Here is a 72,089-nt window from a genome sequence, read left to right on the forward strand (position 1 = left end):
GCCAGGACCACATCCAAGTCTCAAAGAAAAAACCTGAAACATCTTTTGCTCTGACTGGACTGGTGACTGTACCCCCAGCCTGGCGTATGTGGCTCTGTCTAGCGTCCGCAAAAAGTCTGACCTATCCATACTTCAACCCATGGTTGCTGCCCAAGTGCTGCCCGTCAGGACTTAAATGAACACTATCTCTTCTGCTGCAGTCTGGTCATAGCCAGTTGAAAAGTCTGTTGTCCGCGATTCTTCCATGTAACGTGTTTAATCTTTGCAGATGTCAAAGACCTCTGAATCCGTCAATAGTTCCTTCTCCTTGTTTGGGAAGAACACCAACTACAACAAGAATTTTCCCAGGAACCTCAGAGGAAGGCATCCTGCAACGCCTGCATGACTGGACTTGTGAGTGGCTAAAACGGTCCAACATATCCATCTCAGAAATGGCTAGGACTCTCACGGACAATTTTCCGTTGATAAAACAGTACAGTGTCACCCTGTTTAACAGCCACTTAATGTGTGATCTCCTGGAACCCTTCCGGGGACTTCGCAAAGCTCTGGTAAAACTCAACGAAAAAGACAAGTTCAACAACGAGCCCGCCAGCAAAGATGTCATATCTCTATACTCTGGTTCATTGACAAGAATCCCGGATTGGACCAGGCCATACGTGACGCCTTTAACACGGCTAGAAAAATGATGATGGTCAGCATTCATCTCATGGTCACATAGACCCTCTTGCGGAATCTGGCAGATTTTGCTGCAAAGACTGCCAGGACGCCTGCCAATGAAAACTTCAAACAAGAACCCACACCCAAAACAATTCGGGAGTATCTCCTAGACTCTGTCATCAAGGTGTCGCCCAGTACCTAGAAACGTCTCCATCTAGGACAATGAGACAACGACGAGACAGCGGCCACTGCTGTGCCAAGACGCCGATTCCAGAGAACAGGAAGTAGTCGTCAAAGAGGCTCCTTCGGCTGGGAAGACTTGCCCCCTGGACCATTTAGACCAGAGTCCTTTGACCTGGAGTCCAGCTAATTGGTCGGCTGGCTCGCCCTAAGAAACTCCCTGCCGCAACAAAACAGCCAGGAAACAACGGAAACAGCCAGTGCCTGTCCAGTCTGAGGACAAATCCTCTGATGGTCTTCACGCAGAGGAATCCAGTGTCGAGGCTGGAAAAAATGGCTCAATTTCCTCTATGCCAAGATCTAGCCCCATCCAGTCCTAATCATCATTCTCCTCTTCCTCTGATTCCTCAGAGGATGACACAACAGTAAGCAAAAACAAGCCTAAGGCGCTGATAAGAAATACGCCACATCCTGGGCTAATGTCTCCTTGTTGTCCAAAGGAAAGCAGCCTACAAAGGTGCCTGCCACAACAACTGCAAAACCCAAGGGCAAGGAGGCTGCAGCCAAACCCTCTGAAAAGGATGCAAAAAACCAGAACTCGTTCTTGTAATTAAAAGGATCAAAGAAAGAACAACAGCTTAAAAAAACAACAGTAACACCTGAACTCCAAGTAAATTGCTTTTAATTGGCGGTTTTAATTAACAAAATTTCTAAAGCGATCCCTTTCAAAATATTAATGTTAAAAATGGTCCATTATGTTTTTCTTTTTTCACCCAGATGTTCTAACATAGCCATCTGCGGTTGTTGGAAACCAATTATGTATTCAGGGTGACCAACTGCATCACGCAATTGTTTACATTTCCATGGCAGTTCAGGAAAAAATTTATGAGAAACACAGGCCAAGGCAGACAACTTTTAAAAAACCATTTGCCCAGAGATGCTTTTTTGATTTTCAAACAGGTGGGTGTATACATTATTGTGCAAAAGTAATGCAAATGTATTTCACCAAAATTCATGGCCTTTCTTGGCTTTGCGACGATAAAATATTGAATTTTCGATGGAAGCGAATTTCTGATAAAAAGTCACAATTGGCAACGCCTATTGTTTCCAACTACACAAATTTTCGAATGACAATTCGCTTGGTACGAAAAATGGCTTTGAATTTCTAAGCAAAAAATCGCTCTGTTCAATAACTGACTTTGAACATTTGAGCAAAATTTCGTTCTTTATTAGCTCTGCTCGAACATTCCAAAGCATTTTGTAGACAACAATTTGCCAAGTTCAAATTCTGAATTCTGAGAACCCTTCTGCAAAGAAGGATAAAGCTGTAGTGCAACACTGCCAAGATTTGCCACTTAGGGTCGACAATGTTGCATGTTTGGGGTTAACTTTATTAAACTTCCCTAGAGAGAATTGATTCCAATGAAAATATCTTCTTGAGAGATGAAACGTGAGACTATTTATTTGTTTCCTTTTTTCTTTTTTATCGTTGTTAAGAATATATATGTTGCTTTTACAATACTTACATATAATACAATACAATGATCAGTAGCACGCTTGTCACGCGCTAATGGAAAAATCACAGATTTGCTCGAATCATATAAAAATTTCTCGGCAAACAATGATCGGATCTGCTTGAGACTTTCCAAAATTGTTACACATGTGTTAAAGATGGTTTTCGACTAAACAGAAGTAGAATAAAGGATTTTTGAAAAACTATAATTGGAGTCGAATTGTTAAGTTAGTGACAAAACATGGCATCACGCGTAACTTGCGTGGGCTTCACTATTCACTGTTTTCTTGTTTTTGCCAACTTAAGTTTCCTTTACAACCGTAAGACTTCACAGATGATGTAAAAGGTTCCTTTTTACGCAAAATGGCAAACAAAATCCTAAAAAATGGTGCTAAATCTTCCTTAAAATCAACAAAAGTGTTCACCATATGATGCATCACGCTTTAAGCTTGGAGAGACAGGTAGTTTTCAATTCATTGTGCGAGCTATAATTCCTGAGTTACAGAACAATTTAACCTCAAAATGTAATGCTCATAAGTTGCTTTTCACTTTCCTTCCGATTTTGTGTTTTTATCGAAACATTGCCAAGATTTGAATTTTTTTCTGCGTTCTAAACAGTTGGCAAGCGGTGTGATCTGGCACACGATAATTCTGATCATTGAATTTCCCAGTCGTATTGTTTACGACAAGTGCACTGGAGCGTGTTAATGTTGACATAATCAAAATGCTCAAATGACAAGCTAAATTTTGGTACCAAAATCAATTGAATCTGTTAGAAGCCGACGAAAATATTGGCTATAAAGTTTGTTCAAAACATAAGGTCGAAAAATTTTGATCCTGGGGAAGGTAAAGGATTGAATTTCAAGCAAAGACAAGCGCAACGCCCTGGCTATTTTGGCGGCTTCCATTCCTTCCAAATCATCCCAAAGTCTACAGAATCGATACGCATTGTTTTAGATTTCCTTATTAGGAAGTAAAATATTTCAACAGGTGAGGAAATGAGCAGGAAACTTCCTGAGCACATGCCGCTTGTTTCAAGCACATAGTCAAGTACTGTGTTGTTCGCAAGCACAAGGCCGTAAAATTGAATGCAAAGATTATGGATTCTGGAGTATCTAGGATTCAGATGTGGCAAGAACAAAAGAAGGAAAGACAAGAGAAAAGAAGAGCACATTATGAGAAAAACTGAGAGGAAATTATTGAAAAGGTCGTGGAAGCCAGAAAGAAAAGTCAAGAAGCCAGAAAGAAAAGTCGAGAAGCCAAGAGCAGACAACTACGGTACGTTCCAATCAAAGACGCCAAACAGAAACGTCGTTGCGAACGAAACCAGAAGGTAGCTTCAGAAAACAAAGGAAAACTTGAGAGAGAGAAAGATGGCTAGAGAACAAAGTAAGCAATCCCATCAAAAAAAGAAAGACCAAAATGTACAGGTTCAAGCAGCGGAAGCCACAGGGATTGAAGTTATTGGTACACCGTTCCCGAACAGGATGGCCAAGAAACGTGCCATTGGATGAGCTAAGAAGGGCCTCCCAGATACCCTGGAGAAGAAAGCAGAAATAATGGCAGCTATATCAAAAGTCCATGGACAAGGAAAGTGCTTGAGGAACACGGATTAATAAAAACGCCAGAAGAGGAGAAAGAAGTGATTGCACTAAAAGCGCTTGCTGGTGATCTCACTCAAGGCCTTAAAGCCGTCAAAAATGACATGTCAAACAAAGGAAGAGCTGCACTTGGAGCGGCAAAATCACTTTCTTTTGGTCAAAATGTTAAAGAGTAGCAGCCAGAAGACACTTTCAAAGCTCATAACCTTAGATAGAAGAAGCATCAAGTCAGGAATTGAGAAACGCGAAATGATCTTAAAAGGTGAAGAGCCAAGCTGGCTTGAAACCAAACGAAAAACCAGGCAGGATGCAGTCACTGAAGAAACCAAAGAGGTTGTTTATGATTATTGGAAAATGGTGGCAAGTAGACCAACAGGAAACAAGAAAGACTTGATTAGAAAACGAGTTGGAGTGAAAACGTGGGTTGAACATCAAAAACACGTGCTTGAAAAAACCCAAACGGAAGCCTACGTTGAGTTTGTGTCAATGCACCCAGAGATAAAGATATCTCAGCCAAAAATTTTAAAACCCGAAGCCTTATTTTGTTAGGGGAGCAAGGGAACAAGATAGACAGACCTGCATGTGTCGCCATCACGTTGAACTTCAAATTGTCTTCAAAGACTGCATGAAGTTTAGGAAGAGAGTGATTGATGAAAGCAGAGAAGCCAATCAAGCAGTTACAAAAGTGTATACCTCTGTTGGAAATATTGAACAAACACTTTGCCCCAAACCTGAAGACCAAGACTATCATTAATTGAAATGCTTGAAAAGGGAGTGCAAAGACTGTGGTGTTCACAACTTGGTTTTGCTGCCAGAGGAGAAAGGTGTTGGCAATCATGAAGTGAAATGGAAGCGGTACGACCATGTGTCAACTGGAAAACTTACCACTGATGGAAAAGACATGAAAAAAATAGCCCTCATTGAGAAGTGCACAGGACCAAAGGAACTGTTCAATTATTTCATTCAGCTGTAAGGACAGTTTCCTTACCATTCCTTCCTTGCTAAATGGCAAAGGGAACAGCTAGATTCTCTTCTTGAAAACCTTCCTCTTCATCAAGCCGTGTACATCCATGACTATTCTGAGGGTTATGCCTGTCGGTTTCAAGATGAAATCCAGTCCCAATACTTTGATGTAAACAAAGCAAGTCTTCATGTAACAATTCTTTACAGGCATTCAAATGCTGAGGTGGATGGTGTCCAGAGCACAGAGGAGGAACCAGCAATTTGTAAGGAGCATTTGTTTGTGATCTCTGATGACGTCACCCAGGATCATGACTCTGTCCTTCACATCCAGAAGTTAATTTCAAAGCATTTAGAAGAATCCAACTGCACCATCAAGAAAATGCATGAATTCACAGATAGATGTGCAGGACAGTACAAGAGCCATCACTGTTATGGTGACCTATCTTGTTCCCTGGCAACTCTTGGATACAGTCCAGCGAAACTACTTTGCCACCTCCCATGCAAAGGGAGAACAAGATGCAACTGGCTCCCATGTCAAACAGAAGGGGACCTCAGCAGTTCTCTCCAGGAAAGTCACACTATCAAACGCAAAAGATCTTTGCAACTCTCTGAAAGAGAACTTCTCTGAACCAGCTGTTTCCTCATTTCCCGCTAGGCAGAAGTCAGTGCAGTTAAAGCGGCGTGTCTTCTTCTATTTGCCTTCTAGTGGAGAACTGAGTGTTGCACATAACAGGGACGGTGGAAGATTCTGCACTGTCAAAGGCATCCCACAACTACACTCTGTAAGGACTTGCAGTGAACAGCTAAAAGTCTTCACGAGAGAAAGATCTTGTTACTGCCATGGTTGCATTGTCAAGAATTTTGACAGCTGTGAAAATATGGAATGGGTGGGCAACTGGAAGGAGATTTTTCTGTCAAGAAAGCCCTCAGGTGTCATGAGCAGAACAATGGAAGATGCAAGCACCATTGAACATTCAGTTCAAGTTGCTGACCTGGCAACAAAAGACTATTGTGGCTGTGGCAGCTGAAGAGGACAGCCACTATGATTACTACCTCCTTAAAGTTACTAGCAGTGGAGTCATTTCCCTTCAAGAAGACTTTGAGGATCCTTATAGTGGAAGCATTTATTCCAAAGGACAGGCTGTTCTTCTCGGAAATTTCTTTCTACGGGAGAACATTATTGATCGCACATACAAACTAGATGATAAGGTGGCAGGAGTATTCCCAGGAACTGTGCGGTACATTTGTGGACCACTTGTGTCAAAGTGAAGGAGGGGAAGGCCAATTTATCCATTGGATGAACATGAACAAATTCTGGCATCCCTTTAACTTTTTGTCTTTAGTAGCTTGCAATTAACATTTTTTGCCAAAATTTTCCTTAAATACGGTATTTATGTATTTTTTACAAAAAAGGGCATGGCTGCATTGCATCATGGGTAATAGAAAATTAGCTTAAAATGCATCTGAATTGATGGAAATGACATAATTTCAAGATAGGAACCAATTTCCTTCACTTTCTGCCTTATTTCTAACAAAAAATTATTCTTAAATAAATTTTTCAATTTTACCCCAATTATGCCTTTGTACATCAGAACTGTGCTACTGATGAATGGAGTACAAGAAAAGAAAAATACATAGTTACATTAATTACTATAACTCGCAAAATGTTGTGTTAAATCCAGCAACATACAAAGAAAAGTAAAATACAGCTCGAAGTTAGACACTTCTTGTCCATTAAAGGTTTCCATTTATTGTAGTAACATTCAAGTGAATTAGTCCTTGTTGATATTTGTTTTTCAATTTCAGCTTTCTTTATCACTATTGTTAGATAACTACTAAATGACAATGGTTCTTCGTTAATACTTCAACAGTATATATAGTACTTTGCAAGTAGTAAGAGGTGATTGGTTACCTTCCTGAAGTGGTCATTGTCAATGATACCATATAAGTTCTTAACAGTTGACAATTCTAGTTTTATTGCTGTAGAGTCTCACACCAATCCAGAAAGATTTTCCAGAACTCTAATACCACCAGATTTATGAAACTAGCATATGCTCTAGATCTTGATTTTTTTTGAGCATAAATAGCAAAGCTTGCTGCTTGCAAGTCTAGTTTTAAATAATTTGGTTTTTGCTTTCTATATCATTTAAGTTTTGTACTGGAACATAGCTCACTTTGTTCCTATAGTGATGGAGAACGCTAAGTTGAATTATTTGCTTATTTTGTCCAGTGTTAACCCATTGGCAATAAGGCATTGTCCTGTGGTGGGTTCTTCAAATATGTGCTTCATGCAGCTTTTATGTATGGCTTTTGTAACGAATACTGTTTATTGTTGTGATTGCGTGACCGTCAATATCTCTTTGTTTTGTGCGACATATCGATTAGTTGTCGGCATGACCTTTCATTCGGACACGTGTAAGTTACAAGCACATGTAGAAGAACATTGATTGAAGGATCGTCGAAGATACCATTGTAATAGGACGGAGAAAGAGGTATGTTATGTAGTTTGTCCTTTAATTTAGACCCCGAAATGTATACCACTTAATTGAAGGCAGATTTGTTACGCTTAAGGATATTTGTGTTTAGATTTATGTATATGCACGCCCCGCGTGCTCGAGTTAAGAACATTTAGATTAGCATAGATTTATAGTAATAGCTTTATTCTGCTCGTTGTATTTCAGTTTTTACGAGCTTTCAAGTCCAATAAACCAATTGAGAACGATAGATGCTTGGAGGTTCCGTTATTTATAAAACATTTCTCAGATGCGGCGCTGGTAATAAATTCAAAGATCGATTGATGTCAGCGTCCGCCCCGTTACAGCTTTGGTTGTTAAAACTTTCAAGTTCTGCTATGGTAGCAGAGTTTAAATTCTTCATAAGTGAGAAAAGCTAGATTCAGGTCAAGGTCTTTTAAGGTGTAAACTCCTATATCAAACCAAGTACAGAAAAAACTGTCTCGTTTACAATTTTAATTTCTTTTTTGCTCCAGATAATCGTTTTCTAAGTGCATGGCATTTTATTATTCTGCACATCCTTAAACTCAAACCAGTATTGTAACATTTGCTCATAAAAGAGTGGTAGCTTTTTGATGTTAAGATCGTCACTGTTAAAGTTACAGGTTGAGAGAAAGGTTAAACCTCCCAAATGTGGGGTAGCTTCATTGGGAATAACTGCCCATGCTGAATTCTTGCTCAGATGAAATCACTTTGTCTAAATGGACTTACGGGCTTTATTCATTAAAGTAAAATCAATCATATTCAGACCCCTGTTTTGGCATTTGCCAATAATATTATTGTAAAATGAAGGGTAAGTAATTGTGTTGATCAATGAGCAACTGCAATGTTCGTCAATGTTCTCTTCACCCAAAACTCTTTCAACACAGTAGTTAAAAGTATTGCGTTTTAAGTATGTTGTGCTGTTTTGCACACTAAAGCATGTTGTGGCATGCTATCTTTTGTTTTTGAAGTTTAACACACTTCTTTGTTTGACTGCATTGTTAGTGTGTGCACGCTCTATTGTTCTTAGTGTGTCCAACCAAACAGAAGAGTTTACTACTGAAGTGTGCTCCTGAACACCTTCAAGCGTCCTCAAGTCAAATTCTTTTATTTCCAAGTGGAGGCATGTTGTGAGGTATCACTTTAGCCCTGCTTTCCCATGGAGGGTCACATACGTCCAATCTGAACAGCCAGGAAGAAGGTCCTTCTGGGCCTCAGGGCCCAACTTCACATGGTTCTAGCCATAACTTCCAGTCTGGAGGCTATGAAAAAGAATTACATACACAACATTCAACTATTGCTGGTGGTGGAGGCTTAGTGCCATTGAGCCAAGAAAGCAATGAGTCACATAAAAATACATTACAAAATACGCATTTGAAATACAAAATAGAATATAACACTTTCCACATTTTTTCACCTATTTGAATTAGCTCATTTTTATGTTATTTTAGCGCAATTCATTTAAATTGTCAGACTTGAAACAAAAGGATAACTCGGCAAAATATTTACACCTGGCAAACTGTGAAACTCTCAAAACACTGCAGGTTAATCCTGAAATCTGGGATAAACTGAAGCACTCAGTAAAAAACAACAGGACCTCAGGTTCACCCTTAACCCAAAAGACGCTTAACACCGCTGATGCTCTGATGTGCAAATCCCTCAATATGTTGCTAAAAACAAAGAATTCAAAGCAGTCACTGTCAATCCCTGACAGTCAAAAAGTTATAAAAATGAACACAGATGTGGTCACTCTGCTAGGGCATGCACAAATTGACCTGTCCCACCATCGCAGGGAGTCACTCAAACCACATCTGAACAGAGATTATGCAGGTCTGCATGCCTCACATGTGCCAGTAACAGCTCTGCTGTTTGGCAAGGACCTGCAAACCCAGCTTAACAATATACAGGCATCCAAAAGGGTAAGCACCACCGCATTTGGGAATTGCCACAAAAACAAAAAGGGACACCCTTGCTGAAACAAACAAAACTTTTATTGGTGAAGCAAGCCTTTTTTAGCAAAAGGCTGTCAGTGGAACTCGAAGCCACCCTAAAAATCCTTCTTTTGATAGCAGGACCAGAGGAAGAAGTAGCAATTATTTCTTCTGACACACTTGATAATTTAGAGGCAAATAAATCTTATGTTGTTTGAGCCCAAATATCAAACACTATTTTGCTAATAAGGTCCAAAGCTTCAAGGGTGGCCATCTGGTACATTTCTTTGATAAATAGAAGGAAGAAGCTGCTGACTCAAAAGTCCTGAATTGTGCTGAGGGTCAGTATATTGAATTTTCAACACAGCCTATGTAGAACTTGGGCCCCAAAAGGAAAACATTCAACACCAGTGACTCACTGATTATAGACGCTGAAATTCAAAGGTTTCATATAACCCACCCAACATGAAAGTGGGGAGTGTATTTCACCAAGTTTAGTGACACAAAAAAGATGGCCTATATCAAATGATGTTAAATTTGAAAAGCTTAAATCAGCACATTGACCATCAACATTTCAAAATGGACTTAGTCTGGACAGCAATTAGGCTTACGACCCCAAATTGCTACATGGTGTCCATTTTTTTGAAGAACAGTTACTATTCGGTTTCTATTGCCAAGCCACATCAAAATTACCTCAAATTGAAATGGAACATGTTATTTAAATTAACATGTTTTCCCAATGGGTTGAACATGATTATCTGCCCTTTGGCTTTCTCCAACTCTGAGGGTGCCAGCAGTTCCACACTAGAGGCCTTGGCACTAATCGTGACGTTTTGCTTCAATTCTCTTCTCCTCATCACAAATCTCATCTGGCAGTGAAGGCACAAGGCCATAAACTTCAGCAGTTTGAACCAGGATGAGAATCGTTGGATGATAGAAATGAAACTTGAATACAGTATTGTGCAAAAGTAATGAGTGAAATGCATGAATTTTGTTCGTTGTCTCCTCAAACTTTAAAAGAAAGTTTGCCCGAAAATTTGTGCATCTTTTCGCAATGTCTTGAGTGTTGTTTCTTTAAAACAAAGGACAAAAATTCGCGGCATTTTCAAGACCAGAACAAAAATTCCTTACCCGAGGGATAATTCCGCTTGCAGTATGCAAAATATCGCAGTGCAATGGTGCTGACCAGTATCGAGCAATCAACATATCGTTCTCATGAACAATCGCGGTCACGTTGACGCTTGACTCCTCTATAAAATTCACTGTTGTTAATGTGTTAATCCGTCTTTCATGGCGAAGAACGTAGAGAATTTGGATCCTTTAATCATTTTCAATGACACGAACTTGCTGACTTAAGCTTTGTCACGTCCAGGTACAAAAGTTGGACCGCTATCAGTCCAGAAGTTGATGGTATCAACTAGCATCTCCAACTCCTTGTTCAACATTTTGTTTGTAACTTGTTTTAAAGGAGCGAGACAGGACTTGCCTAACAGGAAGGAACAGTGAATTTGGCCACCAGAGTCAACCAAGCAAAGATAATAAACAGCTTGATAAGCAGGCTGGGAGGCATTGCAGAAGTGGTTGATCTCACTTGAAACAATTCTTCCGACTTAATGCATTGTTCAACTGAGACAAGGGTAAGTTTTGGCAATTTGCTAAGCCACACCCTCCACCAAGATAAGTAGTTGCTGGAATTCTTGTCATCCCAACCAAGGCCATTTCTGCAAAAATCTTTGAGGAGTAACTTTGCGGGAAGGACAAGAAGGCACTGTCATACCGAGCGGATAAACTTACCACAGACAGAATTCCACGCCCGGCACAAGGTTTCTCCTTTATGTTCACTTTGAAACCGAACATATTCATCTCGACAAACCATATGCCTAGAGCTCTCTCTGTAGGAAGCACATCATTATCAAGATCAATTTCTTTGAGGTCCTTTGCTGTAGCTTCCACTGGAATCAATTCCAGGACTTCCCAAAAATTGAAGCCCCCTTTCAGCATGCAAAGATGTAATTCTTTCACATGTTTTACTGTGACACCAGTTGAGGGTATGGACTTCAGGCCACTGCATCGCATAATCAGCACAGCTGGGTGATGGTACTGCACGAAAAGATATACGGTCATTTAGTACTCTTCTAATTTCTTGGAAAAGTCATAGTGGGGCCACCAAAGGAACCACAAGAGGTCTTGATCTGCTTCTGGAGCACATACCTGATGGAATATTGATTGGACATCACCCATTACCGCGACTGGCTCTTGGCAAAAACGAATCAGTACACCCACTAGATTGTTGGTCAAATCAGGTCCTTGGAACAGTACATCATTCAGTGATGTTCCTTGAAACTGGGCAGAGCAGTCAAAAACATATTTTATCCAGCTTGTTATGATGGTAAATGCCATGGTGCAGAATAAACCACACCTTACCATCCTCCTTACAGTCCTCACGAAACTTTGCATCTTTGAAGAATTTACGTTTAAGATAGAGAGTCCTACATGTAGCCTTACTCCTATTCGCTGGCATCTGTAAGTTGAGGTTTCTCAAAGGCAGTGAAACCTCACCATCTTCACACTTAATGACTGAATCCTCCATGATGCTCATAAACTTTAAGTCATCCCTTGACATGCTTAAACCATCGAAAGGGGCACATCTGCAAAGTCAGCACATGCTACACACATATTATGAGTTTCCTTACACTTAATGAAGAAACTGGTGGACGTGACAAACTTCTGTTTCCTTCCAGTTGCGCCATTGATGACCTAGCCAAGGTCAACTCTAGTCGCATATGGACCCCCATCAAAGGCAGGGATAACTTCTCTGGGCTGCAGGGCTTCAGGAACAGTTGCTCCAATTAACAAATCTACTTCAGAACTCAATTCTGGCTAGTACACATAACCTTGAAGGTGTGGCCATCCTTCCGCATCCTCTTATTGAGGGATTTTGTCCTTCGCTATGGGCATATTTGGTCTGGAAAGTACTTCTGGCAAGGTAATGACAACATCCTTGTCTAGATCTGCCACCACCAGGTCCATTAACAATAAGACTATCTACACTTTTGCTGCTGTGCATGGTGGTCAGCTTGAGTCTTGTTTTTTTTCCATTTATCCCGATGTTCCAAAAAGTTAGCCAAACAAATGGTAGAGTTACATCCATTATCCAACAGTGAATAGGTCTTGATACAGAGAGGACTTCCTAACTTTAATCTTTACAGCAACAACAGGCAATGCAGTGACAGAGCCCTCCATCGTAGTCAGGCCACAATAGTGATCAGAGTTACACTGCTCAGTGTTGGACTGGTTATCATTGCCCTGTTGCCCTGTCTTGTCCACTCTCAACTTCAATGATGACTTCCGGTGTACGAACATTGTATGACAATCTACTTTGAAACTAGTAAAAACTATTATACCTCTAAGTCAACTTCCACATTTTCTTCAGAAATGTTTCCTTTGCCTGTCTGCCCTTAATTTATGAAAAACGAAAGCTAATGAAGTGAACAACAAGGGTGGCAAATGGTTTTCCAGAGGGTTATACAGCAACTTGCTGTTGGGGAAAATATCCATACTTCTCTCCCTTTACCCCCTTATTAACATTGTACCCCACCTTACTCCCATTCGTTTGGTAAACTTCTAAGTAGCTTTATAGAAGTATTTTGTCAGTAACACTTCATGATGTTCATGCTCTTGGGATTTCTAATGACCTTTCACAGAGGATATGGATATTTCCTTAGTGTAACCACAAATTTTGTTGGCATAGATTAAGACAAAAATATAATAACAATAGTAATAAATGATATTCAAACAGGCTAACCTTGTTGGAGTAGATTAAGAAACAAAACTAATTCTCACCAAATGTCTTCATGGAATCATCTCCACCAGGAATCCCAGTAAAAGTCTGTGGCCTTAAAATTCTTGCAGTTTCCTACTCAGAAGGAGTGAGGCTCTCTGTACAGGGCGCAGAGAGTTTTGCTGCATTTCCATCATCCTTTAAAAAGCAATTTCATTCATGATTAAATGGCTCTGTGACATGGGAAATGATTCAAGTGTAGCCCACATTTAAAAGCTAGCCTACCTCATCTTCTAAATGCCCGTTTCCTGTCACCCTTAACCTTTTCAGTTCTTCATTTCTGGCCTGCCCCTCCTTCTTCTTCACATTCCCTGTCACGTCTTCCCAACTCCTTTTTATCTCACAATATTTGAAAGTTTAAAGAAACAATTTGATTGAAAACAGAAATTAAGTGATTCACTTTTATAAACGGAAACCTTTCCTCACTGATAACAACTTTGAGTTACACAATCTTGATGATGCATATCCTATTTTCTACCTGTTCAACATTTTTTCTCCCCACTGTTCACTGCATTTATGGCATCAGCAACCTAGCCCCAAGCCTCTTTTTCCTTTTCCAATGACACTACCTCTGAAATAGGGCATTATGGAGCATTACGAATGACTACGACTGCTAACCACTGATCGCACGATGGACATTGCAGACTCATTTTCCCACACTCTTTGACATAACATTTGGATAATCACTGATGTTGGTGAGTGGCAGCAATGTTTTCTCAGTTTTCCATCTTTCTTTCTCATATAAACAGGCATAGCTTTCATTAAATGTGCCAAAGTATTTTTCTCAAACAATCTTGCAGGATTTTGAGTAGGTTGTGAAAGGTTTTGATTGGAAATACAATTGTTACATGCCTTGAAAGCATACATTGAGCAAATAAATGCACACTCTCAAATTGATCTTTATTTCATTTTCTCACACTACCCGGAATTAGATGTAATGTTTGTTTCATTATAGATACTTGTTTCGAATACAAATGGAAATTGAACTATTCACCTAAGTCGGGATTCCTCAACAGGATTATGAAATGCTCTGCTGCCAAAAAGCCATCTTAACCAAGTCGATAAGATCCCTTCGTAGAGTAATTCTGGATCCTTTATTACTAAAACACTGACAGATCAGGAATGTTTGCTTCAAATAAGCTTATAAAACGATAATTTCAGCATCATCCGTTGACCATCCTTTAAGCTCAATAAAACAAGATTTCTACAATCTCTAAAGGATGTCATTAGTCTTGTGAAAAACTTTTATGTAGCTTGAGTAATTGACGTCGCTGTCCTACACGAAAAAGCAATTTGTCTTTGGCGACACGATGGTACTAGCAAAAGTTTCCTGCGTCCACTGCCTTTCCCGTCTTGGCTTTCCCATCCTTGCATCGAAAACGTGTCAAGCATTTAAATTTCAAACCAAATATTTTGCAATAAAACTAAAACTCCGCAACTCTTTTTTGTACCATTGTGGTTATTTACTATCCAGTAACCACTTGTCCTCTGCGAGGGCTTTTTTCAGGTTATTATAAAAGGGGTTGCTTCTTACAAGTGTATTTGGAAAGGCTGTAAAGGAGTTTAGCAACAGTGAGGGGCCCTTAAAGCAAGCCGTTGCAATGAAATATATCAAGCCATTTTTTTCCAGAAGAAAATTTGACCTAATTTGCCAGACACAAAGCTGTGTTCAATGCAGAACAGGATGTGTGGTTGTCTAGGAATATAAGTCTACAGGTGCATATATTCCTGTTCCACACAATGTATCAGATGAAAAAAGCAGAAAAGTGTCTGAAGAACCAAGATATAGGTCATGTTTCTGAAATTCCAATTGCTCAGGGGTATCACTAACCTGGTTTTTATGATTCTTGACTTGCACTTATGCTTACCTTATTTAAAGAACTGCTTTATCTGGTTTAATGGTAATACATATCATTTTATTGTTCAGTTTTCTGATGAGGGTGACCCAGAAACAAGTGACCTCAGCATGTCAATTGGGCCACTTACTCTTTGGAATTTTGGGGATAAGGTGTGAAGTTGAGATTATCAGTATCTACTAAACTGTTTATGTGTCAGTGAGAAAGATAATACAAAGCAAGACCTGTGGAAGCAACACACAGAGGAAGTGCTAATTCTAGAAGGCAATACTTTGAATGTCTGTGGTCACCAATTCACTTTGGAATTTCAACCAAGTGCTGATCAGTCATGGTTAAGTTGGGCAAACGGTGAGCTAAAATAACGCCTCTCATATGAAACTGAATGTGTCATCTCATCTACAGCATGTTAAACCCTAAAAGCGGTTAAGGGGGTTCGAAAAAGGGTTCATGAATTCCTGAAACCCTTCCCTAGGTATGCCACTGTGTACATTTTAAGATTTCTTAGTTACTACCTTAAATAGTTGCAGATCATTCTTCAGGTAAAAGTATTAAATCATGTTGATAACAAGAACATTTCTGTGCATTACACTAGTAGTTTCAACAAAAATATCTGTAAAATGTAACACATGAACAATAACATTTGAAGAACAGCGAGAATTTTTAACAGCATGTTAAGTATTTGACGACTGGTGTGTTTGCCAGCTTTTTGTTCCTTGAATAAAAATTATTGTTGTTGTTGCTGTTGTTGGGGTACCTGGTAAATAACCTTCAACTGATCAAAATAACAAATAACTCCTCTGGACGGTTCATTAGAGCTTAAGGGCTTGTTAATCAAGAAGGAAGTCATCTGTAGTATAGCGCTGAACACAAAGTGTAAATGTTAACCTCTGCCTTCATGTCGTAGTCCATCTTATTCCTTGTCACAACCATAAGTGATCTCCCATTGAACACTGATAGCAATTTGTTTCCAGATTTTGAGGGAACTTTCTTGAAGTGCCTGTGGGCAATAAAGTTCTCCCCTGAGAATCCTAAATAATGGTAATTGAACTGAGTGGAGTGCAATTTGGTCTGAAATCATACGAGTGATTTCAAAATCGAACGAGCGCGCAGCGCGAGTTCGATTTGAAATCACAAGTATGATTTCAGACCAAAATTGCACGACATGAAGTTCAATTGCCACTTTATTAGATCCATTTTTAAATCGCACAATTTTATCGCCTTAATTTTTAGACTTTTGGTGTATTGTTCCAGTAGCCGGTTTGTTTAAAAAAAGCGGAACCGGAAACGCCTTTACGTCTCATTTAGTATGCAAAACGATGTCATGTGATGAAAACTCATCCGAGCATGACAAAGAAACAAGCTGTTTTGAAGTCAGAACGAAAATAGTCTGCTTCAGGTATAAAAGTTCAATTCTCGTCGCTTGAATCAATGATGGAAGGTCTTTCTTTCTTCTGTGGTTGAGGCTGAGACTTTTCATCGTCTTTGGAGAAGGAATTTGAAGGTGCATCCTGCGTAATTCTGCGATGGATTTCTTTTGAGTTGTGAAACTCCCTCGAGTGCACGATGCCCGGTGGATGGTACGTTTTTTTCCTTTCATACCGTTTAATGGCATGATTTTAAGGGAGTCCAGCTCGTTATCATCTCCGTTTCTTTTTGTGACCTCGGCGAAGGACTCAATACTCAGGACCTTGTCAAGTTCTTGCGGCGCCATTTGTTTCAAGATATTTCCAAGATGGCGGGACTAACACCAGCTTCGTAAGACGTTCATTCATTCACTGTTTTGTGGAGCAGGGCGTATTTTGACTATGTTTATTCACAGCGACAGAGTTGAGCTTTTGTTGCTTTGTTTGAAACTACCAGAAACCTGGAAACATCTACCTTCTTGAGATGGCCCTGAATTTGTTGTTGTGTGGTTTTCGTTTGTTTATGTTTTACTGGACTCGGTATCATACGGATTTTGAGCAGATGTTGAAGAAAAATTGCCAAAATATTCGTCAAAATGGACACTGAAAGTTGGAAACTTCCATTAAAGTTGGTGTTCAGCCTGAAGGAGCTGATAATCGTCATTTAGAAACTGAAATTAATTACATTCATCAAGTCTTTTGGAAAAAAAAACACAATAACAACAGAGTTTTGGCAATACTAGTTGCTAAATTCTCCACACAATGGCTTTTTGCCTTTCATTTTCTTGAAATTTTATTGTTTACTTTAAACTAATATTGAAATCTGATTTGTTGTTGTTTTACTGTCCCATTCTCAATGGCTGAGAAAAAGATGCGATTTAGAGCAAAAAATAGTGCGAGTTGTGAATAAATCGCACCATTGAGAGCCAATCAGATTGCAAGGATAGCCAGTGATTTCAAAATGGATTTAATAAAGGTGAGAATAGCTTCACAAGAGAACACCTCTCCATTATTGTGACAGAAAGTCTTGAATGTGTGAGTGATGTGTCTCCTGAGTATCCCTTGGCAAGGGTAACTACATGGCAAAACACAGCCCCTGGAAAAAACAGAACAACAGGATTCACTAACCCCATGGCTTTGGATCTGTTAAGCTTTAGAGCTATATATTTGCCGATTTCTTTTAAATATGTGTCAATTAAAGGCCCAGCTAGCTCTCATTTATTGCCAATGACTTCCTCCAACTGGCAATCCATTTCTGCCATACATTATTGAGCTTGCTTTCGGCACTCCTAACAAACTTTATCCACCTTTTTTCAACTGAAAATTTTATTTCAAAAACAGAAGAATTTTAAAACCCAGATCCATGTTCCCTTTTCTGTGGTGAAACATCATAAATCTAATCTTCAAACTTCATTTTTGTTACCCACTCTATCCACCATCTTTGTTTGTTGTTCTAATACGACTGGTACATTCCGTTGACCTTTGCAAGCCTGCACAAGCAGAAGAAAACTGCCTAGCAACCAACCATCGTATACCTTTTTCTCCTTGTCTTATCTTTTTACTGCAATGATTGACCTTCTATTGGGTTTGAATCCAGTTTAAAAGTTTCTGAGAAAGCATCGAGACACAATTTTTACTGCAGAGTAGCCAAGAGTAGTCACAGAAAATTTTGCTGCGAGTTTTTCACTCAAATTTCTCAGTGTTTTCATGCGCATTTCAGGCTTTACTGAGCCGATCACTCTGATCTGGGTATCACTGGAAAGATCTTTTTCTCCTGCAGAACTTAAGTATAGATGACGCCAATTTTGGTCAAAGGTAATGACATCAGGGCCCAGTTGTTCAAAAGACAGGTTAAACCAACCTCTGGTTAGGCCTAACCAGAGGTTAAATTTCTTAACCGTGAGTTTGTTAACACGCTGTTAAAATTGCGTAGTTCGAAGTGCGGTTAGAGGACAGGTTAGCAAACCTTGGGTTAAGTACGTTTAACCCGCAGTTAGCATCCCATAATAAACTATTCGTACAATGTTGCCATGGTGAGCAAGTTGCGAGCGCTGCAAAATGGCTTCCTCTGCTATCTCACGCAAAGCTTGAAAACAAAATTTTAGCACTTCAGAAATTGCCATTTTGACAGAAAGTCGAAAAAAACCTTTTGCTGATACAAAGCAAGTTTACCAACAGCCTCACCAATCAGAAAAAAATGAAATGTGGAAAAAAATCGCCGATGCTGTAAACGCTGTTGGTGTGGCAATGCAGACAACAGTCAAAGTTCGCGAGAAGTGGCGAAACTTGCATTCACAGGCAAAGAAAGAGTTCAGTGAACTGACAAAGGAGCAGAAGAAAACTGGTGAGGGCCAGCTCCGAAGATGCCGTCGGCATTAACAGCCAAAGTTATCGACATTTTTAAGCAAACACCTTCTTTCACCGGCCTCGAGGGTTTCGAGTCCACAGGTAAGGATTAATATCCTTTTATCACTTTAAACCTTAAAGTAACTACTTATTACTTTAAAGTGCCTATGAAGTAAAAAATAATTGCTGCTGATTTGAAAGGCTTTTCAAAGTAAAGAAGAATGGCGTTTTCCTTTTTGGAATATCTTTTTTCGTTTTAGAGATATTCACGTTTTTGTATTATAAGTAATGACGTCATAGGTGGTTCCACTAAAACAGTTCAACACTCAATCAAGAATATCTCTAGAAATATTAAAGCAGTGTTCTTTAAACTTGGCACCAGAAATGTACATCACAAAAGAAACAAAATGACACCTGTCGTGCTGTCGTCATGACAACAGGTATGCTGCTGATCCTGTTTTAATTAAAACTAACATCACCAGATTTTATCTTAAACAAGGATCATCCACTCCCAACAATCCAACGGGGAGAGTTAAGACAATATGGGAATCATGTGTGTTCCAAGCAAGACCCTCTGTCCCTTTTCGAAGGGTTACAAATTGGCATATTTGGTTTTTCAGAGAAAGAGACTGGAGCCAAAACTGTTGCCATGGCAACAACACAGAAGGTGTCCTTCTGTTTCTTTTGTGATGCACATTTGTGGTGCCAAGTTTGAAGAACACCGCTCCAATATTTCTAGAGATATTCTTGATTCAGTGTTTTACTGTTCAAGTGGAACCACCTATGATGTCATCACTTTCCTGATTTGCATAATACAAAAATGTAAATATCTCTAGAACGAAAAAAGATATTCCAAAAAGGGAAATGCCATTCTTCTTTACTTTGAAAAGCCTTTCAAATAAGCAGCAATTATTTTTTACTTCATAGGCACTTTAAGGATGAATTAGTTTAAGTATTGTTTACAAACAACAAGATAAATGTTCGAGATGTTCGGTTTTGAATGTTTTAAAAAAACATAATTTACGCTAAATGAACAACAGCTACAGTAGCAGCTAGTGTTGTTTATATAATAGCTACAATGTAGTTGTTTATACACAATGTCACGCAGCCCACGACGCCGTAATATTCCGAAACCTGCTAAAGCTTTGTACCAAGACATTTTATTTTGTTAAGCTTGCTATTTTTCGTGTCTCCCAAAGCTTCCCAGAAAAAGACTGCTCTTGAAATAAACCAGCAATTCCTTTAACAAAATTTGTTATTTTTTTAAACATGCTAAAGGTAAGAACAAACTGTGTCAACTATGTCAATGGTAAACAGTTTGTTCATAACATTTGCTAGAATTTTAAAATGACTAATATTTACAAGGCTAAAAAGATTTTAAAAAAGGAAACCTAAGCCATCTTCAGGGTCATCTGAAGATGGCTTATTGCCGAAAACATTTGGTTTTTTACTTTTTTAAAAATCTTTTTAGCCTTGTAAATATTGGGTAAACAGTTGCTGCACGTTGAATCTTGTAATGATATAAAGTTAATTAGTTGAAACAAAAGGTTACTTTTTATCACTGTAATATTTGGGGATGGAATTTTTATTTTTTAGGCCCTGAAACAAACCTACCCACTGAGGCAGCTGAACAAGTACCAACTACAGTGGAGGTTAGCAACAGTTCGTTTGAACAACTGCAGGAAGCTGTACAGAATGGACCAAAACCTCAAGAAGTCAAAGTGGTTAATGTTCAAAAAGCAGAAAATCAAAGCAAAAAAAATAAGAAAAAGCTTACCCAAGAAGACATTCTCGAGGAGCAATACAAAGCTGTAATTGTAAAGCAAGAAAATTTAAAGTTAAAAAAAAGGAAACTTGAATTAGAAGTCTCCCTTTTGAAACAAAAAGTATGTTCAGTCCCTGGTTACCAAGTTTCCATGAATTTAAGTCCATAAGCCCTTAAAAGTGTACCTATCCCCAAAATATCTTTTTCATAAAACAAATCTTTGTACCTGTTCGAAACACATTGTGCCTTTTTGCGCCTTTCTTAAACATATCTTGACTTTTTATAGGCTGAAAAAGTTTTGAAATGCTGCCATCATCTGTCACATGACTGAGCTAGTGAAATAATCAAGAAATATTAATATGTAAATACTGAAAAAATAAATGTCATATAAATAAAGAATCCACAATTTATCTGTCATAAAAGAAAACACTAAGCATACTGAAAATCCAATTAAACCACGAGAAAGCGTTTGGCAGCCTTCCTGCAGTTGTTCTTCAGGACGTTGTTGCTTGCCTGGTGCAACATTTCTTTCCAACCAATCAATTTACCCCATCTAAACTCTGGAAATAAGATTGTGGGAAAGACAAACAAATGGGTGAAGTTTTCTTTATTTCATTAACTTTGATGCCCTAATAGAGTGTTTTAATGGCTGCTTGGAATTTTAGGCAAATAACAGCAAACAGTTTTTAAACATTACTATAAGAAAATTAACTCTATCCTCCTAAAAACCAATTTACACCATGCAACTTTCTTGTATCACTTGCATCAAGCAAGTGACACAACAGCTTTGACTGTCAAAGCCACAACATGTTGCAGCATTTTACAACATGTTTCAAAATGCTATGGTATATTTTGTGTTGCACATATTTGTGACAAGGCTGTGTAGCTATGATAAAGACTACACAATAAGTTGTGGTGTAAGAAAAAAATTACCATTTAAATCAGTCCCTAGCATAATCACAATTGATAATTTTTTAGGTAGCTGTCAATTTTAGTATTTTTTGGTGTCGATATCTTTGCCTACAGTCTTTTGTTTGTTATGCAAAGCAGCCTTTGCAGGAACTGTTCCATAAGGAGAATTAGAGCAATATCTAAAGACCCAGTATAGCCCATTAAGCACTGCATGCTGCCATCCCTTGGCGACCATTTTTGTGATGTTGAAAATCCTGAGGGTTCTTTTGTTTGCTGCCAGAATAGAACTTGAAAACATTAGACGCCTCACACCTATGAAAACCAAACAGAGGGATGTGAAGCTTAATGGCCAATAGTGAGCCTTTCACTAGGCAAGGGCAAAAATATATCCAAATAAAAATCAAAAGTACAGTTGAGCAATATGAAATGATTGCTTGTTTTTAGAAGTGTCAAAACTTAAGTAAGAATTCCAAGGAAAGTAAAAAAAACTGTTTCCCTCGATCAGACATGAAACTGTGTGTTTATTTACTTTCTTTTCAAATTGAAAGCTCTTTTTAATTTTAGCTTCCGCTGCTTCCCAAGAAATGAAAAGCAAGGAGTTGGAGCACATTTTTATCACTGAATCAAGACAGACTGTTTTTGTTTATACTGCACCAGACAAGATGCTTTTACTTTGAATTGTATTCATCATAAGAGGCTGCACTACAAATTTACTTTGTTTTACATTAGAAAGAAAGATAGATACACAGGAGCCTTTTTTAAAAGTTGGAATACCTGAGCATCTTAAATACTTCTTATTGAGTGATTGAGACAGACTATTTTGCTATCTCTTGGAATTCTTGTGGTTTCTTCCTGCATCTGAGTGGCAGAGTACACAACTTCGACAAGTTAAAATAGAATAAAACTGCTTGTGGTATTTTGACCCTCACAGTAGATCCTCTAGTTAGACAAAACATAAGCAAATAATCCTGATCAATAAAATCCAAGTACTACAAAACACAGCTGCGAGGATTGCTCTCGACAAGCCAATGCATTCATCTGCTACAGAGGCACTCGTACAGCTTGGCTGGGAGAACATGAAGAGAAGAAGTTTTCATCGCATGATTTTAATTTTTAAGGCCTTAAATGGTTTAGTTGACTGGGATTTTAATTTTTGTAGTCTTAAAGATATTCATGGGTATAATACGAGAAGTAAAGACAACATTTGTAAGCCTCCATCCCATCGCTCCTGGGGGCAAAAGTGTTTTATTTACAATGCCGTTAATGAATGGAACACTTTACCCGATGAAGTTAGGAACAGTATCAGTATTTTTAATTTTAAAAGTTGAATTAGGGGCATTTCTTAATTTTTAATTATCATTTCTTTTTACTGTTTTCTATATTTCTATTAGTACAATGGTTAAACGTTATTATTATTTTTAATCCACTGTTTCTGTAGCTTTTGCAATTTTATTTTTGCAGGGCCCCACTGAAAACCACATGTATATGAAGTGGGCTCCCTGCTGAAAGATCTTTATTATTACTATTATTATTATTATTATTATTGTTATTATTGTTATTATTGTTATTGTTATTATTGTTATTATTGTTATTGTTGTTATTGTTATTGTTGTTGTTGTTGTTATTGTTATTGTTATTGTTATTGTTATTATTATTATTATTATTGTGCCACAGATGAACAAATGGTCCTGGGATGAAAAAATGTTGTTCTTGTTTCAACTTGATTTCAAATAAATGTTCCATTTGCCAATTCATCGAGCCTTAGTTTAAAACTAAACTTGTCTGATTTTTTTAAACAACTTCTCGTTTGAACTGTCTGCCATTACCACATTATGTTCCAGCCGAGGTGCATGGAGAGGGCCAGATTGAATGACAGTGATGTCAAAGACTCACAAGCGTAATCTTGCATGTGTGAACCAAACTAATTAAATATGCAGCACCAGATTTTGTGCTTATAGAAGTTAGTTGTCATTCTGTATAATTTATGTGTGAACACAGCTAATTAAATAGCTGTGTTCCACATAAATTAAAAACATTAAACTCATAAGTCTTTGGCATCATTTTCTCCAGTGTATGACATTTGTAGATTGTAGACTGAGACTGTAGACTTTTTAACTAAATATCACATTTCCATTTCCATTACTGATAACTAACCGTAAACAGGCTAACCTGAGTGCTATTCAGGCTAACCTGACGGATATCAAGGCTAACCAGAGTGCTCTTTACAATGTAGGCCTAAATGTAGTCCGCAGTCTGCAAATGTCATACACCACATTTTCTCCCTCGGTCTGGCTCTCTCAGTGTAACTTGACTGCAACACAATATCAGCTTGACTTTTAAAACTGAGGCCCACTCAATGGCTTGATCCATTTTTGCCATAATAAAAATTGGAATCAATCAAGTGAGAACAAGAACAGCAGAAATATCACAGGGACACTTTAAAGAGTTGCACCAATAATTATAAACCGAAGAACTGAGTTCAGCACAGCATGTGAAAATCTCAACCAAAAAATGTTTGACAGATATGGTCCCTTAATGACAGACCTTGTTGAAGTCCATGGTAGGGATCCACATCTGCCAGCTCATCTACCTCCTCATCCGCCATTGGCTCGTGTAGCAGTAAAGCAATGTTGTGCAACATTGCAAAAGTGCCTACAAACATACAAACTTTTTTGGGTGCCATTCTTATTTCCGAATGCAACACATGAAAACGCCTTTTCCATCAGCCAAACGTTTGCTCAATCACCACTTGTTTTGGCGTGAGCATCATTGTAGGCTACTTGCGCTGCTCTTTGTGTTGTTGTGTACAGCGTCATCAAGAATAGGCTGCAACCGTATCCACTGTCCCCAAGAAGGATGCCATCATCGAGGGAACGATTGTTTGGCAAATAAATGCAAATGTTACTTGTACGGAACACGTGACTATCATGAGTACTTCCCGGCCAGCAGGCAACAACATTGGGGAACATTCCTTCAAATTAAACAAGATTTTTGTGGAGGTTAGAGCTCGCTCCGAACATACATGTATTTGGTTCGTCTCTGAATTTTCTTGTAAGACTGTTGAGCGTTTTGCATTAGCAGAAAGTCTACTCACCTTCATGGCTGCAGACACCTTGCACATTGATGGAATGAAAACCTTTCCTGTTGACATAATTATTTTCGTGCTGTGAGGGCGCTTGTAATCTGACACAGGTTCTGTCAACACTTTTGATTACACAAGGAAATCTGCTGCAAAGGTAAAATTCGTTTTAATTGTGGCACATTCGTTATTCGTCGAACGCCACTTAATAAAGCGAGGCTGTTTCACGATTAAAGCCCGAGACACATCGGTAATTACTCTGGAAATGGTGGACTTATCCACACCGAAGGTGCTGTCTATAACTTGTAGGAAACTTCCACTGGTGTAAAACCTGAGGGAAATGAAAACTTGATGGAGCGGCCGTAAGGCATGATTTCGTCGAGTGTTGCGACTTATATCACTGCCAACAAGATTGGTAATAAATAAAATAGACTCTCGTAGAAAGCGGTAACGAGCACGATTTCACACTGAGTTCTGGTTCTAAATCTCCTTTCTCGTTGCCTTCTGCGTAAATCGCAAAACAACAAGTCCGCCATCTTTATTCCTAATTTAACCGGAGTTTAACAATTTAACCCTGCTCGCTCAGTGGGTTAAATTTAACCCACTGTTTAACCGCAGGCTAGCGTTAACCTTCCGTTGAACAACACAACTAACCTGGACTTAAAATTTAACCGAAGGTTAGGCCGATTTTAACCTTGGGTTTAGACTTAACTCTCTTTTCAACAACCGGGCCCTTAAGTGGAACAAAGGCCAACGTTCGTCACGGCCAGTTACGGGCAGCACAGGAGTCAATGGGTTAAGGGAGTTTTTCTTTTAGGATCTGTCAGGAGCCCGTAAGGTGTGAAACAACAGAGGGTTCTTCTGAATTTATCAGGTATCAGATGCTGCAATACAGCAAAATGGCTGCACAGTCTTCTTTGCAAGGCCTCAATCAACAAAAGTGTGTCAGGTTTTTCAATATTCTGATTGATTGTCTAGATATCCGAATCTAAAGTTGGAGTAGTTAAAAAGAGGCGAGATATGTTGCATAAGTGGATGCCATGGGAAAAATACATTACATATCAAAATTTCCCAACATACTTTGGTTTGTCATTATCCCTGGAATGTTCTGCCAAAATTTCACAAATATCCGTCAAATCTGCACACCTTGTACAGAGTTGTTGTGGAGTTTTCACCTCAGAGCGCCATTTGTGACCGTGAATGGGAAAACGTACCTTAACGTTTATCCGTTAAACGGTCGCTAATGGATGGATAGCTAACGGATAGTTAACGGCCTTTACAGCATTCTAATGTTTTGTCCTAAAGTTCTAACAGTTATCTAATTATGCCTAATGGATGATCAAAGCGTTCTAATGCTCTCTCCTAACATTCTAACGGCTAACTATGTATACCTAACGGATGAAGAACACGTTCTAACGGTTGCACAATTTGTTCTAATGGATGACTGAAGCCGTTTAACAGTTGTCTAACGGTCTACAACTAAGGATGTTTAACGGTTGTCTAACGGTTTACATCTAAGAGCTTTTAACGAACGAACAGTGTAGCTTTCAGTCCAATGTTATAAAACACATAATCGTGCCAATCCATTATCAGTCTTACACTCACGATTTCTAAAAAAATGTATCACAAAGTGCCGATTTCATCAGTTGTCAATGAGACACATTAAAAGAACTATTTCTATGGTGAGCATTGAAAGCAAAACTCAGTGATATAAACTATCACTTCCTCATCGAGACAGAAACTCAGAATTTGAGTCCTTTATTATCGTGTGGGACGCGAAACGTCACTAAACCCGCATGTAAACAATTTTAAAACTCGCCATTCAAGCAGGGTGAACATTTTTTATTGTTTTGCTCAAATGGATTTGTCACTTGAACTTATTTTTACACAATGATTTTGTATAGAATTTTTTAAAAGTAACTGTTTCATCTTATCTAGCTGTGGATTCGTGAAAGATTACGCTTTCTTGACAGAACATGTGAAAAGTGGTACCTTTCAAAGTCCGAAGCTAGTCTTGAAGCGACAGGTGTTTTGTTGGCACTGGTTTCATCAGATAAAGTTGTTTTTGTCACATACATGTAGTTAAATTGGTTTCATCTGATTCAGAGTCAGACAACAGTCTATTAAAATATTTATCAAGCTTTCCGCCAGAATATGGCCATTTCTCACACCTTGGAAGATGTAAACAACTTTATGCAAATTTTTGAACCAGCACTTTGTGAATTGGCACACAAGCACAAGTTTTTGACACGTGATCAGTGTTCACAAAAAATCTTTATTCATCGCATGGCCATTTTGGTTGAGTTTTCTCCGTGTTTGTTTCGTCCGTTTATGGCATTTGCAAGGTATTTTTAAACTTTCCTTTGCTCACCAATTACAGTAACAAATTACAAGCTCTCAAACCAACCGGACTTTGCGGAATAAATAAAACAATCCATATAATGACAAGCATTGTTATGATTTTACATGTCGTTTCTGTTCTCGAAAGTGGCAAATGTATTTTGTTTTGGATCATGTATAATAATTATAGTATGAAGGCTTTATTGAACTTCATTCAAGTTGTATTTATCAATCATCAAAAAATAATAATTGCAAAACTTCTTGTCAAGAGATAGCTATCTCTCATGATTGTTTTGAACTAAATGGAAGCCAAGAGCTGCTCTTGTTTCACACTACGTACCACTTTCTACTTCAACGCGTGTCATGCCATTCTAATGGAACCGTTACCTATTTTACGTATGCTAGTTTATTCTAACGGCTCCTAACGATTTCACTAGCCGTGCTAACAGATACAGAGTTTTTGCTAACGGTTATGCTGTCCAATCTAACAGTCTAATGTTAACGGCTAATGGATACATGTCTCTTGCTAACAGTTGCACTCTCCGTTCTAACGGCTTGATGCTAACATCTAACGGTTGGGCTCACGCCTGTAACGTTTTTAAGAGAACTTTCTAACGGATGACTAACGGATGCTTAACGCTTTTGCCCATCTAACGGATAAGCGTTAAGCTATGTTTTCCCGTGCACTGTCACATTTTGCGAGCGGCATGCACTTGTCCGGCTGGACTTGGTTTATCCAGAAAAGGTAAATGTAACCACGTTGGAGGAGTGTTGTTTGCAATTGAAGATTTTATGAGAAGGGGATTACAGAAACATGCCAAGCCTTTATCATGTACATTGCGGCTGTCTGTGTGGGTTGTACCCCGCAACCAAAGTGTTGCAGCTAAACCTCTCGACCAAGTGCTAATCAGAAAGATACGATTTGGTAAGAAAAATATTTGTCTTCAGTCAAAGGTTATAAAATTTGATCCAAGATCACCAAATCAGCGAACAAGAGAGAAAAACAGTTTCAAGATTTTCAGTGAAAGTCTTGAAAATTGTCTCCCTGCCACTTCATTTTTTTTGTTCCCTGACATCAAGTCAACCTGTCTACAGGAGTGAGACTCTGAAGAGACAAACAAGGCACCAGAGTCTGTGCCTTTTACAGACAGTTACGGTATTGCTACGGAGCACTTTAAATCTATGATTGATTCCTATGTTTCCGGCTTAACAATCACCAAAGAAGAGATAGATGAAATGGAGAGAACAACTCGAGGACAAAACAAAAACAACCTTTCGTTTGTAAAGAGGAAATCTCTTTTGACAGCTTCAAACTTTGGAAAAGCATCTAAGAACAAAGTGGAACCTTCAAATAAGTTGAAATCAATCCTTTACTCGAATTTTACAACAGATGCTACTCAATATGGCATCGAAAGTGAAGCAAAGGCAGTGAACCTTTATATGAGGGAAATGAAAAAGGATGGCATTGATGTTACTGTTGAGGAAATTGGGCTACTGGTGTCCAAGGACAAGCCATGCCTGGGGGCAAGCATAAACAGGATTGTAACCATCAAGGATACACACGAAAAAATGGGGAATGGAAATTAAATCTCCTTTAAGCAAAGCAGGCATGACTATTGAAGAAGCCTACCAAAACAAAACTTTCTTTCTGGAGAAACTTGCCGATGGAACTGTAAGGTTAAAACGAAATCATAATTATTATGTACAAATTCAAGGGCAGCTCTACTGTTCTAACCTGGATCTTAAAGGGATCATTCTTATAGTATACTTTGGAGAGAGTAGACCACTATTTGTGGAGAAAATTTACTTGGACAACTCTTGGATCAGTGACTCCCTGCCAAAGATAGATTTCTTTTACAGATGTGCTCTTTTCCCTGAGCTCATTACCAGACGAGTGCAGCGGGGTAAGATCCTATACCTGCACAGAGGTTGGTTGCCATATGGCCAATATTGCTGCACAAGTGTTGGTTTGAAAATGCGATTTCAAAGGCAATTGTAAACAATTGGTGTGTAGTAAATTTACATTATTAATTACTACAGCCATTATTTTTCCTTTCATGTAACAGTGCTAAGAATGTATCCATAAGAACCTTGAAGACACAAGCAAATCACCTTGCAGGATGAATTTGCACTTCTATTGAGTGAAGTTTGAACTGACAATACTTGAAATGTCAGCTGGGTGTTACGTTAGTTACAGTCAAAAACTTTATAAAACAGACTTATTTTGCCATGGGTATATAGTGTTGGGAGAGTACCAATACTCCTTTCCACTTGAAATAACAGAACCCCAAGTTAAGCAACAATAGCTAAGAGCCCAAACCACAAAACTTCAAGATGCCACACTAGCAATTATCTTGTTTCTTGAAATTTGTGTTTCTTGCTTTATCTCCCATCTGATTGTCTAGGGGTTGCAAAATGATAAACATGCCAGAAATCATTTCAGGCATGTAAACAAACTAAAGTTAATAAAAAAGGAATTCAGGGTTTTGGTTTTGCAGGAGGTAGCAATGGAGGAAGAGAATTTGTCAATAGTCCACATACTGTGGCTATTTGTGTTGCATAGGGGCTTAAAGTGTTGGGTAAGTTACCATCCAAAATATGGTAAGTCTTTATCCTACCAATTGCCCTCTCCACATGTATTCACACAGAGGCGATAGTCATAGTTTCCTCTGTCTCTGATGCAGTCAGTTGATCTCGTCCGGCTAAAAAGGGGGCATATTAACCATGACACCATCAGGCACAATGTCCTGTATCTCGAAGCCACGGTCAACCATAACATTGTCACCACAACTCAATAAATCTAGAACTCCACTTTCTCTTGTTATCTGTTTATCTGACACCCGCCCCCATCCCAGAGGTCTGAAAGGACTTGGCCATTTGGAGTTACTCCCACCAGTTGCTTCAAAGTATTGTGGTGCTTGAAGTCTGACCAAGTTTCAGACTGCGCAAGCATGGCTGAGGGACGCTGAATAAATATCTCTGTACAGTCCAAAATTATTCTAGTTGTTGCAAACTTGGCAAACTCATCTGACATGTTTTTGTGTGCCAACTCTTGTGATGGAAAAGGGAAAAGGTCTTTGAGTTCAAATTACAACAAATTGATCCAGGTTATACATATTCTGAACACAAGACTTGTACTAACACCAAACCTGTCTGCAAGGTCCTGCACAAATAATCCAGCCTTCAGTCGCATCAACACTAAAACAAATTCATCAAGAAATGTTAATTTCCTGGAGGGTCCAGGCTTATTTTCATTTTCATCCTCTTGACAAGGCTGCCTCTCTCAATAAGTGTTCTCCTTTCCAGTACTGCATTTTCGCTCATTTTCGCTCAAGATACTTGAAAAAACTTATCAGTGCTTCATAGCAAGGAAACCCAGTGTAAAATAGGATGGCTGAATTATCACCCTTGATTTTGTCTAAGGAAAATTGACACCCCAGCATAATTTCACCCTCTTTTTCCATCTCCGCCAACTTTTCTTCACAATCAGCTAACTTTAGTTCCAGTAATGTAATCTGCCTCTGTAGTTGTTCAACAACATTAGCTTTAGAGGCTTTGGTTGGATCCAGATCATTAGCTAATGAATTTGAACATTGACTGCTGCTGACTGTGGAAACTGTTATAGGTGGTGCTGGTATGATTATTGAGTCCACAGTGAATTCCATGGAGTTGCAACATCCATTTCCTGAGCTAAAACTAATTTATTCTTGGTTCGCCTTAGAGGAGCTTTTCCAGACTTTTTTGGCACGCTCCATGAAAACTGGGATGGCTCAGCACCTTAAAAAAACAAGGCAATAAAAATCAAAATAACTACATGACCATAATAAATGAACATGTTGTGGTGCTAATGGTTGTTTTGATAAAGTTATGAAAAATACCAAACTCTAATGTCAGTTAAACTGTTTTTGATCTCAGTACATTTATATGACACTGATGAATAAGGTACAATGACGCACAACAGTAATCCACTGGTATCCAAATATTGTATTGGGGTAACAACTATGATATTTTCCTTCCATGTGAAAAGCCAGCCAACAGTCAAAAGCTATATAATGTTACAATTTTAAATGCTTTATGTACAAAGGAACAAATAAAAATTTAGCATAATGCAGCTGTCATGAAATATTTGCCATGACGTTTTTGTATTTTTGCATTTCACATACCTTTCTTTAAGTCCCAGCGGCCTGACAATTTTCTTATAATATCTTCTTGTCTAAACTGTTCACTACAAACAACAGTTGCAGCAGTTACATTGAAGTCATCCTTTCCATGTTGCCACTTTTTTAGGTTACACAAGCGATTTCTGGTCTTGGGGTCAGTTGGAAAACTGAAAAAATGGTAACCAGCAGTAAGCCCTTTGTCATTGTAATAGCAGTTGTGACAGCCGTAAACGGCACAGTTTCCCTCTTTTCTTCAAAGGCGACGGAGGAGTATCTTGGTGGGCATTACTGCTGCTCATTATCGAAAAGTATCGAGAAAAAAACAGGACAAAAGCGAAGAAAAAGCAAAGATGAGTGCACATTGTCTGTTGAACACACACCAGATACGAAATGCGACTCAACACGAGCCTCGACATAATGTTTGCGTGATTATTATTCCAAGATGGCGCCGGGAACTGTAAAAAGCTATCATGAAAGCGGGATGGAGATGGATTTTCTCTTTAAACCTTGGGTCGAAGTATCAGAACAGATGAAACAAAACTGGACATTTTGCAATCTAAGAATTAAAGAGAACAAAAAAGCACATCCAAGTGACATGTATGTAGAAGTTATTTCTTGTTTCCATTCTACTTTATGCCTGAAAACCTAAGTTAAGGGAACTTTTGCGTTGAATCTTCTTCTGCCACATTTTTTCGATTTTGGGAGAAAGCGATAAATTGTAGCTCGGAAAATATATGAAAGAAATGTCTCAAGTGCTTCTTTTCACCACATTTATACTGAATATTGATAAGAAAATACTTAGGTATATATTTCATGTTGATTTCAGGTTAGTTTGACAGAAAAATGACTTTTGTGTTTTAGTAGATGTTCATGAAATGGCCAATAGTATGCCAGCACATATGTAAATAGTACAGCACATACTATGTAAATAGTATGCCAGCACACAGAAAACATTAAGGTCTCCAAACATTTTATGGCTGTTTTGAGAGCTTTAGTGATTGCTCTCACTATCCATGTTAGAATGTGTATTTGCTGTTTCCCAGTGCAGATATTTGCCATCAATTAAAGAATATTCACAACACTATGGAACATGCACCTTACTTAAGATAAAAAAATTGCAATTCTACCCACTGGCAATATTGAAATGGACAAAAAAAGACATTTTTTTCCATTTCTGTATATGATAGTCGCCATTGGATTTTAGTAATTGTGGGGATTGTTCCAAACATCACATTGATGATACTCTATTCTCTGCACAAGCAACAAAAAACTGTTGAATGTAGCACAATAAGGTACCTCAGAGATGTGTGGTCAGTTACAACACCACAAGGTGGAAAGAAGACCTTGGAAGTAGAATAGGTCAGGTATCCTACAGCCCTGCAACAACCAAATGACAATGACTGTTGTTTGTGTGTCATGAAATTCTTTGAACAGTTCCTTGACTGTTAACACAGACTCACAGTGGTCTTCATTGGATCCAAACTTCTCCCACCAAGACATTCACTTCCTTTGTCAGAAAGTTTAAAATACAATAACAGATGATTTTGAATTATGAATTTGTATTTTAATAGGAAAGATTTAAAAGTGAAATTACGGGATGAGCATGTTCCTGAGAATAACACTGGTGAAATGGAGACTATTTATTGAAATAATAACTGAAAAATCAGAGAGCGTTGAGAAATTGCAACAGATGTTAGCACAATCAAAAATTTACAATATAATGACTGGCTGGACAGACAAACCAGAGCTGTGATTGCAGAATTATGTGTTCAACCCTTCAGTAAACACTTGGGCACTGGAACATATTTCTGAAAAGTTGAGGCATCAGGATACAGGGCAACGTTCAAGACAACTGATACATCTCTTTGCACTCCACTGAACCTGCTGTTCAGCAGTTTCAATTGATCTGTGTTGTTATTTATCATGATTGTATTGTTGTATCTTGGACGAGGGGGTAACAAGCTTACACAAATTGCATTCTCGATATTTAAATCCTCCTTGTCTCAGTGGTACCCGTGGTTATGTATATGGTACAATTGAGATTGGCAATCAGGAAATTACAAGAAATCATGTACAGGAATGCAAGTTTCCAAGAAGCTATCCTTCAGTCTTATCCATAGTCAGCTCTTTAAATTTCATGCATTCAGTAATGATCGCAAAAAATTGTAGTAAAAATTTGCATTAACAACCAGAATCTGGAACTAACTCACTGGCAGAATGTAGCTCACTAATGTTTTAACGCCTTTTAACCAGCCACCCTTGCGGTTTTGGGCACTCGTTTTTTGCATGTTTATAAACAGTCATTTGGTGTAACAGCTCAAATAGAAATGGACCTTTATGGATTAGAGACTAATAAATGCTTACCCCTATAATTAATACAAGCTTTCCACCATACTTTCCATCAGGCAATCTGTATGCAAATAGTTATTTAACACGTCAAATATAAATCCCTTCTAAACTAAATGTTTGTTCTCTCTACATTTAATCAACAGAGCTGTTTTGTTTGTTTGTAGGCACCATTATGCTATGATTATGTCTGCCACTCACAAAAAATTCACCGGTAATCTGCAAAGATGTGACTAGACTCTCACAGCCAAACGGGTGAAAGGATTGGAAATGGTGTGTGACACCATTTTAACAGCCATGTGGACAGTTGTTCAAGGAGCACTGCAATCCATATATATCATCTCTCCATGAGGTATAATGAATTTTTGTCCCCTTTTAAAAACTTTGGTTAATAGTTGCACAATAGTGTGTATATAATTTTGTGGTCTGTTTAAAAAAATGGCTATTGTAATTCCAGTTTTCTGTGTAAAAAAGAAAGACAATAAAAACAATATGAATAAAAATTCACTTGTTACTCCAATAGAAAAAGCTACAGGAGTATGATGCTTCAACAAATCAATTTGCTACATTTTTATGTTTCTTCCACATGAATAAAGGAACCCCATATTCATCCATTTGGATATCGAATGCAATACAGATTACCAACTACTCTTCAGGTTTTCTACGTTCTTTTTACTGGGCCAGTCTCACCGTCGGATATTTATGTACTCGTCCTCTACCGCTTATGCTGCTAACAACAAGAGCAAAAAAGAAAACACTATTCACGGGTATTCGCATGGAATTGCGGGCTTTACTGAACAGCGGACTGCCTTCACGCATGCACAAAGTGCCAACTTGCAAAGTCAAAATTTTGATTTACGTGTAGAATGCACGCTACAAGTTCCTTATCCACGAACCTAAAAACCGATCTGGTGAGCCTTCTTTTTTAGTGCAAAAAATTATTCAACAGCAAAAGCGGAATGCATGTGCAAAATTGTTTAAAAAAACTGGAGTGGAATTTTCCAACTTGGAAATTTTCAATTTTTTTGTCATTTAAGCAAAATCTAGTACACAGAATCCCTGTTTCTTCCTCTGTGTGTAATAAAAAGGTTTTTGTAAAAAAGTATGGGGTCACTGACTTAGTTTTCAAGATAGATGCAATTCATGGTAAAAAGTGGGTAAGTTTGTTGCTATGCAACAGAACAGTACACCCTTAATTTATGACTTAAACACAATGGTTGGGGTCACATTAGGAACTTAACTATAGCATAGGGATTTTACCATGGTAAAAGTAAGTGAACAAAAGTTGACTATAGTAAACTGTGCTTGTTGACTTAAACATTTCCCCAATGGCTTGTTGTCCAAAGTGTGTCAATCAAATTGCAACTTGATGAGAAAAAGAAATAACCTCAGACATTCCATTTTTTACTTGCGTGACATTCGTCTGGGTAAAGAAATCTTCTGTATCCACCTCATGCCAAGGATCCTGAATGCACGGTCCTTATGACTGTTATTCTTCTTGTAATCATTGCTATCCAGAAAGTTCAGAGGTTCAGATTTATCGCCCTGAACATGTATTTTCTTCAGAAGAGAAGGCAGCATGACTTAATCACTGCTCTCTTCGCAAGAAGAATTAGAAGACTAAGACATGCTTCTTTGCTGCGATAATGAGTGGCATTGGTATATCCCAGACCATAGGGTTGGTTTGAAGAGATATACTAGAATCCAGTCTTCTCTGCCTTGTGGAAAAATGACATCTGTGTTACAAAGGAGACATTTGATTACATTTGCCAGCTGATAGGACCAGACCCTTCAAGGCAAAATACTCGCTTCCAAAAGGCTGTTGCTTTGAACAAACTGGACAAGTTCACAGATGGATCTACTGCTCAATGCAAGTCACGGCATTGTATTGGAGATCTTTCAGACAAGATACTTAAAAACCTCTCATGCCAAAGGAGAGCAGGATCCTGGAGTTAATGTCAAGCAAAAGGTGAGCCAGACAGTAAAAAACAGCAGTAATCAAGAATGCCAAGGACAACCAAATTTCTTACTGACAACTTTACCACTCCATCAGCTTCTTCAATTGCTTTACAAACTAAAAAAGTGACTATAGCTTGAATACTATCTTTTTGAAAGTTACAAGCAACAGCTTGGAAAAACTTGAAGAGGAAACCACAAAAGACTATGGCTGCACCTTTCCAAGAGGAACAGCTTGGCTGAGAGGCAACTTTTTTCAAAACAGGAAAATGAGGAAGAGAAATAGCATTTAGTCCCTATGGATGTCAATGAAGAAATAACTGGCACTTCGTAGATCCAGATACCCTTTAACCCATCGACTCCAGGAGCTTTTTGCCTGAATCGCATTTTTTGGACATTTTGGAGATTTTCAGCTTAGATATGATCCAAATTAGCTCCAATCTACCCAAAAAGGCATTAGCAAATATGACAGCATGCCTTTCTTTTCACCAGCATCGCATGTTACAAGAATTTGGCTCGGGTGTGCACAGTAATCAAAATTTCGAGATAGCTTTTGGTCGTGAAAGTAATTTACGTCTTCAGGCTTTTCATTTTTTTAAATTTTTTTTTGCCTTTCATTTTTCTCCTTTTCTTATCTTTTTGCTGCAGTGATTGACCTTCTAGCAGTTCTAGCAGTTCAAAAATGTCTGAAAAAGCATCATTGAGACAGGGAATTTTTACCATGGGGTAGCCAAGTGTAGTCACCCAAAATTTTGCTCCTCCAAGTTTTTCACTCAAATTTCTGAGCATTTTCGTGCATATTCCAGGTTCCATTGAGCTGATCACTTTGATCTGGGTATCATCGGAAAGATCTTTTTGTCCTGCAGAACTTGAGCATAGATATGCCAATTTTGGTCAAAGGTGATGACATCAGAAGTGGAACAAAGGCCACTGCTCGTCACTGCCGGTTACGGGCAGCATGGGAGTCAATGGGTTAAAGAAGGTTAAAATACAGTCCGACCTCTATTAAGCGGCCACCTATTAAGCGGCCACCCTATATTAAGCGGCCACTTTCCAAAGTCCCTATTTATTTGTCAGTAAACTGCTGTATTTGATACCCCTATTTAACGGCCACCTCTATTAAGCGGCCATGGCCACCTTTTTGCTGTCACAAGTATTATTTATATGTATTATTTAGGTGGTTGAAGATCAAAAACCTCTTAGGTGAGATTACCATATAAACAGGTAAGAACATTTTGTAACAAAGCACACACTACGTAAAGTTTCCCAATGTTACTTAGCCCAATCCTCAGGTTTTTCTTAAAATCAATATTTTTAAAGTAATTAACTATATCACCAAAGAGCCACTCCACACAACTCCTTACTGAGCTCATTGAAGAATTAAATGCCTGCATCTGTGGAGTGAGAACCACATTTCTGAAAGAGGCTTGAAGCTGTACCCTTAAGGGGTATGCAGGGTCCCCATATATGCACATAGGATATCCTACTGGAGAATGTGCATACCGCTGTAGCTGCTGAAGCAGTCTAGAATCACCCAACATGCTTGCATCATGCTTCTTACCTTCTGATATTCACAACAGTGAAGTTTTGATTTTTAACAAGAAATTTAAAGAACATGAAGATCAAAACAACCACACCAGCACTGATAAACAAAAAAACAAATTTTATGATGAACTATCTGAATGCATTGGTCAGGTCAGGTCCAAAAGTAACTCTTGTTGTTGAGTAGCACAATCACCACACCACTACGGCCAAAATGTCAATTCTTTGTCTTCTAACCTAAATATCGTGCTTAATATTTAGTATTTTTTACTGAAGATTTCCATATTTGTAGCTTAAGAGCTACTCTTTAAGATAGGCCAGAAAAATTGCTGCCTTGGTACGTTTAAGAATCAAAAATAGTTTTAAGATTTTATTGAACACGGTACAATTCGAATGTAACGCGTAACAATTATGGCGGCATAAATCACCACTAACTTTGACAAAAGTTCGAATTTCTTGCTTCTGGTTATAGGTACAATTTAAGTTCTCTCATATACAGCTAAGGACACAATAAAAACACTGGCTAAGTTTCAGTGGAAGTGCTTTATTCTTTGTCAAATATACAGTTGGTTGAAAGTGGCTGGTATGGTTTGTTTGAAATTGTAACACTTGTAAGGTTTGAAGTAATGTTTGAACAAAAAACTAAAATTTAAAGTTTGACATTTCCATCTACCCAGAAAGTAATTACAAGGAAGGTATGGGCAATATTTGAGGCTTTTCAAAGTCAAAGTTTGAAGTTGAGTCGTGGCATAAATATAGACAACAAACAGAAAACAAAAATCAAAAACAGTTTGTGTAACGCTTAAGAGGAGGTGAGATCAACAACAACTCCAGGCCGAATTCAGAAAATTAAATTCTCAAATCAGAACAAGCAAGTACTCACTCCAAACCACCACTTTGGGCATATGTTTATCCTGCATTTCCGAAGTTTTCAGGCCTTTCTGATTCATCTCTAGTGAGATATTCCAGTTTGAATGACTCGGAAACACTTTCCGCCATCAAGACCGTGTTCACAGAGCGTAATGAAGGATTTCTGAAAAGAAAACACGAACAAAATCAGCTTGCTGGCTTGAACCTTCTCTCAAAATTTGCCTCTTGTTTGAGCGGAAAACATGATACTCAAACAAACGACATGTTTCTGTTCACTTCGGGGGGCTCTGAGAGGCAAATCAGGGCCAATGATAGCGTGACAAAACGTTTCAGGTTCGTCGAAATACATGTAGTCACTTGCTTGAAAATACAAAAGGTCAAGAGTTGGAATGGAGAAAACAAAAGATATTATTTTTCTGCCGCTTTCACGTAAAAAAGCAGCTCAAGAAAGAAAAGCAGAAAGGAAGAGAGAGATAGAGCATCTTATCAAAAGAACTGTGAAAAGAAGATTGCTCAAGTCAAGGAACATAGACAAGCAATCTGAGAGTTGTCAAAGCAGGCAGCACGAACAAGGACAGATGTAAAGAAAACAGAGCGGAAATCAAACGTGAAAAAAGAGAGAAAACACTCGAGCAGAACTGCAGAACAAAAGGAAGAAAATAAGAGAACAAACAAAGGAAAGAGTTTGAAAATACCGTAAAAGAAAACAACAAGAAAATGTTGCACAAGAACTTGAAACAGAAGAGGCGGCATTGACTGCAAGCGGGGCGAATCTGGATATTCAAACAGGTCATCCAAAAAATGTGCAACTGATAAGGTTAAACAGAAGCTCCTGTTGAGTCCCAAGAAAAAAGCTGAAGTCATAGAAACACTAGCAAACAACCCAGGAACTAGGAAGATACTTGCAAACCACAGAGTGGTAAAAACTCCCGAGGAACAGAAAGAAATGAACGCCCTGAGAGCTCTGGCATCAGATATCTCTGAAGGTTTGAAGCAAGTGACGCACTTGGGATCGAATGAAAAAAGAGTGGCACTTAAGGCCTTCACATCTCTTGCATTTGGAGAAAACAAAAAAAAGACGAGGGCAGGAAAGTCCTTGGGGAAAATAGTTGATTTTAATGCCAAGAGCATAAGTAAAGCAATAAGAACCCGGGAAAGCATCCTCGAGGGCGACACTGAAAGCTGGCTGTATACCAAAAGGAAAGTTTGCCAAGACGCTATTTCAGAGGAACATGACCAAACCATTTTTAATTACTGGACAAATACGGCCAGTAGACCTACTGGAGACGAGGGATATCGTCAAGAAACGTATCGGGAAGCAGCAATATGTCCACCATGCCAAGCACGTTTTGGAAAAGACACAGACTGAAGCATTTCTGGAATTTCAGCAGCTTTATCCCGACGTCAAAGTTAAGCAAAGGAAGTTTGAAAGCCTAAAGCCTTTTTTTGTTAAACAAGCCAAAGAAAAGAGATAGAAGATCGTGCCTCTGCCGAAAACATGTGGAGACTAAAATTTTGCATGAAGTTTCGCCAGGGAATTACCAAGGAAGCTGACAACAATAATGGATACCCTGTCTTGAACACTATAACAGAAGCTGAAGACTCTTTGCCCAAAACAAGAGGATCAGTTATTTCACAAAATCAAGTGCTTGGAAAGACAATGTGATTTATGCGGAATCAATGCCTTACCACTGCTACCAGAGGAGACGGCTATTGAGGGTTCTGTGCGTTGGTCACGCTTTGAGTATGACGATAACCCAATGTACGATTTTTATCTTGTAAAGGTTACATCAGCAGCAATTTCACAGATGACTACCACTGCACTGTCTTGAGGGGTGAGCAGGTCATAAAAGGAAACTTCTACCTCAGGGACAACATACACGATATGACTTTCACCCTTAATGAGAAGCGCACGGCCATTGTGTATGCAGCCACTGTCCGCCACATTTGTGGGGAACTGCCAGCCAAGAAAAAAGGGAGAAAAACTATATACAAACTGCCATTAAAGGAAAATGAAGAGATAATTGCCTCTCTCTGAACAGTCTACAGTTCCAAACTTGTTTCATTGTTATTTTCTGCATTTTTACATCATTAGCTCACAAATTCCTGAACTTGCCATGCCCACAAAGCATTATGGGTAATATAAAAAATTGCTAATACTACAGAGAAAATGTAAATAATCAAAAAAAAATAACTGAATTGTACAAGACATAAAAAGCGACCAGTATATCCACTGAAAATAGCAAAATTAAATACTTCATTATTTTGACCTGTGTTACAGGAAATGTATAGGTGACTGCTACTTATCTGTTATAATCATGGAAAGTGATCATAGAAGTGCAGATATTGGCAGTCAATGCAGTGATCGCGAGGGATTAAGTGGCTTATAACGCATCAAAGGTAATTGGCCAATTAGAAAACAGAAATCTCATTCATCATCAACAGATATGCTGTTCTTGATGCAAGAGTTGTGCCAAACGAGAAAGGGTTGAAGAAGAACTAAAATAGATCCTTCCAAGGTTTTAGCAGCCATGGCACAGGGTTTTCTTTCCCTACCAGTGTCAAATGCATGGCCTGAAAGAGGAGCTGGTGCTGTCAAGAGGATAACGAGCAGTACAACCAATCAGATGTTGAGACCAGTAACGAAAGTACATAACCTACTAAAAAACAAGCCATCAAAACATGGAACTAGACAAAGGAGAGAAGGAAACTCCCTCAACAGTAAATCATGGTGTCACCACTTCTGGAGAATCTTCAAGTCCAGTTCAAACCATTCTTGTCAACTCTACTATTCAAACTAATGTTGAGGCAGATGTCCATGAACAAGCAGATGACTCGGATGATTCAGCTTTTGAAAGATGTGTACCACAATCACTATGCCCATTTGGGGGTGGTAGAAAAACTTTCACTGATTTATTGCGATTAGCATCTTCAGCAAAGCCAAATCTTTAATGACGTTAAATATACTTATTTAACTTAGTAAAACACGAGGAGCATGTTGCTCAGTAGTTGGCATGGCATTGACGCCCATTAGCAGTTTTGATGGCATGCAGTGGTGTTTTTCGTTGTTGCTAGGGTTTGTGTTACTGCAGTAGGCCTGGTGCAGAGCAGTTTCCTGTGCCCCCGGGTCAGCAGTTTATAGTTGCAATTTATGCATGTGCCTTTACTTGCGGTCATAGTTTTACTGTGCTTAGTGTTCTGGGTGTCTTGATCATTTTTAGAATTTTTTATTGTTTTCTTCTGCATTTTCTGCTGTTTTTCCCTTGGAATCGTTCACCTGAGCTTTTTAGTGTTTCCTGGAGCCTTTTTAGTGCTTTTTCTCAGACAACTTGGAGGCCTTTTGCTGTCGACTTATGTTGTTGCCCAATTCACGTGTGTTGGCCTGTTTGTCCACGGCTTTTCAATTTTTTCAGCATGCCCACTACGCAGCCTACGTTCAACAGCCTGTCAGTGGACCTGTTTCCAGCTCCTTCTACATCGGCTCCTCCATCCTCTGGCGATTCAGTAGCTATTTTGACAGTTGCTTCGGGAGCCTTGAATTTGCTTTCAAACGAGATTGCGGTCACTGTGGCCCATGTGCTTCACCAGTCCTTACCAACTTTTGTCGCCACATTTCGTGCAGAGAACCTCACCGCCCCAGTTTCCAATGCGGCTCCTCCCCCTGTTTCCAGCGTTGTTTCCAGCTCGGCCATGGTTGCTGCCAGCTCGCTTTCCTCTGTTGCAGGTACCTGGTACCTGTTGCAAGTACCTGGCATACTGGTCCCACCTTTCTCCACAACAAGCACGTGGCTGTTGACATGTTAGTCAGAAGCTTAGCCTCAGACACTAACACGCCAGGCAATTTTTGATACGAATTGGGCCAGAGAAATGTCCTTAGTTTCCAGTCCCTTAGGATGGACATTTCACTCGGCCATTCGCCATGCAACCAAGGGGGATAGGCATCATTACATGTGTTCCAGTTTTCGGAAGACTGCTACCAAAAATGGATATTGGCACTAAAGAACAAAATTCTTCAGACTAGGAGCTTTGTTTTGATATACAGCTTGCAGCAGTTTCTTTTATTTATCAATATCATTCCAAGCTTCTAAATCTTCAACTGCTGGCATAAGATTACCATAACGATGAGCAAGCAAAATTGAACGTTTTTTGGAGCAAATTTTCGCTGCAAGAGAAGTTGTGATTAACTGTTCTGTCTATCAAAAATAGAAGAACATGATGTGAACTGTGTTTCTATTGTTTTGGTTTGTTACCAGAGGCCCTGGATTTGGCACAACAGTAGCATTTGGATGGGAAGCAAGAGCAGGAAAAAAACCAAGACGTTCATTGAACAGGTCACAGAGGGATCGCTTTCCGGTCGGGGAACTAGCTAGAAAAAGGCTGCACTTTGAGCTGAGTATTTGTCGAAGTCCAAGGAGCTTTGTGCCCAACAGAAACAAATTCAGCAACTAAAAAACAAAGTAAGCCTTTGTTATCTTTTGTCAAACGCTTGACTAATTTAAAGAGCTTAGCCATTGTCATGATAAGCTGAAAATTATATAAGCTTTATTATTCATAATAGCCCTATTAAAAAAGAAACAGTAATGGTAATCAAATCGTAAAAAAAGCCCTGACTGTTCCTTTAATTAAAAATTAATTCATTTGTTTTTCTATCTCATAGAGAGAACATAAAACAAACTTTGGATGAATTGCAAGCAGAGTCACCACCACAGAGAAAATCAACATTCCAGGTGACAAAGAATGCATCCACCCTTAGAAAGAGAAGTCCAGCTCCACTCACCAATGAAGGAGGTTTAAATTTGCCAAGGAGAAGTGCCAATAGAGGACAACTAGAAACCCTCATTGCTTCAGCAGAGGTAAATGAAGGGTCTGCAGAGAACAGAAGTCCTGCACTTGATGGCATGTTCTCTACACTATGTAAACAAGGCACAATGGCAGATATGTCTAAATATGTTTGTTCATCACGAAAGATGAGAAAGGCCACTGTGGCCAAAATAAAAATGCAGTGTAGAGTATGAGAAAAGTGAGGAAAATTTTATTCGTTCGCTTTCACTCCTTTATGCAGGTGGGGTAATTAGTAAAGTTAAATATCAGCAGACAAGATCATCTATGGTAATGAAAAATACTGGGAGGCATACCAAAAAGGGTTTTATGTCAAAGGAAAGAATAACTTATGGATGGGGTGTCCCAGTTCCTAAACCACTTCCATACAGTGTTCTAATGAATAAAATTGAAGAGCTTGATAGGGGAGATGTGATCTCAGTAAGGGAAACTTTGTGCCATAACTTTTAAGTAGACCAACAGGTTGATGGGATGTATAGAAATTTAGAGGAATTTCTACTCATGCTTTGTAAATTCTATTTAGAAACTGATGAATGTAGGAAAGAAAGCGACAAACTGACCTGGTTTGGTGAGAGGGAGGGAACATTTAAGGTTGCGATTGGGGGTGATGGAGCCCCATTTGGAAAGTGGGACCAATCAATGTCCTGGTTAGTAAGCTTTTTAAATGTGGGACCCAGGGTAGCCTCACCCAATGACAATTTTTTATTGTTCGGAGCCAACTGTAAGGAGGACCATCAGGTGGTTACCAGATTTACAGAGAAAATAGCTGCAGATATAGAGGGTATTAAGAAAACCTTCACTGTAATGGGGAAGGATGTAACCTTCTCATTTGACCTTCTCCCTGGGGACATGAAATTCTTGGCTTATATAAATGGTGAGTTATCTAATTCAGCAAAATACTTTTCCAGTTTTGCTAATGCTTGTCAAGATGAGAGTAGTTCACTAACTGAAAAATTTGGGAAGACCCAGAACAGTAAATGGAGACCATGGCAGTATAGCCAGAGAATTGCTATTGCTCAGCAGGTTGCTGATTTCAAAAGGAAACTCCCAGGTCACCTAGCTGAGAAAACAAAGAGGGCTAAAGTAACTCAGTTCATTGCTTGGAAAAAATCCAGGCCAGAATTTGAACCATTTATAGGGAAGCTTTGTGACAAAGAGGTTGTTAAACCCCTCCACGTAAGGGGGGGTTTTACCTGAATTTTGTCCAAAAGTGATTTTTTGTTTTCTGTCAAATCGGCAACTTTAACCATTAAAGTGTACATTAGGGAGTGCTTTGGGTGCCTATTTTCAATATTTTTATGTGAACGGGACACTTTTTGACAAGAGGTATTCAGCTCAAATCTCGTTTCCATGGCAACGTAAGTTGTTTTTTTTTGTTTTGGTCCTGTTTACCACTTCGTGGCCTCCCCAGAAAAGCTGGATAGTACACAGAAACAAAGGTGGACAACTCTGTGACTCTTACATGAAGCGGAAACCTAGAAACTGCACTATGGGATGGATACATTTGATCAGGAGTTAGTGAGCTTGTGAAATATCGAACACGGTTAAAGTAATTATTGTCATCAAAAATGACTGGAAAGAAAAAGCGAAGCTCTTATAGAAAGGTTAGGAAAGGAAAAGGATTTAGTGGGTCACGCAGAAGAGAAAAATCATCAGAGAAAACTCCAGCAAAAGAGAGTGATGCCACTGAATTGATCGATCGTCCTAGCGGTTCGTTTGATCAATCTGATGTGTCGGATGAATCATCCGCCGACAAGAGTGATAAACCGCTAAGCTCCTCTCGAAAAAAAATGAAACTTCACCTATCTACGGATGAATCCTCTGGTAGTTCTGATGAAGAAACCAAAATAGAAGTAGATTCGAGTGGATACAGACTAATTGATTTAAAGAATCTATCATCCATGCTCTCCTCTGTGCACAAATGTGAAGAAGGTAAGCCAAGTCAATATTATAAGTATATGACAATCAGGAAGTTAGAGACCCAACACTTTATCAATAAAAATGATGCCTGGAAGAGGGGCTTGTAAAGTCTGCTGTAATAGCAACATTTCTTTGCTTAATTTCTTAGCCAAGAAGCCTCTTGTTCATATGACAATAGTGATGATTATTGCTAATTTTATTAAAAGACATTTTGTTCAAATAATTATTCTTGTAGTTTCTCTTACGTGCTTCTCATTTTATTTCAACTTCAGCAAACCTTACCCTTGAAGAAAATAACTCTGTTCGTGCAGGATTGATGTCAAACTTGTCTGTTAACTGTAGTGCCTGTGAGGAAAGTAGCCCATTGATGACATCAGGTAACATTACGAAAAGAGGCAAGTCATATGATGTGAACAGGAGAGCTGTTTATCACTCCATAGAATCAGGCACTGGATATGAAGGACTTGCTTCCTTCTGTGGGGTGATGAACATGCCTTGTCTCTCCACACGTGCTTATTATAAGCAAGTGGATAGCGTTTTAGATGTTCTTGAAGATGAGGCAAAAGAGGAGTTAATAAGTGCAGGCCAAAGGCTTCGGCAAGTCATCATAGAAGAAAATGATGAATTGGACAACACTGCGACTCTGGATGCTGCCGTAAGCTTTGATGGCACATGGGCCAAGGGAGGCTTTACTGCCTTGACATGAGTGGTGTTTGTGATTTCTGTGGACACTGGTGAGGTTTTGGATTACCATGTGTTATCCAAAGCCTGCCAAAAGTGCGCCCTAAAAAAATCCCAGAGTGAAGGAGAGGATGAGATATTTGAGGAATGGAGAAGAGAACACGTAGCATCTGGAGAATGCGATATTAACTTAACAGGAAGTTCACCAGCTATGGAGGCTGAAGGTGCTGCTGTTCTTTGGAACAGGTCAATTGAACTCCACAACATTCGTTACAAATGGATGGTGTCAGATGGTGACAGTAAAGCCTTTAATACAGTTGAGAATGTCTATGATGACTGTAAAGTCATCAAGCTGGACTGTGTGGGCCATGTCCAGAAGAGAATGGGCAAACACTTAATTAATCTGAAAGCCAGAACTAAAGGCAAACTTACAGATGGGAAGCCGATAGGAGGGCATGGTCGACTTACTGAAACCAAAATAAAGCAACTTCAGAAGTACTATGGACTGGCTATTCGTCAGAATACAATATCAAAGTCAAATCCATCAGACAGGGAAGTCGATGTGGCAGTTTACGCAATGAAAAAGAACATTATTGCCATTCTTAACCACAGCGTCCAATCAGGAGATGCTGCTAAACAGCATCGCTTCTGTCCACCCGGGGAAAGTTCCTGGTGTAAATGGCAGCAGGACTTGGTGACGGGCACATCCACCTATAAAGGTGATTACTGTTTGCCTGAAGTTTTCCTAGAAGTATTGCGACCTACATTCATGACTCTCAGTGACACTAAGCTCCTTGAGAGGTGTGTTCGTGGGACCACTCAAAACCCAAACGAGTGCATCAACTCGATGGTCTGGGTTCGGTGCCCAAAACACAAACATCATGGTGCTAAAGTTATCCGCTGTGCTGCAGCATCTGCAGTATGCCATTTTCACAGAGGAGCGGAATGTAGGAAGAGGATAATGGAAAAACTCTCCATTCCTGGTGGCTTATACACCAGCCATGCTTTTGGGCTCAAGGACAAGAAACGCTTACGAAAAGCAGACATTCAGGCAACTGATAAAGAAAAAAGGCGTCGCCAGGGTCTTCAGCTTGTGCGTATTCAGCAAGAGGAAGCCCTTCGTGAGATCGAAGGAGTGACATATGAAGCTGGGGGGTTTTAAATTATTACCCCAGGCTTCTGTGAACAAAATCTGAACTGTATTTCTCTCATTACCATTGTAATTTCAAAGCAATTGATATTTAATTGCATTTCTTAAGTTTACAGCTGTTTTTCTCAAAATGTGGTATTTTTGCTTTTGAGAAAAGATATCTCAAGAAGGATTTAAGCTTTTGACCTGAAATTTTCAGGATTTGTTGGTCTCATTGAGTTAATTGGGATGAATGAGGGAAATTGCCATAGATTGCATAGGATAGAAATTATCAAAAAAATAATTTCTTGATTTTGATTGCGCAACTTTAGATGGGAGTTGGGACTCGGTATTATAAAATTTGGCAAAATCCCTCATTCATCCCAGCAAGCAATATGTTTACTTTAAAATAAAATTAAAATGACCATTCTCTCTTTAAATTACACATGAAAATCTTTTCTCAAGTACACATGGGTCATGCACAGCATGTGGTACTTTAAAAGCCTGGTGTCAAGTTACAATAATCACTAACACATTGAAATATACATTTTTGTAATCTACAGGCCAAGAGCTTTCCAGTGATATATAGTTTGTTATGGTTTTGTCTAAAATCAGAGTTGTTACAATTGTTGCAAAAAAGGCCATTTTTCAGGTAAAACCCCCCCTTAAAGAACAGTGGGGTACAGTACTTGCATACAATGCTGCTCAATATCGCCATTTCTTTGAGTAACCTTCCCAATAAACTAAACAGCCTTAGTGAACTTCCCCCAAACCATGCAATTACCAGATATTTAAAGGCTATGGAAAATGATGTAAAGGCAGGGAGAATGAAAAAGCAATTGGGCAAGTGGCTGCTCTAGGACAGGGGTAAAGACAAGGATTTTACGTATCGCTTGACAGGTAAAGATTCACGACTAATCTTACATGGGTTCATGTATTTAGTTAGGGCAATTCAGGGTGACTCAACAGACCACAAGCTGCTAATGAAACGTCTGCCAATTGTCTTCATTGGTACTAAACTCAGGGACTGTGCTGCAACTTCTTCGATGTACCATCTCAATGAAGAAGATCTTGCAAAACTTGTTGTGCCATGATTATTTTACTGCAGTTGCTTTGTTTGGGTCTTCAGTTTTAGGCAGTGTGTGGAGCATTGGACATGTAGTCTATATGCCCACTCAAAGCAAATGTTTGACAAATATGGGACAGGGTTGGGTATCAATACAATGCAGGGCAGGGAAGCTAAACATGTGCAAATTGCAAGCTTTGCCAGAAACAGTCAGTACAAACGTCGGTATCAGGTTTTTAGGCACGACCACATTAGCAAGCCATGGCTCCCCATCAAGTAACCCTCACTATTAGCCTATCATCAGTCACATGACACTCATTCCCACCTGCATCCATATGGATCCCCAGCATTACTGCTACTGTGGCCTGTCTAAAGAAGCTGAAACTGAACAATGCTTCTTCTGTGGACATAAACTCATGGAGATCAAGAAATCTGTACGTGATGGCAAACCGACACAAGAGTGTTTAAGGTACTGATCTTAGTGAGTTTTGTTTGTAAGCTGGATGTAGAATGTTATCTCTATAGTTTCTGACGATGGAAGACTGTACTCTAGTGACACCTGTTTGCCCCAGAAAACTTAACACTTAAAATATTAGGATGACTGAAGTTAAACTGTATAGCAATGTAGGGTATTAACCCTTAAGGGATTGGATCTATAGTTTAAATGTTAATGGACAAGGGCTCTCAATTATTTTTTCTTGGAGCACAGCCTTGTCATATCCAATTTAGGTTATAACATTTTGATCATTACTGGATATATAATTCTGATGAACGCCAGCTCTATTCAAATACACACTGAACATGCAAATCAGTTGGGTATTCATGTTAACTCAACTTGTAGTTGTAGTGTCAGTTCAAACAATATTGTCATTTATAAACATGAATTTCAAGATGCAAGTATATTGTAAACTAAAATATAATGGACTGTTGAGACCATTGTCTCTCAAATCATTAAAGAGAAATGATTGAGCAATTCCAAGTGTGGTTAGTATTGTGCCTATTATTTTCATTGCTGGCTGATACCATAGCAATTCCAATATCCATAATAAAATTTAGCCCTTAAAAGCTCCTCTTTAGCAATGTACATCATTGTTCCCTTCTTCTCGTCATTTACAATAAGCTTTGCTTCTCCTTTTCCCTCACCAAGTTGCTTTTTGAATTCACCACAATCTTTGAACTGGTCGAACTGGTTACATAATCTTCTCAGGCTTGAAAACATTATAGCCACTGATCCTGGTTTCTTTTCCACCTCTACCCCATGTCTTGTTCTACCAAGAATCTCCTTACGCAAGAGATTGAAGACCTCCTGTGGCATGGGAAGGTTGAAGCAAACCATCCAGGGATGTACCTTGCTCATCTTTGAACTTAAACAGTGAAAAATTGCAGTTTTAGCGTGGATCATGCTTCGTTGTAGCATGGGATATAGCTCGCCGATACTGTATTTGGGTCTCTCACGAAGAGCGCCAAACTTCCCTTTCACAACCACTTCAGCTAGCTTATTTAGCTCTTGAAATGTATTGTCTAAATCCTTTAGGTTATATGCAGTTGAAATTTGTTGCTCAAATTTTGATTTCTCACGGTTCAGTGCCTCGTTTATTGAAATAATTAGTTCGCCTTCGTTGGCTTTACATTGATCTGCCATCTTGGATTTTGCCTAACTAAGCCTCAGATCCCCCGCGGCCAAAATGAAAGTTGGCCCAATTTGATTTGATAATTTCCTGGCATGAAACAGGATGACCCTAAGGTCCACCCTGAAATAAAGGTGTCAACTATTTAACTAGAGCCAAACAAATGTCTTGGATTAGCAAGAGTCTCTAGGTTTTCACAGTGGTCCACACTCTTGAAAGCTATTGCAAACCTCATTATACTTGCCCATTCATGGAAAAAGCACACACCTTGAGAGGAAGGTGACCATGCCGCACCAGGAACAGTGCTTACAGTGCTGACCTTCAAGCAAGCCCAATCAGTCATCATCAAGAACGTGCAACCAGAGGCTTATGGAGAAGACTTAAAGCTCCTTCAGAATTCTGTGAAGTTACCAGCCACTAGTCCGCTCAAGAAACTTGGCCTAATTGTGGATGACAAGGGACTCTCAAGAGTTGACATTTGCCTTGAACATGTAGATCTGAAGTTCAAAGAATGTCACTCTTCAATCATGCCGAGCTCGCATCATGCCACAAATCTCACAGTCCGCTACTATCACTCCAGAGTCCAGCATCAATGTCGTCACATCACCCTTGGTGCTATTAGGAGCCATGGCCTGTGGATCCTCGGTGGAAAACACCTCATGAACAGCGCCATCAACAAGTGCATTAAATGTAACAAACTGCAGGGAAGACAACAGATTCAGAAAATGGCTGATCTACCTGTTGACCGCTAACTCCTACTCTGCCCGTTGGCTAACTAGTGCCAGACACACAAGGGGTGGAGTTACTAATAGCAAACGTTGGGCCAGGCTTTTTACATGCCTGGCGACAAGAGCCATTCACATTGAGCTTGTAGAGAATATGGACTCTTTTAGGCTTTATCAATGCGCTACGACAATTCTTAGCCTTGCGGGGACCAGTGGTACAGTTCCATTCTGTGGTACCAACTTCGTTGAACCATACAACAAACTCCAAGCTTCACTCAATGAGATGGATCACAACCATATTTAGTCCTACTTAGCTACACAGGGCTGTGATTGGATCTTCAATGCTCCCCACTCATCCCAGGCCAGTGGAGTCTGGAAATGGATGATAGGAGACTCGTGCAATTGTGGATGCAATGCAGCAATATTTGAGCACTTCGCTGTTTCTTATTTCAAATTTACAATTTGCAGAATATCAAAGCCACTAACTCAGGCAGTTTTTGGTCTCTCTTACAGATGCAATTAAGGCAAGAAATAAACAAGCTGTTAAGGAGAAGCTACACATTTCCCTTCTTTATTAAAATCCTGACAAACATACTATTGTAGATTGAAAACAGCAGATATTTGTTGAGCCGACCTGTGGATAATTCTAAAAGATATGTTTCACTTTTGCACTAAAAAGGGACAAGTGGTGCTACCTAACATCACATGACAAAAAACCATGTGGAAACATAGCACATAACACTTATGATGCTAGAATGCATGTCTCTTACATGTTGGGCTCTACCATAAGGAAAACCACTCAATATTTGTGTGTTATCCCATATACAATGCATCCTCCACATAATATGTAGAAGACACGAACGCTAACTAATCTGCACATCTGTTTAGAGCAAATTGATTTTGTTCTAAAGAGAATAGTACCACAAGGACAGCAAGGGGTTACTCAAAACAAATATACAGTCAAACCTCGATTATCCATATCTTGATTACCCGGATTTCTCGATTATCTGGACTTTTTCTCTCGTCCCAATTTTGTCAGGAATATTTATTAGTCATGATCAAGATCCGTAGCAATATTCTGTTTAAAACTATAGCATTGAGAAGTGCAGTCAAAAGCGAGTTTTTTGCTTTTAAAGAGCAAAAGCAGTGCTTGCTCGCACGCATCGTAACTAATGAAGAACATTCAAATCAGTTCTGATTGGCTCAGAGTTGAGTGGTTCAAGATGTACAGAAGACCATATTGTTTTCCAAACAATTTGTAAAAGTGTTGTTTCACGATTAAATGTTGCTTGATTTAAACAGTTTTGTTCTTCATTAATATTCATATTTTCAATGATCTGGACCCTCGATTATCTGTACTATTTCATCTAGTCCCAATGATTCCAGATAATCGAGGTTCGACTGTATGGCTTTGCAATGTTCACATCTAACTGACATAGATGGAACATGTTTTTGTAGGGTACACATGTACCTTTCCCACCTCACCCTCACCACTTTCTTGCCTCAAAGACTAAACAAACATTAAAATTTACACCTTAGCACCTTGGCGACAGGCAGCCCTCAAAACCATCCCAGTAGTGCACTCTGCACTAAAAAGGAGGCAGTAGAAGAGAGAGAAGAAGGTTAAAGGAAAAGTGGATGCAGATCACCGAGGCAGGGGAAGCGGCCCATCCTGATTGCCATGCGGTGTGCTCTAGAAACAGAATGGCAGCAAGTAGAGCAAGTAAGAATAGTTTCAAAAGCTTTGCCCACGACCAAAAAAGCGTTTCGAAATAATCCAAAAGAGAAGTGCCAGGCCACGAACAAGGAAACAACTTGTAAAGACGGGAACACTCAAGACTCCAGAAGAAGAAACAAGATCATTGAGAGCAATGCCAGCAGTTATTTCACAGGGCTTAGAGTAGGTGAAAGAGTGGTTCAAATGAGAAAAGAAAAAGCATTGAGAGCCTACATCCCTTGTCTTTGGAGAAAACGTTAAAAAATGTCATGCTCAGCGTTCACTCTCTAAGTGGCATCATTAGACAGAAAAAGTATTTGACGTGGCATCAAGTGGAGGATGGAGTAAGTAAGATTTGATGCTGTTAGTCCATCAGTTGAGAGCCGAAAATTTGGATTCATGGCTCACCTGAGGGGAACAGCCGAAACATGTCTTATCTTAATCTTTGACTACTAAGCATCATAAAAATGTATGATAGCAAGGAAAGAACAGTAGCTTTCACTTTATAAATCAAATTTTAAATTTTGCCCTACATACCCTTCTTTTGCCACCATCTTGGATTTTTGGAGAATGCTTAAAAGTGGTTTGCATGCCTTTTATGTGAGCGAATCATGTTTTAAATGTAAATTTTAAACGTATTGGAACAACAAACATGGTGTCAATTTGTTCTATTGTTTGAATTATCAGTACATGACATCACAAGAGACGTCATAACGCCTGATTATTAGTCACAATGTGATCATTTTGCACTTATGATCATTGCAAAAAAGTTGTGAGGTGCGGTTCTCAAAATTATTTCATGAAAAGAGGGAAAGTAGATAAAATATTTGTATAAATTGCAAGTTTGTTGAAACAAAGCCCTAAAAAACATTTGCCTGTTTCCTACATCCAGCCCAATACCAAACATGCGGTGTCATAAACGAAAGTGCAAAAGTGTTTCCTCTGCACCATGATCTGGTGGATGAATGCATTGTATGCGGTGTTTAGGGTTCTAGGTCAGCCCAGGAAGCTTCTTCACGAGTATTGGCCTATTAGTTTATCACAAACCTACATCCATAAGGAGTTGGCCCCAACACACATCAAAGAAGACATCAAAGCTGTAGGAAAGCTGGTGGATCAGCTCAAGGATGTTATCATCTAGCCATGGAAGCAACATGCAGCATTAACGAAATTGTCCACGCCGGGTTATCAAAGTAACAAGTGAAGTAAGTGATGACATTACTGGCCAAGAGCAAGGTAAAGAAGGCAGTCAACGACTTTGTAACAACCATTGCTCTTCTAATCCCACTTCAGATTACTTAGATCCATTGAAGAAAGCCAAGCTGAAGTCTTTCAAGGTTCTGTAGGCTGTGCATAAGGTTCCCAACTGGGATGTAGTACTTCCTCCTCGTATGAATCGCGATGTATTTGCTCTGATGGCACATGCTGGTCTCTTGCCAACCCTTGTGGACTCCCGCCAAAAAAAACTGCGCAAAGCCAAACTCTCCCAACAGCTAGACTGACGCATCACAGTCACCGAGAAATACCCAGAGAACGCAACCAGTATTTTCAGTATATCTGGAACGGTGGTCTTCCAGAAGTTGAATATCCCGCCCCCTAGAGGCATGTCTCGTGTGGTCGCTAAGAGAGTGTTTGAGTTGGTAATGAGCACAGGGAAAAGGCACGTGGACGTAGTGTTCCGCATGTATCACGAGGTATCAATCAAGAATGTCGAAAGATTTTAAAGAGTGTCTACGTCTGACAGTGGACAGCACAAGAACATACTTTCTGCCTATACTTTGAAGTTAGGGAACAAGCTTTTCAGTATCATGGCAAACAAGCCTGACATTGCCAATTCCCTCAGGTCACAGTGGAAGAAAGAAGCATTCAGAGGCAGACTCGGTGACCGGATCATGTACGTGACAGCCGAAGATCAGTGCTAGAGACTAAGATGCAGCCAAATGCAAACCAACTCCTGAGATAGGGTGTAACCATGAAGAGGCTGATATGAGTATGGTTCTCCATGCTCGGTATGTGGGAGGCAGGTGTGTCATCCCACCCCAACACTGATATCTTTGTCCTACTGCTTGCTCAAAGCCAAAACCTTGGAATGCACTACATGAAGAATGGAAGAGGCGGAAAGAACAGAATCATAAAATTTCTTTATTTATTACCAGCTTGGGGAAGTAACTTGACCAAGACATTGACAAGCTCTACTTCATGAAAGTCCTAATTGGCTTAAACACAATCACAGGCTGTGATACTCTCTGGTAAGCAGTTCAGCTTCTAATTCTTCAATACAGTGAAAGGTACGTCCGAGCTATGGCGAGAAGGGCACGAGTGAACAGTATCCAAAGAGATACTGAAGGAGGCACTCATGTGACAGCTGTACGAGAAGGGGGCCAGAATATGGATGCACTGCGCTAGGAAGTCCACTACGCCAGAGGCGGGAAAGTCTAGCTAGAGGCTTTGCAGTCATGCCAGTCATCTCTGTGACGTCGCGTTACAAGAGCAAATTATCGAGCAGCAATCTGGACAGGAGCCGTCACCACAGAGAAGACAGCTCCAGTTAAAATACGACGCTAGTAGCAGAGTATTTTTGACAATTTTTGAGGTCTTTGGAAAGGTGCTCAAACAGAGTCTTGAGTGTTTGATATAACTTCCCGATCAGAACTAAAACTAAGGAGAAAGTGAAAACTAAAATGGCTGAAATATCTGCTAAAACAATCAGATATCGAAACACCGTCTTGATGAATTGATTATGAATTTGAGAAGTTATAGATTGAAATGCAAGTGACAGCAGTGACAAAGGGCGTTATACGAGCCTGGCGTTTCTGTATTCGAACGAGCTCTAGACTGAAGTGTGGACCTAGTTACATGTATCTACATATATATATGGTATATTGGTTCATGGCGTAGTGTGCTTAATTAACTAAATGTAGAAAAGGCTTTTACTAGTACTGTGATGTGGAGAACCTTATTGCAATACATAAACTAGAAACAAAATGGCGGTCATCGTGACATAATTTATGATGTCATCATAGCTTAAACAACTACAGACAATACTGAAATAATATCTAAGATACTTATTATTCCAAATATACGTCCAGGCAAAATATCGTGTGCCTCTGAGAAAAAAAAAAATAAGACTAGTAGTAATCAGAGATTATGAGAGCACGTTCGACGCTCTCACTTTAATATATACCGTAAATAAATGATTTCACTAGCTGACTTTCAACCTGTCTATTGCTAAAATCAACATTTTTCAGCAGCAACCGAGGTTTTACAGTCAGATATGCATAGTGTCAAGTCCATGCTAGTGAAGAGGTCACAATTTGTTGATACATTGTGTGATGCTGCCAGTTTCTGTAGACTCTCAAGTTTCATAGAATATTTAAATTACGTACATTATTCTAAGCTAGCATTTGCAATCACGTGCTCGTTTTGCGTGGCCGTTTATCGTAAACAAACTCCGTGCGACTAATTCAAGTATTGCTCCTGTTGAATAAAGTAGTCTTATGGATCTTGCCTTCAGAGTACTTTTCCACCGATTCCAAGCAATAAAATTTCGACCGGATAAAGACTGAGCTATCTGTCGCGACTGAAACTAATCAACAAATGCAATCAAAATGTAGCTGTTCCCATGGTTATCATCCCGAAGCCAAGTCGTGTTGATAAACAAGGACAATTCCCCCAGATTTCGATAAATGCTGCAGTAGAAGCGTTTAAATTCGCCAAAATCTAACGCTGAGAGCACACAATAGCGAAGCGTATGGCGACTGAATGGAGAGAAGTCAAAGAAAGATCCATCAGAAAGACGAGCTGCTCACATGGCCTGCTCACATACTCACGTGTTCGCTACATGTCTTATCACATGTCTTAGCATTAAACGTTACCAGTTTACTGGCCATGACATGCCCCCGCAAAAATCAGGTGGGGGTGGCCATTTTGGTGTCCTTACAGGAATGTGTTGTTTTTGACCTAAAACCACACACAGGGAAACCAACCCTGGAAAGCCACAGGTCAAATATTAAGTTTGCGTTCCACTTTGTCGGATGCAAAAATAACATTTACAATTCCAAGATGGCGAGCAAAACAAGGGTATTGGGGGTAAATTTAAAATTCCATTTACAAAGTGAAAGCTACCATTCTATCCTTGCTATCATGCATTTTAATGATACTTACTAGTCAAAGATTAAGAATATACAGGTTTCGTTTGTTCCCCTTAAGTGAGCCATACAACCACCTCAGCTGATGGACTATGTTCCTGACAAAGTTAAGAGAGTTCTAGGATTTCTGGACAACAAAAGCTAGCTGTCCAAAACTGAAGACAAGAGAGATTTTGTTTGGTATCGGATAGCAAAAAGCCAGCGCACAGAACATGGAAAGCACATACTGGAAAACTCCCAGATAGAAGCTTACTTGGAATTCCAGGCACCATACCCTGATATTAAAATAAAGCAGCTGAAGTTTGAATCACTGAAGCCATTTTTTGTAAAACCTGCCAAAGAACACGGTAGAAAGTCATCTTTGTCGGAAATGTTGAGATTATTAGGAGACGTACAAGATTCTGCAAGACTTTAGAAATAAAGATCAGGATGAGCCTGTTCTGGTTCCTGCCACCATAACAGAGGCAGCTGAATTGACCCTTTGTCCTAAAGCAAAAGATCCATACCATAAAATGTCATGTTCGGGAAAAGAATGCGACCAATGTGATGTTTACTTAATGAAACTCCTTCTCAAAGAAGAATCGAAAGACAGCGTGGATATTTGGAGATGCCATCACTATATCTCAACCAGAAAGGTTTTGGAAATTGGTCAAGAGCAGGAGAAACTGGCCCTTGTCACTAGGGAAACACCACCCTCCGAAATGCTTGGATACTTAAAGAATCTCCTTTGAAATTTTCTGATGCACTGTGTTATGGCCAAGTGGTAATGTGATCAACTCGGCAATTTGCTTGAGCAATTCCCCCTGAATCACAAAGTCACCATCCATGATTACTCTCAAGGGTACAACTGCAGGTCTCAAGATGAAACACAGTCTGAGTATTTCGATGTGGCAAAGGTTTCCCTGCACGTCACCATCCCCTACCTCTATGCCACAAAAAGGAATGATGGTATTAAAAATACTGAAGAGAATTTCAATTCTTAATCACACCTTTTTAGTTAAACAGATTTCATTTAATTACCAAAATTACAGAATCAGAAAGAAAAAAATGCAAAATGAAATAAGAGAAAAGTGTGTAGTGGCCAAAGGAGCTTAACCTTTTGTGTTGGCCTCTACCACAGTAACACCAAGGTTGTGAAGGAACATGTGATCATAATTTCTGATAATGGTATTCAAGATAACAATTCAGTGTACAAAGTGCAGGGACTTTTGAACACAAACCTAACAAAGGATCTTGGCCAACAAATCACAGTGATGCAAGGGTTCACTGATGGGTGTGCAGCCCAGTGTAATTGTAAAGAATCTGGAGATTGCTACTTACTCATACCTTAAACAACTGCAGGGTAGCATGGTGCGATATGATTAGTGATTCAAACTCCACTTGGTAGATTCAAACTGATTTAATGACAGATCAAGTCCATAAATCTAGTTCACGATAGGTGGCAACTGCAGTTACTTAATGATATAATTAAATCTTAGCCCTGTCAGTTAAAGGGTGTGTTTTTTGTCAATCTGTGATCTATTAATCCCATAATGATTATTATCCAAATCCCATTTAAGGTTACTGACCTAACTTTAAAATGACCTCTGCTAAATGGATAGATTGAAATACTGAGCATGTATGAAGTTATCAGTGATGTGTATAGCATAACAAAAGTGTATGTTTTGATAACTGTACAAGCATTGGATAGTTTTAGTTAACCAGTCATGGTCCAAGATCAGCCTACTTTAATACTTCTTTTAAAAAAGAAGCCGTGTATGAAGAATGTTTCAATATAGCTTAAACAGTTGGCAAAACTAAGTATTCCAGAGTTAGACACTAAAGACACATTTTATTACACCACAACAGAAAAAGTTATCGTAAACAAGAAAGGTTGTAAAAATTTGATAACACATTGCAACTTTCACTGTCCTTCCAAAGAAAGCAGAACCAATCAAATGCTAAGGTCCAAGAGAGATGCCCAAAAATGTATTACAGCTTCACAATCAAACCTGTCTTCATGCTATTGCATGTGCAGAGGAGGTTATTGAAGACTAAAATACTGACACAGAAAAAATATATGGCAATAACCTGCCATCACTAGTGTGTGGCCCACCTGTCCAGCATTGCATCATCTGCTCCAGGTCAACCAACACAGAACAGTGAGCCATTTCAACACTTTTGCAAGCATATCCTTGGCAATGTCAAGCAGACAACCTGTACAGATCATCACAATGCCTTGATCAGGATGCAGGCAGAAATTCAGAGCAGAAAACATACTGTGCAGCTTTCTGCACATCCCTGGCCCTACTTGCAGGCTTAGGTAATAATGCAAGCTGCAATGGTTCTCAATGGTTGGAAAGAGCGGCGGACTGAAATAAGGTAGGCGAAGATGTCACTCAGTTGATTTTTTTACTTGGGCTAGCATTGATTTTTTCAGCATTTCACTGTTACAAAAACAAGCCTCCCCTGCCTGCCGAGGCTCTCCTGCGTATATATTCAGTGGATTGCTTATATCGATGCAACATGTAAAGAGTGTTTGTAGATAAAATGAGTCTGCAATGAAATTTCTTATATACCTCGGGAAATTAAAAGGTTCGAAAACTGTCATTAGGTTAACTTTGTCTGAAAAAATTGATTCCCCACGAAAACTAAACACCAACTTTCCATTAGTGACATTAAAATGTTGCTGTTTACCGGGAATATTGGGAAAGCATACAAAATTCATAACCTTTTTTGTTCACCCGATTGACAAAATTCCCATCATTTTTTGAAATTTGGAGCCTGGTGCGCAGCAAAGCAAGCTTAATATGTTTTTCCACTCTGAAAGGCAGAAATGAAACAAGGTGAAATCAAAGAAGTGCCAATCAAGGGCAGGTGTTGTGACTGGGAAAATGATCCAACAGCTTACCAAAAGCAGAAAACAGTATCATCCCACACTGAATTATCCTCAAATACCAGATTGCTTATCAAGCACACCTGGAGCGCAATTCAGATTTCCTTTTGTATGGTGAAGGAATTTGGTGGAGGCACATTGTTTATGGTGTTGAATTCTTTCAAGTCGCTTCACCTGTGAAACTCACACAGAAGCTGACCAACTTCCACCATTCACCACTTTCACACCCATGCACTGAAGTCAGGAAGTGAATACCTTGAAACAGCTGGAAAAAGTGCATGTGAAGTCATCAGCTGGTACACTATTCAAAAACCTCATCAAACTATCAGAATATTTGACAAGCAGTAAGGCTCTGCAGGAAGAATATGAAACTCAACAAGCTTATGTGCAATCACAAGTCCTTACAAAGCATTCTGAAGCAGCAGAAAACTTCAAAGAATGAAGAAATTATTGACGACCAGAAATGATTGTTTAGAGCCAACTCTGCATGATACTGAGATACAATTGCTTATGGATCAAAGCTTTATTAATTTACACGAAAAGGCACAAAGCAATAATAGTTTGAGGGTGGAAAACAAAAGGCTGTGAAGAAAGTAATCAGCATATGCAATGAACGTTAGATCAAGGTGATTAATCTTGATTTTTTCCCCTTCGCCAATTTCGTAACTTAGCAGTTACATCATTAGCACATGGACTTATACAGATAGTGTTAGTGGCATGTTCCCACCAGTAGTTCTAGTTTATCGTGCACAGAGCATGCTCTTAGTAAATTAAGTTACATTACCCTTGGCTATTTAGAGTCCAAGCAGGAACCATTGTATATCTTCATACTAATTTCTATGCTTTTTTTCAGTATAAGTTTGGACATTTTGCCCCTTTAGTACTTTTAGTTCTGGTCTTCATACAACAGCCTACTGTTCTAGTCCAGCACATGGCAGCAGCCCTGTTTTTAAGGTTGTCATTCCAGCTTCTTTAGTGATAAATCTTTGTAGTTTATCCTCCCTGTAGTTTAGGTTTCTATTTAGAAGCTCCCAATAGGAATCTTTGGCAATTTCAGTCTTCTCCTCTCTACAAGTTCCCACATCCCTCACAGTGGCATTCAGGCAAGCATATCCAAATCGCATCATGCAATTTTATAGCTTTCAAGATTTTAGAAGTTATCATTTATCGCACTAGGACAGTTGGCAGTATGTGTATCTAACTGGTATCATTGATTTCATTCGTGCCTTTAAAAGTTTGACTGAAAGCTTTGTCATACTACAGTTATGATTGCAATGTTTGCTATTACTGATTTGAGATTCCTGTCATCCAGTAATCTGCTATTATATAGTAATTGGTTTATTCACTGCATTGTATTTCAGTTTACATTCCATTATCATTAATTGAAAGCCATCAATCACAGCTGATTTCAATGATCTTTGACCTCACTCGATCGTAAAGCATTTCCCACAAGCCAATCTCATCATGACAAGTTGTTTAGTAAGTGACCTTCGACTTTTCAACAGTTGCCATGAACCTGGTGTTACAGCAAATCAATTTTTACTTTGCAAAATGCAGGAGTGTGAGCTGTTTATGCTTTTGGTTATACCTTAATTAAAATGTTCAATGAGGATCCTAATTGTGCTTTTTACATCTGCTAAAAATTTATTTTCACAAAAGAATTGCATTCCACAGGTAATGACTGAAAAGTCTGAACATATGTCACTTGAGTTGAAAAATACAGACCTACATGTAATATTGGATGCCATAAATGTTTGTCCACAAAACCAAATTGATATTCAATAAATAATTATTTTCAATAAACCAAAATTTTATTCAAGACTTGAGTTTTAACTCAATAAATAAATCTTCATAAAACATGTTCAATGATTTTTAATTTCTATTCAGCGTAGTGAAATATTAATAAGTACACACTTTTGAAATTAACTTGGAATTATTTTTTTCAATGTCATTTTTCTGCATTCAATAATTTCTGCTGTCTTATGTGCTCACTGGATGACTTTCAAGTGACATGACATCCATGACAGTCAAGTCAGCATGGAAGAGAGCACCATCTCAGAAACTGAGAATTTCCTGTGCTACAGAGCACACTGATTATGCTGCCAAAATTTCATTTCATAGGGACTTTCAAGACTGAGTCAGGTTCTGGGTTAGAACAATAGAAATACCAGCTACCCATGGCTAGAACCATACTACGCATGGCTTTCCGTGAGGATCTGGTGTGCTTTAAGGGAACATCTTTATCAGAGAGAACATTATTGATATGACTTGTTAACTTCATGTTAAAAAGAAATGTCCCATTGTGCTTGCAGGTACTGTGCAGCATGTGTGCAGAGAATGGAGGCACAAAAGAAATCAAATTTACAAGATCTCTACTGTAATGAATGAAGTGATTGTTTCTTTGTAACGCCAATTTATTTTTAAAATTCAAAGTAATTCCTGCCATATTATCACCATTTTACCCTAGTTACTGAAGTGATAGACTCACATACTATGCCCACAAAGGATAATGGGTTTTGGATTAATAAGTTTATCATACTTAGTACCAGAATTCATTCAAATCATTCAACTAGTGTCAAAAAGTCTTCATCTAAAGCATTATGACGGTATTGCCATACTTTTCAAATAAAGTTTCACTATGCTGTACCAGTGCAAATGATGATTGTCTTAGACGTCTATGGCAAAAATCACTGCCTTCACGAGAGTTAGCAGACTTTCACTTTTCTCTTTTAGGCAATCCCACATTGAAGCCTCTTCCACTGACATTAAAATAAACCTTTTTTCATAGACCATTCAAGTCATAAGGGATTGTCAAGTTTTAACTTTCAAATTCATCTCTCATTTCTTTCTCTCTTTGACCCTCCTGGGGATCTTGTTGTCCCAAGAACACAACACTCCCCTGAAAATCAAATTGATCACATCTGCATCAGCAGGAGATTTTAACTATCAATGCAGGATGCGAGGGTTTATAGAGGGATGGAAGTGGCATCAGACCATCATTTAGTAGTGGCCAAATTGAGGTTGAAACTCATGAAATACACTACCCGCAAGCCTAGAGTAACAAAGTCATGCAAGGTTATACTACCTTGCAAGGTGGTATGACTTGTCCTGATAAATACCCTAGTGTGCATGTAGTGATAGACACCTACCAAACAATCTGGCAGTATTATTTGCCGGACACTTACTTCATGATTCGGTTCACCTTGTTCACATTGTCTTGCACTTAAAAGTAATGAATGTTGCTTTACTGTTAGATTGACAGGATTACAATATTTCATCTCTGGGGACATTAACCATATCCTCTGGAAAGAACAACTTCTCTGTTGCTGAACATAGGAAAATCAACACAAAAGGAGTCATTGAAACTGCATTCTCTCCCTGCCTTTTTTGAAAGCCCAACTTCTCTAATTTGAATTTTCTAAGCAGAGCATCTGCCAGGATACAGATCTGATTAATTGCCAACATCCACATCTTCCACATAATCAGATTTTTTTACATAAAACAGAAAAATTGTTTCATATTGGCAATAAAACAGCTGCTTACAATCCCCACAAGCAAAACGTCTGAAGAGATTGATTATTTTGAAGCAGTTTTCCCCCAAAACAACGACCAAAACCAGTCATTTCTTTTACAACAAAATTTTTAACCTCCATGTTTAATCTGAACCACAGGAGGAAGGATGTTTGAAAACTGTTTACCAACACAATAACAATGCTGACAAATATATGCCAACCTTTTCATGACTTGCAGTGCTGTCAATAAGGGCCGGTAACCGGCCGAAACAGCCAGCTACTGACCAATCTTTGGCCGGCTACTTTCGTCTCATTTTACTGTTAATTTTGGTAAGAAACTTAAAATAAGGAAACGATCCCACAAAAATAATTGTGAGACATCCACCTCAAACATCTGAGTCAAAATAAAGACGCATTTCAGGAGTTTTAAACGTGTTTACCTTTCCTAGGTGCGATGGAAGTTGATCGAAGAATCATGGAATGCCTGCAACATTTTCACAGAACAGGATCCAGCAAGAAACCAGCTAAAAATAATGAAAAGATCCTGCAAAAATAATTGCAAAACATCCAGCTCAAACGTCTCAGCCTAAGTAAAGGCACATTTCTGGAGTTTTAAACGTGTTAACCTTTCAGTGGACGTATAATAAGTCGAAGCAGATCGAAGAGTCATGGAATGCCTGGGACATTTTCACAAGACTAGACCCCAGGCTTTCGCATATGCCAAAATGGCGTCCGCGCCAAAGAAACCGAGGCAGACATTGCTGAGCACGTTTTTTCACTCTCCATCGAGTGAGCAAAGCAAAGGTAAGCACCTTTTTTATTCATTTTCGCATGTATTTACAAGCATAATGTAAAAACTTTGTATTTCTGTGATTTTAACGCTTGAAATCGTGATATGCATAAAGCACACTTACAACAGGTTTCTTTGAACCGGGTTCTTACTCAGTAGAGCAATCACCATTAATGTTGTTGTAGTAACACTTTATTAAACCCCTGTAACTTTGTTGGCTCCTTAATTGAAAATATTGAAATAATGTCAAGTGCCAAGCTGCTTAGTTCTGTAAGAGACAACTTTTAAACTTGCAGTATTTGCTTCTTCTTCTGACAGAAAGCGAGGGTTCTGTTAAGCTTACAAGTATACTTGTTGGTACGTTGGGGTTCGAAGGTACAGTATTTTTTTTTTTTTAGATGTGAGAGAGTTTCAGTCACAGGATTGTTGGTTAAATACACAAAATCCTAACTATCTTTAATAATTCCTTTGTGTTGGATTTTTTCAAAACAACGCAGGGAATGAAGGAGGATGTAATGAAAGTACACTTTAAAGTGGTGAAGCTCATGTTGAAGTTGGTATGAATCATTTGTAATTGTTGAGCACTATTTTGCTCCAGCACATAAGATGGTACAAAATATAACAAGAATAACCATGGTTTATTATTTTTCTTCAGCAGCAGCCCCTGTGGACACTGAAAACGAGCCAACACATCGTTCAACTAAACCTGTTCCTACTTCTCATGCAATTGAGCTAGTAAGCCAGTATTTTAAAGAGTCACTAAAACTTCACTATTTTTATAAATGCAAAGAAGGTTGTAAGAAATTATGTGATGGTCGTTTTAAGCATGAGTGGATTCTTGACAGAGAAGTTGGATATTGTGAGAAGACCGCTTTGTGGTGGCTCGTATATGAAGTAGGGAATAGTATGTTTTGCTTGCTGTGCAGAATGCACAATTGTGAAAATCCATTTAACTATCAAAAGAAGTTTAACCAGGTCCCTGCTGTAAGATTTAAAAAGAGTGTACTGGTTGGAAAAGATGGACACAGTGGCTCACAACAACATGAGATGGCCATCCAGAGGGAGCACAATAAACGAGTGTCATACTTTCACAAAAAGTTCAAAACCCAGCTACAGACAAAAGATTCAGTGTTGCACCATGCTTTCCTGTCAGCATATTGGTTGGCCAGAGAAGAAATTGCTAACCGCAAGTTCACATCTTTGTTGGAACTAGAGGAAATTCTTCGTATTCCCGAAATACGTCGTTTTGATCACAGATCTCAAGGTTCACAACGAGAATTGTTTTTGCTGCTGGGCCAAGCTTTGAAGGATGAAATAGTAAAGAAGGTAAAGAACACAAACAGCTACAGCCTGATGGTGGATGAGGCCACCGATGTCTCCGTGGTAGAGCAGCTGATATCTTTTATACAGTTTGCTAACCCAGAGACAGGTGCACCAGAGGTCCATTTCCTGTCCATTCAGAATGTCCTGGAAAACTCGACATCAGCAAATGTAGCCACCATTGTGAAACTACTCAGAGAGGAAATCAACAAGCTCAGCAGTCTAGCCAGTGATGGGGCAAGTGTTATGACAGGCTCTCACAATGGCGTGGCAGCCAAGCTGAGGGAAACAGTCCCAGCCCTCATTAACATCCACTGTATCTGCCATCGCCTCGCCCTTGCTTGCAATGATGCAAATGACAACCTGACCCCAATATCGCAAGTAGAAACTGTCCTTCCACAGCTGTGGAGTTTCTGTGAAAACTCCGCAGTGAGGTCAGCAGTTTACAAGCAAATTTCCTCTGAGATGAAGGAACTTGAAAGCATGTCTGAAAAGAGCAAAGTAAAACTCACAACAAAGGTACAGAAAGCATGCCATACAAGATGGCTATCTCTGGATAAGTCTGTAGAGAGTGTGTCGAAACTTGCCAGCCCTTCTTCAGACCTTGCGATGGTACCAGAACAAGGACTCTAACCCTACAGCTATAGGCCTCCTTAACCCTTTGCGACCCAATGGCCGATATATCGCCCATAACAAGAAACAGCGAATTTAGGCTCAGCAGATTCTCCATTTTTGGTTCCCAGACCTCCCCAGGCTAGAAATATCATTCGCCATTTTGGATTTTCTGCTTTTCTTAGTTTCTGACAAATTTGGGTTGCTTTATTGGAATTTTTCAACTTTCTTCGACTGCCAATTTTCCCAGGAAACTTTAAAGGTGTCATAATCATGGCAAGCACCAAGAGGCGCTTTACCGTGGCAGAAATACTGGAGTATTTAGACGATAACTTCGATATTCCTGACGATGGAGTAAATTCTGACATCGAAGGACTCAATGAAGATGATTTTGATGAAGAAAATATGCTTCCTGAAGTCGCCGCCTCTGATGATGAGGATGACGAAGATGTAAACCTCGCTGCTCTTGATATTGAGGAAAATGACAGAGGAAGAGGAAGACCATGCAATGTAAGTCTACATGACTTTGAATGGAGTAGTGCGCGAAGTGAAGTTGAAATTCCTAGCTTTTCACAAGCTGTAGGGCCAACAAATGTTATGCCCAGAGAGTCCTCAGCAGTAGACTTTTTCCAACTCTGTAGACAATCGCATATTGGGAAAGATCATTGCAGAAACAAATCGCTATGCCTGCCAGTCCTTGCAAGCAAGAAATAAAGATATTGGTAGTTGGAAGGACATTTCTTTAGAAGAACTGAAGGCCTTTTTAGGCCTTCTTATTTGCATGAGCATTCACAGACCCCCAAAAGTTTGCGAGATTACTGGTCATCTGACTGGGTCTTGGGGGTCCCAGCATTTGCAAAGGTTATGCCTCGAAACAGGTTTCTAGACATTTGGAACAACCTCCATCTTTGTGATAAACACCAAAATGCCACAGCCTAGGAACCCAAACTTTGACAAGCTTTTTAAAGTGAGAGAATTTCTCAATGACTTGAACACAAACTTTTGCATAAACTACAATCCCTATCGCGAGCAAGCTGTTGATGAAGCTATGATAAAGTATAAGGGAAGGACTTCATTAAAGCAGTACATGCCGATGAAGCCCATAAAAAGGGGAATCAAGATGTGGTGCAGGGCTGACAGCACAAATGGTTACTTGTGTGAGTTTGACATTTATACTGGTAAATCCCCACAAGGAGTCCAACATGGTCTTGGATACTCATTGGTCACCAAGTTATGCCAACATATACAGGGTCACTGGTATGCAATTTTTTGTGATAATTTTTTCACATCATACAAGCTTCTTGAGGACATGTATCACAACAAAATACTCTGTTGTGTGACTCTGAGATCAGGTGTGAAAGAGTTTCCTGTGTGCCTCTATGAGCAAGAAGCAATCAAATGAATGAAGAGGGGTAATGTCCTGTGGAAAATGAAAGGTCCTGCTGTAGCACTAACCCAGATGGACAAGAAAGCAGTCCATGCAGCTGGTACATACCCAAGCCCCTGCACAGCAACTTCCTGAGGTGAACCGCAAACAGCGAGATGGTACCATACAGAAAGTAGCCTGTCCAGAATTGGTGTCATCTTACAATAAGTACATGGATGGAGTGGATAAAAATGATCAGATGAAATCCCACTACCCCATCCCAGTGGCTGGAAAGAAATGGTGGAGCAGGGTTTTCTTTGATCTCATTGATAGATCAATCTACAACAGCTTTGTGCTTGAGCAAGAATCACCACACCATGGGAAAAGGAGTCAGAAGCTGTTCCAGATTGACCTTGCCAAACAGCTGATTGGCAATTTTTGTTCACGAAGGAAGCATGGGAGGCCCTCTGATGAGCACTTACTTGCTAGACATGTTGAAAGACATTTCCCCGACTTTCTCCCAGCTAATAAGGGGAAAAGGAAAGAAAGGAGGTGTAAAGTTTGTTATGATGCAGGCAAAATCAAGAAGACAAGTTACTTTTGTCCTGATTGTGAGGTTGGCCTTTGCGCTGCTCCTTGTTTCAGGCTGTACCATCAGCCATAGACTGTAGAAAATGTTGAGAGAACACTCTAAAGTGTTTCTGCTGTGTATTTAATAGTGTTTTATGTTTAAAATTGATCATTTTTGTCATTTAACTTTCTGGGTTTTTTTTTGGATTGCGTGACATATCACCTCGCGTGACAAAATGCTAATTTCCATAGATTTAAAATTTTAAAATTTACCTAGTTTAGTATTAAATTGTTCAGTAGACACTTTGCTAAGTTTTAAGCCACAATTCATAATTTTCCTAAAAAAGTAGAGGGTTGTACAGCCACATAAGATGCACTGTTTAATATTTGTGTGACACTGTTTATTAACTTTGACCCATGATGACAGGTGTCAGTCAACATCAGACATTTTTGTGAACACTACATCATAAATTAAAGTTATTAATGAAGCTTTTGTAAAAGTTTGGTAATATCTTTTAATCTGAATATTCTACAGATTTTTAGTATTTTGCGCACTAGAGAATTTAATTAAATTCCAAAATAAATTTGGGCTGTGAAGGGTTAACAAGTTGAAGAAACCTGATTTCATTGGTGTTCTGTATATCTTAAAAGGTGTTCTGCCTATGCTCTCAACTCTTAGTAAGGTGTTTCAAAAGGGCTCCATATCTTTTTCTCGTATTTCTCCAGCCATCAAAGCGTCTAAAGATTCGCTCAACAGGCTTGTTCAAGAAAACATCACTGTCAAAGAGTTCCGAAAGGAGACAACAACTGGAAAATTTGTTTGCCTAGAGTTCAGTGAAGATGAGATTAAGAAAACAGAGGCAAAGATGCACGACCTATGCTCCCAATATGTGACAGCCTTGACAGACAATATAGACCAACGCTTCCAGCACTCTTTGCCAGTCATTTCATCCTTCCGTATCTTCAATCCACTTTCCATGTCTATTGCAAACTCTCAGTTTGTAGGATATGGACAAAACGATATCTAAACTCTTGCAAATCACTTTTTTAGTGGAGATGAGAACAGCAGCAAACCCTTTAAACTGGAAGCTGAATGGAACAACTTCTACAACTTCCACAGAATGGGCCCTACAGAGGTTCCTAAGGCACAAAGAATCCTACCGTAGAAGTTATCCCTTGCTGTTACAAGTCGCAGAAACCTGCCTCTCTATGCCTGTTTCAAATGCATGGCCGGAAAGGGGGGCCAGTGCCCTTAAGTGCCTAAAAACACGCCTGAGAAATTCCCTGAAGAGATGCTCAAAAGTCTGCTTCATATTTCCATAAATTGGCCACCAGTAAAAGAATCTGAAGCTGTGATCAACAAGGCAGTGGCTTTATGGAAGGAAAAGAAGCACAGAAGAAAACTGCCACCGTCTTCTCGTCTTCAGCAGAATGAAAGGGCTATGCCAAATGCACAAAAAGAGCAGGACAAAGTGCAGGAAGGAGAAGAAGAAGAAGGAGGAGGCAGCGGCATACAAGAAGAAGAAATACAAGAACTGCCAAGTTCTGACCAAGGGGAAGTTAATTGTCTCGTACCTTCCACCCTCGGGCAGGAAGAGGAAGTTGAACAACTTGCAAAGGAACTTGATCTCACATTCTCGTCAGACAACAGTGCATCTGAATCTGATATGGACGACTTACTTTAACTTTCAGTATTGTTACCGTGTACACCAGGTCGCCAATGGGCAAAGTCAAAAGGACAACATGAACTTAAAACATTGAATGTATTTTTTTGAATCAGCATTTGAAGATTTATCATTTCGCTCTTTTCTAAAAGCCAGTGATTGAGATTTTGAGGAAAAGAACGGTTGTAATAAACATAAAATATGGTTAATATAGTCTTAATTTTGGTTGTTCTTTAGGCCCAAATACTGTCAGGAAAACGTTGAAAACAGCATTTCCAAGCATCTAAATTTCAAAATTTTCTGGGGGGGGGATGCCCCCAGACCCCCCTAGGAGGCTCGCGTCTTCGGCGCTCGAAAAGTAGGCTGTCGCCTACTTTCCCATTGGTGCCATCTACTTTAAAACTTATTGACAGCACTGGACTTCAATAAACCTTTCGCAGCATCTACGTCACTGTTATGAGAAATTTATAGTATTGAGATTTATAACACTTTTCCTGCCCAACAAATGAAACAGAAATTTTAACGAAATTAATCTGAGATATTTGATCCCAAAGTTGCAAGCTGCCATAAACACTTAAAATGATCTGTTGATACTACAGTTTCCTCCAAGGAAAAGGTTACACGTGTATAGCTGCCAAGAAGCAGGAAGCAAGAAGCAAAAGAAGTTATTTGCCAGTGTAAAATGCAAAGATGTACATGTCATTGTGTAAATGGCTACCGCCTTTGCAAAGAGAATTCCTTCTGCTGGGGCCTTGGCAGATGCGAATATGCCCCTTGAGGGATCCAAATGTAAAAGAACCACCAAGACAACCAGGTGCTCTTGCAGAGAACTAAAGAAGGCCTGCAATAAGGAATGCAGTCATGGAAAAATGTGCCAACATACAGGAGAATGAGTAGTAGAGCATGTGTAGTGTCGATATCATTTTCTTTCTTAATCAAAAGTAGTAATTGTCAAGGATTGTCAATACGCTGTCAGCCAGGCAGTCAGTTGTTGAGTACGTTTTACCATTAGCTTGTGTGCAAGTTCTCTACTAGTGCAAAATGCAGCTGCTAGGGTAATTAGCATGACTACACATTTCAGTCATGTAACTCCTGTGTTATTTTTTTTCAGAATTGATTTGAAAGTTTTAATTATTACTTTAAAAGCTATACACAGCCAAGCGCCGCATCATATCAGTGGTCTTATTCACTTTAAAAATCCCTCCAAGTATGGTCTTTGCTAAAACAATGAACTGTTCTGAGTATCACTGTCCACCAAAAAGAAGGCACTTGATGACAGGGCTTTTACTGCTGCTGCACCAGGTGATGTAAAGAGCGAGGACAATTTATTTTGACCACTTTAAATGCACACTAAAAACATTTTTATTGAAGAAAGTGTATGAATAGTTATTTTATACTGTATAGACTTTTTACTAGATTTTTATAATTTTATCTTATTCTTTAAAGCGTTTTGTGTTGATCAGTATAATTTGTTTGTCAGGTGCATTAGATCATGTACATGCTAACTTGCACCATACAAATATTAAAGAGTTCCATTTTCGGTGTAACACTCCCAGTTATGTAACACATTGTCCCAAAGATGTCAAATGAGATATCAGCCCAGATATATCAGCAGGATTGACCAACCCTGATTTGCATAATCTGATCCACCACTGACTACAACCTGCAACTTGCTTAAGCAATCATGGGTTTGAAAGAACAAGCTTTCCTCAAAGTTGGTGAACATGTTTAAATTATCAATAAATACCTTTCTTGTCACGACAGAATCTTTTACAATTCTCTCCAAATTTGGAGGGCAGGAATTCAATAAATTTATATTATTATTGTAGTGCTGGGATAATAGATTCAAGAGATCAAGACAAGCCAGTTCATCAATCTCGCCAACCTTTCTTCCGAAAGGGCTCAGGAAAAAGAGCTCCAGACTTATCTTGTTAGAAAACGTCTTGTAACTTCCTCCAGGAAAGTAGTTCAAGAGACCACACACATAGGGACCTGGATGGAAGCTTTCACTGTTTATTCTTGGACTATCTACCATACCAACCCTTACAGGTGTCAGGATATGAAACAATATAAGCTCCTAATCCTAAAAACCTCATGCCAGTTCCCTGGGAAAGCTTGGCTATATTATTACATTGTTTTCCAAAAACACACAGCTGCAACAGGTTTATTGGACTGGTTAAGTATGATTCTCTACGTGCATCATTTTCATACTCGTGCATCTTTGCCCCAAACAAGCCTCTTATCTCATGTCCCATCTCCAGCTTCAAGAGTGTTGGCTAGCTTACCAATTTTTGTCAATCCTGGAATGATGCCACCTGCCACTGACCCTTTGGTCAGTGCCATTACTGTCCCTGCTGTGAAAAACGCAATGGAGAGGGACGCGAAGCAACTTTCCCTTTCAGGCCTCAGAGTTAACAGAGAGAGTTAACAGCAGCAGCATTAATGTTGTGGCCAGTTCATCGCAACCTACTTTCCAGACGAACTTTGTATGCAACATAGATTTTTTTCCGTAAATATTCCTTGTTAAGTTCAGACTTGACACACTGTGTTTCCTGTTTCTGTTAATGTTGTTACATCAAGAGTGTCAGCTCAGTTTTCTTGAGCAGAAGTGAGGGTTGCTACAGAATATATATATGGAGAGAGAAAGAGAGTGTTTTCTTTATTGCTCATTGTGACTTGCAGTAATTTATGCAGTTGAAGTGGTAGTAGCTACCTGGTGTTTTGATTAAACTTCTTTTCATTGTGACCACTGAAAGTCACAGCTTTCAAACACAAGTTAGTGGTGGCTTTTTGTTTAACAAAATGCACACAATGTACGTATCAATCACAACGTATTTCTTCCCCCAAATTAAATTAACATGAAAATGCATGTAATTACAAAAACCTTAACTTGTACAACAGCATTATCGTACATTGTTTGGAATCGGTGGAAATGTACTCTGAAGGCAAGATCCAAAAGAGTGAGCCTGAACCAAGGAATGACAATGTAAATACTGTCTACTTTATTCATCAGGGGAAATATTTGAATCAGTCACACAGAGTTTGTTTACAATAAACAAGCATGTGATTGCAAATATTTCCTTATATTTGTGCTTCCAGCTTAGAATAATATGAATAAAAATATACTTTTACAAATAAGCTTTTGTGCTTAAACATTACCAGTTAATGGGAACATAATTAGCACGAAATTTGAAGGCTAATGTAAATATTTTAGTTTTATTAAAATTAAGAGTCTACAGAAACTAGTGCCATCGTGCACCGTATCAACAAACCATAGTTTATGCACGGGACCTCTTCACTGGCATCGACTTTGACACTGACATATCTGTCTGTAAAACCTCAGCTGTTAATGAAAGATGTTGATTTTGGAAATAGACAGAGGCTGAAAGTCAGCTAGTGAAATCATTTTAGGTGTATGTATTTAAAGGGAAGGCGTCAAATGCAATCTTTGACTACTACCAGTAAATACAAAAATTATACCATAAATAACTGTCGAGATATTAAATACAAAAGTTATACAGCCTTTTTTTTGGGCCATTTTTTTCCAAAAAGAATGACAAGAGCTTAAATTGTGAGTAATTTCTGTTGTTCATTACATGAGAAAAGGCTTAATTATTCACTGTTGAAATTTCTGCATGATCCAGTGTGTTTTACAAATAATCAACGCATTTGTCCACATTTTTGCTGTCGAGCATTACCAAGACAGCACAATATTCTTCTCTGTAGGGTGAGAAATCCAAAATTTTCTTGGATGTAAGACTTGAAGCCTGC

At 39.1% G+C, this 72,089-nt stretch overlaps 1 protein-coding gene, 1 long non-coding RNA gene and 8 pseudogenes across 3 annotated transcripts in view; 7 read left to right on the forward strand and 3 right to left on the reverse strand.

Annotated features, from left to right (window-relative positions):
• The first annotated feature begins 3,723 nt into the window (after positions 1–3,723).
• Positions 3,724–6,243, forward strand: LOC149110565 (uncharacterized; annotated as a pseudogene).
• Positions 6,244–7,103: 860 nt separating this feature from the next.
• On the forward strand, positions 7,104–9,499 carry LOC149110566 (uncharacterized; annotated as a pseudogene).
• Positions 9,500–13,462: 3,963 nt separating this feature from the next.
• On the reverse strand, positions 13,463–17,764 carry LOC149110567 (uncharacterized; annotated as a pseudogene).
• An 878-nt stretch (positions 17,765–18,642) lies between these two features.
• LOC110065078 (uncharacterized) lies at positions 18,643–20,728 on the forward strand (annotated as a pseudogene).
• Positions 20,729–26,696: 5,968 nt separating this feature from the next.
• On the forward strand, positions 26,697–28,881 carry LOC110065080 (uncharacterized; annotated as a pseudogene).
• A 332-nt stretch (positions 28,882–29,213) lies between these two features.
• Positions 29,214–30,978, reverse strand: LOC149110568 (uncharacterized; annotated as a pseudogene).
• Positions 30,979–41,170: 10,192 nt separating this feature from the next.
• On the forward strand, positions 41,171–47,867 carry LOC110065083 (uncharacterized; annotated as a pseudogene).
• Positions 44,095–46,453, forward strand: LOC149110569 (uncharacterized; annotated as a pseudogene). The gene is made up of 2 exons (XR_016208214.1): positions 44,095–44,527; positions 44,788–46,453. The product of XR_016208214.1 is annotated as an uncharacterized LOC149110569 (transcript).
• Positions 47,868–63,692: 15,825 nt separating the features above from the next.
• Positions 63,693–64,739, forward strand: LOC149110570 (zinc finger protein 862-like). Its single transcript, XM_089292997.1, has one exon. It carries the CDS (start codon positions 63,693–63,695, stop codon positions 64,737–64,739), a length of 1,047 nt encoding a protein of 348 aa, XP_089149123.1.
• Positions 64,740–68,538: 3,799 nt separating this feature from the next.
• Positions 68,539–72,089, reverse strand: part of LOC149110571 (uncharacterized) — an 18,909-nt gene continuing 15,358 nt past the window's right edge. Inside the window, exon 2 of the long non-coding RNA XR_016208215.1 lies at positions 68,539–72,089. This exon is cut by the window's right edge and continues 3,259 nt beyond it. This is a non-coding gene — a long non-coding RNA (uncharacterized LOC149110571).

The sequence above is a fragment of the Orbicella faveolata genome, unplaced genomic scaffold, assembly GCF_042242905.1.
Source record: "Orbicella faveolata isolate gen_17 unplaced genomic scaffold, um_ofav_v1 contig_24, whole genome shotgun sequence".
Classification (NCBI taxonomy): domain Eukaryota; kingdom Metazoa; phylum Cnidaria; class Anthozoa; order Scleractinia; family Merulinidae; genus Orbicella; species Orbicella faveolata.

Excerpts from the sequence above, each read along its gene's own strand:
- LOC149110570 (XM_089292997.1), top strand. The coding sequence starts at position 63,693 with ATGTTTTGCTTGCTGTGCAGAATGCACAATTGTGAAAATCCATTTAAC.